This window comes from Lissotriton vulgaris, chromosome 2_1 (assembly GCF_964263255.1).
Source record: "Lissotriton vulgaris chromosome 2_1, aLisVul1.2, whole genome shotgun sequence".
NCBI lineage: Eukaryota > Metazoa > Chordata > Amphibia > Caudata > Salamandridae > Lissotriton > Lissotriton vulgaris.
In genome coordinates, this window is record NC_141687.1 from 1,716,454,588 (window position 1) to 1,716,526,676 (window position 72,089).

A 72,089-nucleotide genomic window follows, 5' to 3' on the forward strand; every position below is an offset into this window, starting at 1 on the left:
AGAGGCTCATGAGGCATAACAGATGGAATGACCAAGTATGGATCAATCATGTTTCTTCATTTAATCCCTCACTCACATACCTAAGACACTGGAACCAAAGCATGTTAACATTAGAGAGTGTGGTTTTGCTTTATGTATGTATGTCATGTCTATGTCTTTTCTTTTACAGGGCGCATCATCACGAGTAGTATGAGACTCAGTGCTCAGTGTCTAGAGTTAACAGTCCTCACTATATATTATTGCATATGTATGTATTCTTTGTTACAGGTCACTGTACCTTTCGAAATTGGGAGAGCGGACAATAAGACCTCCTTTTTCCATCTTTCAGGTATTGCAATTAGCAGAAACCATCAATTAAGAAGCTGTAGGTACATTATAGCCTGCACTGCACTTCAATTTTCTAAGATATTTACAGATTTTTTTTTTAAATAGAAATACGTGAGTAAGGTAGGGAATTTGTGCACCCTGTCCTGAAGAAGGGGCCCAGACCCCGAAACATGTTGACGCACACAGGAGGTTTTGCACGTAGTACTGCATAAATACCTCCAAATCTCACATTTTTTAAAAGTACCAGCCCGGGAGCCCATTAAAAATGTTTGTGTTTACCCCACGATCCAGGTCCTTTTTAATTCTTACTCACTTTCGTAACCCCACCACTCATGCACATAACTTCCTTTGAAAAACCCTCACATACACCACATATAGTTACCAAAACTAAGTGCTCCCGCGTAGTCATAGGTTGTAGCACGCCGCATTCAGTAGAGGGGTGCGAAGACCCCCATGATGAAGCATGACACCAAGGGTCCTTTTGGTGTGTTATGGGTATTTTACAAACACTGTGTGCTCCCCACCAATGTAAGGAACACAAAAAAACCTTTTCTCACAGTTGGATTCTCTTTGTTTATAGCTTGCTCGCTGTCACGCTAATTTTTTAGCAGTTTCCTGCCGCTAAACGGCGATAATTTTAACGAGGTTCTTCCTAATATGCCCCTAAGATCCTGAACATGTATTTTCAGTTGTCTAAAATGTACTCAGTCACCATCACTAGAAGCAACAACTGCGGGAGAGAGTAATAAGCAACATAAAATTACCTGGATTTCTGAGCAGCACAGGCACAACAGCTGTGCTCAGCCTCGTCAAATTAGAAACTCAGAAAACTCCTACCTCACTTTATTGTGACACACAGGAGAATGTGGAAACTCATTTACTAGTAGTAGGGCTCAGCTGTATTGTCCCAAACTTGGACCTTAAACACCCTACACTCCCAGAAGAAAGCATCCATCAGGCCAGGCCCCAGAGAGGCGGTACATAAAGAATCTGAGCCGAGGATGAAACGGACTCATTTCAGCTCGTTGTTCTCTGAGGGTGAGCAGAGGGATGTGCAGACTTGACTCAGGCTGCAGGGAAAGCTTTAAAGTGCTCTCCTTCTGCTGCAGGGCACCCTGCAGTTGTTTAAATGCCCGCTATTAGCATTTATAAAGACAAAAAGAAGCTTTTTAAAAAAGCATTCGGCAGCGCAGCTTCATAACTATCAGTGCCCTTCAAAGGCTTAAGTGAAGCGTTTCATGAATGCAGGGGAATCCTTTTTTGTGTGCACTGATTGTACATCTCTGTGCGGAGGGAAGACACGGTGTGCGCGCCCGCGCAGGCATGCAATTCAGAGGGAACTATAGTCATGACCTGTGGGAAAAGCAGACTAAATGGTACGCAACATCACGTGGAAGACATCCACATTGAAAGAATAACATCTTTTTCTTATTTAGGTACCCTTTTTAATGGGAATGGTTCTTGGGGCGCACACATTGATCTAGGTAAGTTAGAATTCTTACGAGCGAGTGAGGGTATTTTTAGGTTCGCTACAAAAATAGGCAATAAGCCAGTGAGGAAAATCCTTACACTATATAGGAGCAGGTGTATCACAGGTACGTTCTATGGGGCAGCACTATGGAGGAGAGCAAATACCACCTTGCTGCAAATTCAGGAAAACACATTTTTAAAAAGGGTCTTAGCTGTTCCTAATTCAACTGCCTCATATATAGTCTACAAGGAGCTATTTGTACCTTATATTAACGATTCTATTAGCATGGCAGCTCTCATGCTATGGCATGGGATTTGGACTGAAGATGAGACCAAGTTCACCAAGGAAATAATTAAGGATTGCTTAGCCCTTGATTACAGCAAAAAAAAATCCCCTGGTTACAGTATATTTTTAACCTTTTAAAAGAATGTAATATGGACACTGACTTTAGTGATACAGAGTTGATCCAGGATTACAGTAAAGGGGATTAAAAGATGAGGCTAGCAAACTCAAGCGAACTGGTAAGAGAGGCAAGATTAGGATCAAGGCCGTGTGCCTGGTCATATTGCAAAGGCCCACTCTTGAAGGGTATCCAACTGTATCTCATCTCGGTTAGAAATTTGCAACAAAGATTTTATCTAACAAGGTTGAGGTTGGGCACCCTACTTTATCAGATCACGTTCCTTAGAAGGGGAAAGTGGAGCAATAACCTCCCAAACTGCCCCTGTGATGGAAAGTCCCCACAGACTACATTGCTCTTTATACTTTTTTGTAGTTTTTGTCGGGATATTAGGAAATTTGTTTTAAGGCCCTTATTTTTAGCTAACAGACTGTATTTTTATAAACTCGCTTTTAACTATATCTGTAGCGTAGAAAATGATAAAGTCTGCAATGCAGTTATAGCTTTTTATGCAAATGTCAATTAGGAGAAGAAAGGCTAATTCCCATCTGGAAGCCTAAACATATGAAAGCATGTAGGTTTCCTACTACCTGTTTAGGCTCCAAATATTGTGTTAAAAATTAGCCACTGTGCATATGCACTTTACCCCCTCTAAAGATCTGTTTTCATGATTGTTACGACTACTAATTAAGATGAAGTATTATCAAAATTGCACTTTGCAGTGTGATTGTGAACTTAAGTTTACATAATGATTGCTTTTTTAAGGTAAACATGTTTTTTTCATATTTTTTTAGTCTGAGTATCTCTAGGTATTGAATTGTTTTTCTTTACAAGTGTTCATTATTATTGTTTATATATATACTGTGATTAATAACGGTGTGGTTACGAGTACAAACAAATAATCAAAGAAGGAGCATTAATATGTATTGTATTGGTTTTAAAGAATTATAGTGTTTAATAATAGCTATTTTATGATAAGAATGCTTTTATGGTTGTATACTATATACCGAATAAAGCTTGATTGATTTGATTTGAATACCAATTTAAACCCCTTTTAAAGGGTGAGGGTGCAGATAATTTGGGTTCAACTCACCTGCCCTAAATATTTGCCATAGAGGGAAACTAACCCCATAAATCAAGCTTGCTGAAACTGCAAGGTACCTAGTGAAAACCTGTGCACCTGCAGACCCTATCAGGGAGAACCACAATAGCCCCTTGAACAGACAACATCATCAGAATTTGGCTTTTCACAAGGCGTTAGGCCTACAATTTCATCAGTGTCATACTGTGTCTTGTAGTTGATACCCTCATGTGTCTTGTAGTTTATATTCTGCAGGGGGGAATGTGGAATGGCCAGGGGACTATGACATAGTGGAAGTTCTGGGGCGGTTGGGGAGTTGAGCTGTTGGTGTCTGGGTGTACGGACACAGGTTTCTCTACTGCTATTGAAGAAGAAGATATTCACCATGAAGCCTTCGTTATTATTCAGGAGCACAGTTCAATATTTATTGGCGACAGGACGGGATCAGCCAGACACCTGTGGTCCCGTGCGGCAGAGGAATCCTGTGTTACAGATCGATCGAGTAGTGAGGTAGGTTGTTACCTCTTTTTACTGTGTCTGTACGTTGGTTTTACAACTCAGTCAGCATTATCTGGAAGTCATTTTGAGTTTTATGAGAATTTTTTTTAACCCTCATTACTTGTACTTAGGTCGCGCTGAGCAACGTTCGTATACTGAAGGCCCACGCACTGCCGACTCATGCCCATGTGCATGCATCGCAGTTACCGCCATGACAGCTGCATTGTAGGCAAGCTCCATGTGCTGCTGACTCATGCCCGTGTGCACGCATTGGAATGGTACTGTGAGTGAGCGCCGCAGCACAACCCGCTGAGCTGACACTTAAGCACCAAGTTACGTGTCCTGTAAGACGAAATCATCCAGCTATTATTTCCTCATGGCAGTTCTCCTCTATGCTAAGGATCATAGAGACTCAATTAGAGAGTTAGGCAATGTGCAGACACTGCCATCTACTGGTTCCTTGTGAAATTACACTTAAACTATAATTCTGGATTTGTGATTAATGTTGCCCATTTCCACTCCATACAGTTAAAGGGAGGAACTTTTAAGACTTAATTTTTTTGTTGATCTCTTCTTTCTAATCACCATGAGTATCAACAAAACAGTAGTGGTGCCTCCATCATTTTTAATGCAACAGGGTGACCCACCCATTGAGGGGGAAGACTGGGTGGAAATCTTCAAGAACTATTTGGTGGCATTAGGAAGACCAAATTTCTCACCACTAAGGAAGAGAGCATTATTAACAGGTCTAGGCACCAAGGCTCAACATATTTTCAAATATTCACCACAGGTTTAAGACGAAAATGGTGATGTAATGGAAGATGTATATAAAGAAGCAAAGTTGCGCCTGCAGAAACGCTTTGCTAAGACGATGAATATTGTCATGCAGAGTCACAAATTCTACACTCAACCGCCGAGACTCAATGAATTGGTGGATGAATTTGTAGCTAGGTTGAGAGAATTGGCCATGAAGTCTAGATTCGGGCCCATGACAGAGGAACTAATTAGAGATCAAATAATTGTTCAATGCAACAATAAGAAAATCAAGAACGTCTTTGGGCAGCCTGCTACCCAACATTAAATGATGCTATAAAAATTGTCAAAGTAGTGGAAGAATCAGATAAAGGCATGAAAGAAATTCAGAAGTTGCACGGTAGAGACAATGTTGATGTGACGGAAATCGATAACGATTCGGATTTAGTAGCATTGGTAAAGAAGAAGCTAGGCGTTTCGGGTGCACCTTTTAACAAAAGTGGAAGTTCAAGACCCACGAGGTCCACCTGTTTTTTTCTACACAGAACAAATTTGCTACACATTTTTGTTACAGATGTGGCAGCAATTTTCACTAAGGGGACTCAAAGTCTTGCTTTGCCATTGAAAAGAGTGCCTCCTTAGTTGTGGAAGGAAGGGTCATTGTGCTCGTGTGTACAAGTCGACTAACAGAAGGATTGCTTCAATTGAGGACTCAGGAGAAGTCATGGATCACAGAGTTCTTATGAGAGACTCCTAGGGAATCGAAAATGTTGAATCAGAAGAATCCAAGAGACGATCACGTCCGAAAGCTAACTTCTGTGTGGATGACAAGAATGTGACTTTGATAGTTGATTCCGTATCTTTGCATACCTTCATTCTCAAACAGCTGAATGATTTGGTGTGGCTGGGTAGAGTGTTGAATTCCACGGACGTTGTATTGAAAGGATACCAAGGAGCTAGTGTTGGAGTGATGGGGTTCTTCAGTGTGAGGATTGAGTTTCTGCATCAACACATACAATAGAAAATGTAAGTAGCAAGTGAGGGCCTTAGCCACTATCCTTGGTTGGTCCCATCAATAAGATTTGCACATAGTAGAGAATTTACCAGTGGAAGAACTGGTAATGGTGGTGGATGAGGGTGATATGAGTGGTTTGCTTAAACAGTTTGCACCAGCCTTTCACAACAAGTTAGGTGTGGCCAAGGATTACACACATAAAATAGTATAGAAGAAAGATGCCATTCCGGTGACGCGTGTTGCAAGGAAGATTCCAGTTGATATAAGGTCCAAAGTAAAAGAAATAATTGATCAGAAGGTAAGTGACGGTGTCATTGAACCCGTGGAGGACACGCAGTGGTTATCTCCGGTTGTGATCACGAAGAAGGCTGATGGGTCCTTGAGGTTTTGTGTTGACCTCCATAATTTGAATCATTGTGTTGTTATGGCTCATTTTCTTCTGCCTAACATCACAGAATTCGTTTTCTAGTTAGCTGGTGGGAAGTTTTGGTAACCATATTGGATCTCAAGAGTGCCTATCATCAGGTAATGTTACACCTAGATTTGAAGCATTTAACTGCTTTTGTTACTACTGAGGGTGAGTTTCAGTGGAGTATTAAGGGTATCTTATGTCAGGTGAAGAAATGAGACCAAAGATGAATCAAGTGAGTGCCATAGTTAATGCAAAAACGCCAAGTGACAAGGACAAGTTGCATTTGTTCATGTAATGGTGGAATATTATTCTAAGTTTGTTAGAGATTTTGCGAGTAAGTCCGGACCACTGAGAGAGTTGCTGAGGAAGGGGAGGAGATTTGAATGGGAGAACTCACAGCAAAATGCTTTTGAATGAATTAAAGATGAGATATTGAATGCTGATACATTAGTTCCTTTCCAATGCAATCTGAAGACAGTACTGACGGTAGACGCCAGTTTAGTTGGCTTGGGTGCTATCTTATTCCAAATTCATAGTAAGGTGGAAAGGACTATGGCCTTTGCATCCCGTTCTTTAACAGATACTGAAAAGAATTCAGCTGTCATTGATTGTGAGGCCTTTAATTGCTGCATGGGCTACCAGTCATTTTTGTATGTTCGTGTGGGGTTTGTAGATAATCCTCAAGACTCATCATAAACCTTTACTCAAAGTTCTGGGACCAAATGGAACTGGAGATTATTCTGGACGGTTGGCTATGTTGGTGGTAAAGATGCAAGAATGCGACTTTATAGTGGAGTTTCTTCGTGGGTGGAAGAATAAAGTAGCAGACTGTTTATCCAGATTGCCTGATAAACTTGGGGATGAGGGCAACTTGGTCACTGGAGAAATTGTGGCTAATGTGGAAGACATGTTGGAAGATTTGTATGGTGCTGTATATAGGGAGGAATGGAAGGAATCCATAGATAAGGATGAGGCGCTCAAAGCAGTGTCAAAAATGGTTAAGGGTGTCATTCTGAGAGAAAGTACGTACTCTGACACCGTCAGACCTTATTACATGGTAGTGGATGAATTATGTTTGAATGGAGACAAACTAATTGTGAGGGGTGAGAGGGCTGTACCCCCAGCAGCATTTAGGAACAAGTTGGTGCGGTTGGCTTACGAGTGCTACATGGGCCATGCGTTTACTTTGAAAAGATCGAAGGAGAACTTTTGGTGGCCCAAGTTGGATGTGGATGTTAAGTTGTGGGTTGAGAAGTGTGTACAGTGCAATAATTCTGAGAAGAGGTTGAGGGTTAGTGTGGGTGGAAAAGAAGATTTCCAGCACATGTCAGATATGGATTTAGTTTGGGAGAAGGTTAGTTTAGATTTTATTGGTCCGTTTATGTTTTTACTTGAGCACGAGAGATATGCTGCAATTCTAATGGATGCAAGGTCCAGGTGGTTTGAGGTGGTGGTTTTGAGGAATGTGAATACTAGGTCCACCATTGTCATGTTAGAGGACATCTTTAGAAGAGAGGGTGTGCCAGTCAAATTAGTCACTGACCACGGCACACAACTCACTTCGGCTAAGATGAAAATATTCTTGAGAAGTTTGGGTGTGAAACATGTCTGCACTTCGCTGTACAACTCACATGGGAATGGACAAGTGGAAAGGATAAGAGGGCCATGGAGTTGGCTGGAAAAGTGCGTTTAAGTGTCCACAGTGTGATAATGGGCATATCGCACCAATCCCAATGCAGCCACTGGAAGGACACCCTTTGAGATGATGAGGGGCAGGAAACCAGGTACAAAATTACTCCCTTTGCGGTTGCTTGAGGGGAGTGAGGAACAAACGGTTGGGGTGGTTTCTGATAAGAATGGCGTGATTGGTGTGGGGGATTGGGTCAAGGTAAAGCCAGGCGGAGAGAGGGTTGGTTTGTCCAAGTTTCGAGGTCCCTATAAAGTGAAGATTGAGGGATGCAACCGGGTGAGATAATGGGCAAACTTGGAAATTGAAAAGAGTTGCTTTGTTCCAAAAAAGAGGGAGTGTCCGCTCTCCGTTGAGGGGACATTTTGAGCCATGTTCGGGCTGGATGGTCATGATTGATGATGATTTCCAAGCAACATCAGCGGATAGGGGGTCAGAGAGGAACGTATTGCTGCTCCGAGGGGGGTTAGGAGATGTAGCAGACCTCCGGGTTTGCTGGGTGATTTTGTGTGTGGGTAGATTTGGTGATCATGGCTCGGTTTGTTGGCTCCCAGTGTTTCATGTCTGGTCGGGGTTCCACCTGGTCTGTCTGTTTTGTGTGTGTCTGGTGGGGGTGCAGTGTGGTTTACTGGGCCCTGTCCAAAAGAGAGGGGATGTATTATACTGTGTCTTGTAGTTTATACCTTCAGGTGTCTTGTAGCTTATATTATTCAGGGGGGAATGTGGAATTGTCAGGGGACTACAAAATAGTGGGGTTCCAGGACGTTTGTGGAGTTGAGCTGTTGGTGTCTGGCTGTACGGACACAGGTTTCTCTACTGCTATTAAGGTAGAAAATATTCACACCAAGAAGCCTATGTGATTATTCAGAAGTACAGTACAACAATCAGATTCCTAAAAATGTAAACGAAAGGCCTATCGCCTTCAACCTTTCAATCTGCACATCACCAGCCAGCTAGATTTATCATTACCATAAGGCTTTTTCTAGAGAACTACTACACATTTCAGGCCAGACCAAAGAACAATCATTAAAAATGCAATAGGTCTCACCTTTCATTAAGTTAAAGCCATTTGCTTGCTATACAATACCATTAGCAAAGTGTTAAAAAGGGGTTCCAAAGACAACCAGTAACCAAAGACCCTTTTTGTTGCCCGGCGATATCGCCTCTATGACCCACCAATGTTAACCAATGAAGAAGCAGGCGCTGGAGACTGGAAGGCAGGAAACGAGGATTTTATTCTCTCCGGAGGAGAACACATCAATTCAGACAGCAAGTATCGTCACGAGGTGCTCTAACCACATCTCTGAGGCCTGGCCTCTTATACTAGGGTTTATGACCTTTATTGCACATAACACATTCTCGCAATACGTTAATAGTTGAAAGAACATCCTCGGAATCTCCCCTTTAGGCCCGTTCCCACATACATTTACAGTTGGATTCCCCACCCCGGTCACAACAGGTGATGGTTGTCGCACAGCAGGGCATTCCGCCGATTCACGGAATGCATGGGGTTGATCGGATCTCATGGGGTGGGGGCTTTGATCGGTTCGGGGGTCTTTTGATGGGGAGGGGAAGCTTCCTACTGTACGGGGTAATAAACAGTATCCGCAGAGCCAGGTGGCGGCCTGGGAACAAGGAAGACAAACGGGGACACAGGAAAAGGGGGTTTGCATCAAAAGGATCTGAGGCCATGAAAGGAATGAGGGGAGGTGTTGCGCTGGGAACAGGATGGGGTTCTGTGGTGAAGCTGCGCTGAAGAGGGGTTTATGACCCAGGGCATGAGAGAGCGGGGGTTGTCAGTGTGCGGGGGGATGCCTGCGAGGTTAAGAGAGAGAGAGACGCGCTGGCTATCAGCGAGGGGCAGGGAGGCCATGGTGCTCAAAATGGCTGCCGCTTACGCGCACGAATTGGGCTCGAAAAGGGGCAAGATGGCGCCGATAATGTTCACCAAGTTTGTATTTATTTTCCACAGTCCTCCCTTTAACATTTCCAAGACATCTTGCTGGCCTATTTCCTATCTACACCTATATGCAGCGATCATAAGTAAGGGAGAGGGGACTTAGGCGAAAGAACTGTACATAAACATCACATTATAAACATCATATTGAAAAATCTCATCATTTAGTAGGCGGGTTCATCGTTAAGTTGGTTGCAGAAAAAGTCATCGTAATGCAATATCAGACTAGAATTACGTAGAGAGGGCGTTGGGTACAGATCATAGATGCTTATAGTCATTTGGAATAAGAACTGGTAGTCCCTTTTTTTCTTTTTTTTTTTTTTTTACTCGGCGGGAGCATAGTCAGTCCAATGGTGGTTGGGAGGGAAATGAGATATAATAAAAAATAAAAATCAGAGTTCTCAGTGTCTATGCCGTCTTCTGTTGGCACTGTCGAGCACCTGGATTACCTATCAACAGAAATGTTCATGTAGATTGAGTCGTTGGAGGTCTGCAGGCAGGGGTACATTTTGTCTTGTCTCGCCAGACCTCATAGGAGCAATGCGTTGCGGTTTTGGAGCAGGTGCATCTTCTTCCGTAATGCAGAGCATAGATTTGCAATGGAAAATGCAATTGTTCCAGAATTGTGGGATCTGTTTGTTTCTTGAGTCTGTGTGGTGAACATTTCCAGTCGCTTCCATCATCTTCAAGGCGTTCAGCAGCGGGCAGAACCACAGACTTTGTTCATCTTCTCTTTAGAGGCGACTCTTGGTGGAGTTCTAGGTCACCGTTCTGAGATTTAACATAGTTCGTGGCCTACTTAGTCGGAGCTCCCTCCCTTCTGACGCAGGGAGTACTCTTCTCTGGGTAGCTCAGTAGGATTTGGAGGAACTTGGGAGGTCGGGTGGAAAGGTGCGGGTGCGAACAGTCCGTATGGTAGGTCGGAGGAGGAGGGGATGGAGCAAGGCCAAGTCGGGAACAGATCAGGGGGACGGAGAGGTTGCGACAGGCGGGTCTGTAACCATGTTCAGAGAGCGGGGACTTTTTGGCACACGTTGATCATAGAGCAGGGGCTTCAGGTCAGCCCCTTTCCTTAGCTTCGTCTGAAACAGTGCCCCGTCCTGTGTCTCCTTACTGCTGTGGTCTCGCCTCGGCCTTCGTCGCCGATGTTCCACAATCCGCAGTCAGGCCGCGTGCTCCCACATCCGGTCTCTTTCTCCTCCGACAGTGATACCCTTAAATGAGTTTTGAAAAGACAGTCTTTAGAGATATTGCAGAAGAAGGTAATTACATAAATCTATTTCTCTCCCAACACCAAGCAACTGGGGTAAGCGCTCGCTACATTTGAGATTTTTGCGGCTAACGTATAAACAATTGATGATGGATTTGCTGGATTCCTTACAACTTCCTTTTGTTGGCTAATTCTTTGACGCTTTGATGATTATTACGTTCATTTGTAATAGGTACGAGGTCTGGTACTCATTCATTGCATATGTCTATTATAGTAGATGTCAGTTCTTCTGGCAGAGACCCATTTCCCTAGTACGAGTCTTGCAAGGCTAGGCTGGTCTTCAGGGCCTTGTATTTTACAAAAAGTGCAACGTGCTATTCACCATAGTCTGATAGGCATCCTTCTGAGGGATAGACATAGGCTAAACAAGTCTTGATTACATCAAAACATCTTATTTTCAGCAAGGCTTACAGCAACAAGTTCTTTCGATTTTCGATCTAATTTTTAACTTTGCATACATCTTTCTAACTTTCTATATAAATCCTCGCAACCTGGTTACTACAAAAACTCGGGGGGTGGTTTGCGATAATTATTAAACTTATCCTCGGGGAAGGTGGGATCTTATGGAAAACGATTAGGAACACAGCGAATCGGAGCAAGGGGCGTTTTTCAAGTTCTCGTTCAGGGCAGCTGATACCAAACTGGGGACATTTTGGGAAGATGGGGGTGTCTCGATCATTTCTTACAGCTTGGGGTATGGAGACAATTTGCAATGGGGATGGTCGCATTACCACAGACACATTTTATCATAGAAGCCACTGACAAATAGTTCCCTGAGAGTGGGTCAAATTTAGGGAACCTTAGTCGTCTTACCTGTCCCTTTCCTTTCGGTCAATTTAAATTTCATCCATATTTTAGTAGAAAAGGAGAGGTAGTAACGTGGTACCGATACAATTTTATTTAGGACAAATTTGTGCAAATACTTGTGGTATTTGGGGCCAATCAGGAGGTGCACCAGGTTCGCCAATTAGGTGCCAGTTGCTAGGAAGAGGGAAAGTGTGGAGGGGTGGAAGAGTGAGTGAGAGAGAGAGAGAGAGAGAGAGAGAGTAAGAGAGAGAGAGAGAGAGAGAGAGAGAGAGAGAGAGAGAGAGAGAGAGAGAGAGAGACAGACAATAGGCCAAACAGTACACGTGTGACATGGGGAATGACCGTGTATTGTTTGGGCTATTCAGTGCGTTACCTAACGTTTAGACGTTTCGGGTCTGTGTTAGGATGTAGGAAGCATGCAGTTTTGGGACAGAAGAGCATTAGATCAGGTACAGAAAGGTCGTGCATTAGGTAGAGCGTCCTTGTTGTGCCGTTTTGCAGCGCTAGTCCGTTTTCATGCATCGGGCGTGACGTGGTTCCAGATCCCTTACGATACTCTAATCGGGATTCTAATGTAACCTGCAGAGGGAAAAGGGAGGAAAAAGGGGAGGTGGGGGGACAACATTCGAACACATCAAATGTATGGGCGCGAAAGTCCTTTACTTACCACATACTCGTACTTATCTCTTCGGGATATAATCCCTTAGGGTTTTGGTTTCCTAAAGTCATGGGGGCGGGCAATGTGATAGGTGGTTCATGGGGAGGTTCGAGGATGGCATCAAGGATCGTGTGTAGGGAAAACGCTAAAAAGAGGAATCAGAGGTGCCTAGCGTGAGGTACCCGGTTTTGTAGATGTGTCCGGCCATCGGGATCCCTAAATCATTCCCAAAGCTGTGAGGTTCTAAGGCATATCAGTTCTTCGTTTAAACCGGTACCTTAGTACCTTCGACCACCATATCTTAATAACATTCTATCAATCACCCCGCTTTACTTTACCCATTCTCAGAAGTCGAGGTCCTTCTTCATATGTTAGTTCCTGAGCTTAGTTGCATATTTTGGAGGCAACGTATCATACCTGGGATCCGATCATCAATCCGGGGCCGAACAACCATTTCTCGGATAACCTTAAAAAAAAAAAAAAAGCAGAACGGTTGCGCACAGAAAAACCCTCCCTCCGATACCCGCATTTACAAAAGTATGCGATGCCTATTCATAGCTTTTAAGACCTTTATTTGTATAATCATTCAGTACGTAAAATGTGAGAGTACAATCATAATTTGGCCTGACATGTCGTCGATGGAAGCACATACAGTAGGGGGTTATTTCGTAGCACAAGAACACGTAAAAAGGCCTAATTCATTATTTGCAAGTAACTAAAAACATTTCATTGCGTGGCGAAGGAATCAGGGGCATTTCAGTTCATAAATGGAAACACAGTCAAGCTCATCGTAATCACATTTCCTAGATGTAAACCGTGGGTGTGCATCATAGGCGACGTTATGTACCAGTTACAACAAACATCAAAAATAAATTGTTCATTGAAATCAACATTTTACGGAACCCTTCTTAAATGTTCGCCAAGTGAACCCTCCTCCCTTTAACATCGAGTGCGCAATGGTTCGTATATATATATATATCTTAGTACATCAAGTTTCATTAGCTAAGGAACACCACGAGGCATCCGTTAGTTTCCATTGATACCGGCGCCATTTTGGGCGAGGCCGGTTTAGTCCGGAAGTAGCATCAGGGGCAAAATATCCCCGACGATTGGCGGTTGGACCAGAGTCCCTTTCGGCAGTTCAAAAGAAAACTGTGCTAACAGAGGGGCTGGTGGTGTGGACCGTCAATCAAGAGAGGGAGGGGGATAGAGTCTTTCTTACCGGGTCATGTTGATGCTCAGCCGGAACTTACTCAAGTTCGTTAGCCCATGATGTTCCTGGGTGGTTCAGACGGAAGCTGATGCAGACACGAGAGCACCGCCATCTTGTTGCTGTGCCGTGGTTATTTCAGTTGAGATCAATGCAGCTGTTCCTCACCGGAAGCCTGAAGGGGCTGAGGGCTCTTGGGACTTTGGTAGAATCTTCAAACTCGAGGGGATGTTTGTCGATGGTGGGGGCTTGCGCCCAGGTGGGCAAGTGCCCGAGTTGCAATTTCGGACAAAGTTACTCCAGCGGCCTAGACCCGCCTTTCGAGGGCCCAGACGCCATTTTGAGACCCTGCAGCAACCGCCCTTCGTCGTATCTATCAGGAGAGGAAGAAACTTCTTGTGATGGCGAAAGACGGAGCATCATGTTGCTGGAGCAGGACATTTTTGGTTCGGGGCGCCAGGGTGCAGCAGTGGAGCCTTCATCTGGGGAGGTGAGGGAGGCTTGTCTGTGCCGTCTCCCTCTCCCGGCGCATCCCACGCCGTCCCTTTTGAATCAGGGGTGCACATGATGACCACCCTACACCCCTGATTCCGACTCTTGGGGGACCATTGTACATCCGGTGCTCCGCAAATATACCAGTCGGGCATTGTATGTCCTGTGTTGCGGAAATATACCAGTCGGGTATTATATTTCCTGTGCAGCGTAGGTATATGGCCGTCGCCCGGCTGGAGGACATCGGCGCCGGGCCAGGGCAGGGAAGCCTCCTACCTGTGGAGGTGGAAGAGGCTCGTCCGCGTCGCCTCTTCCTCCCTGCCCACCCTGCATCCGTTCGATGGAGGAATTCGTGATGGCCGGACCAGGAGATACGAGGGAGGGGGTCATTTGCAGCCGCCCCCTCCCTACTCGCGGCCCGGGGGACGCCATCCCTGGAAGGGTAGTATGGGAAGACCATTTCATTGCCTGCTGTGTGGAGTCTCCAGTTCCTTCTCGCCGGCGATCTCTTTTGGCCCATGGCTGCTGGCAGGCCCCGCCCCACACGTGCTATGTGTTTCGGATGGGCGGGACCATCGAACTGTTACATTTCGAGGACTTCCGGAGTGAGCATAACATGTTTTGTATTTTTCCTTTTAGTCAAGTTTGTTTTTTTAGAGAGTTCTACTAGTTATTCTATTTACTGTTGGTTGTGTGTTTTACCGTAATTAAATCCTAAGTTATATAATAGACGCTTGGCTTTCTTGAGTCTTTTCTCTAACGGGGGGTTGTTTACACTGACCTGCAGTTGTGTTTGTTTTTCAGAGTGGGGGAGCAACAGAGAGCAATCAGTCCCAGAACTCTAACATGTCGTTAAAATTGGTCTGACGAAATCTGTGCCATCGAGCATAATCAAACGGGGTGGTTCTGTCTGTCCTGTCTGCACTAGTCTGATTGGTTTTTATCTCGTGCCTTTTCCCTTTCTGTCGGCCTGTTATTTCTGTCGACCCTCCGTTCTTACCTATGCTCTGCAGAGTCGGGCATTGGGCTTTCCAGTGTCCAAGACATTTACAGAAAGCACATTGGTTTTGTTTTACATCTGTTCGTCCTGTGCATAGTGTCGGGGGATTACCTTCGGGTCGTTGTGTTCCGGGGTTGACTTGTCGGCACACCCCTTTACACCGTTCTCTTTTCATGTCTACTCCTCGGGACTGTGCCATCGCTGGCCCTCCCCTTTGCCTACTAGACGTTTGGAGGGTTATCCGTCGTGTCCCCTCATCTTTTCTAAATTCGCCGCCTTCCCTTCGTCGTGTGGCTTCTTTGCGCCACATGCCGAGACTATCGAGCATAATAGGTGTTGTTTCATTCCTACGAAGGGCTATTTCTACCGTTTCTATTTTGTCAAGATCAAAGGATCCTCTCAGTGGCCACTGACTTTCTCGATCCTTTTTCGTATATTTATGCCATAGCTCACTGTAGGCTATAGCGATTAATCCATGCTTCATGAACATGTCCTTATTAGGGGTGCCTTCCAGCGGAGCCGGATGGTTCATCTCTAATAAGCGGTCCGGGTAAAACAGGCTACTAACCAGTGGGGAGAAGACAGGCATGACGGATCGCAATGGGATAATAGTCAGCACTACCTATCTTATCACTGCGCGCAAAGACTAGACAGAATATTTCTATTCTACGTTGTTTGCACGTAGTGAATACCTCATGAACCAATCTCGAGCAATCAATGTTAGGTCAAAAATAAAAAATCAATATGGTCAATGGGGAGAATAAGTAGACTCGCAAAAGTTCGCGTCACCTACCCTTTCACTATCTGCAAAGAGGGGACCTATTCTTCCCTGTTTGCAGACAGAGAATCTCCAGAAAACAATCTATAACAGTTAATCAATGGGGGGAAGGGGCAATTGTTCAGTGGGGGAGAAAGATAGGTCCGACGGGTGCGTACCTATCCTTCGCTGTTTATAAAGGGAGAGCCTGTTGTTTCTCCGTTTGTAGACAGTGAATCTCCAATAAATTAACAAAAAGTAATACTAGTATTTTCTCAACAATTATCAATCACTTTCAATTATCTATCACTTTCGCAATTCGTCGTGTTTACACGACCTTACCCGGACCGCATGGACAGTTTCTTGTCTTCCGAATCCAGCGCCCGATCGTCCTCTTCTCTTCGTACTTCTCGTGGCACTCCTGATGGTTCCCAGTCAGGACCGTAGATCACTCGAGAGAGGTCTGTTCGGAACCAGTGAAGTTCGGATGATCGGCTGTCAGACGAGGGTCTATCGGACAGGGTACCTTCCGATCGTTGCAGTCGTTCACTCTGTCGTCAGGACCTCTCCCACTGGATCCACGAGTCGCTGATGGGCCCCACGTTTGGGACGCCAATTGTTAAAAAGGGGTTCCAAAGACAACCAGTAACCAAAGACCCTTTTTGTTGCCCGGCGATATCGCCTCTATGACCCACCAATGTTAACCAATGAAGAAGCAGGCGCTGGAGACTGGAAGGCAGGAAACGAGGATTTTATTCTCTCCGGAGGAGAACACATCAATTCAGACAGCAAGTATCGTCACGAGGTGCTCTAACCACATCTCTGAGGCCTGGCCTCTTATACTAGGGTTTATGACCTTTATTGCACATAACACATTCTCGCAATACGTTAATAGTTGAAAGAACATCCTCGGAATCTCCCCTTTAGGCCCGTTCCCACATACATTTACAGTTGGATTCCCCACCCCGGTCACAACAGGTGATGGTTGTCGCACAGCAGGGCATTCCGCCGATTCACGGAATGCATGGGGTTGATCGGATCTCATGGGGTGGGGGCTTTGATCGGTTCGGGGGTCTTTTGATGGGGAGGGGAAGCTTCCTACTGTACGGGGTAATAAACAGTATCCGCAGAGCCAGGTGGCGGCCTGGGAACAAGGAAGACAAACGGGGACACAGGAAAAGGGGGTTTGCATCAAAAGGATCTGAGGCCATGAAAGGAATGAGGGGAGGTGTTGCGCTGGGAACAGGATGGGGTTCTGTGGTGAAGCTGCGCTGAAGAGGGGTTTATGACCCAGGGCATGAGAGAGCGGGGGTTGTCAGTGTGCGGGGGGATGCCTGCGAGGTTAAGAGAGAGAGAGACGCGCTGGCTATCAGCGAGGGGCAGGGAGGCCATGGTGCTCAAAATGGCTGCCGCTTACGCGCACGAATTGGGCTCGAAAAGGGGCAAGATGGCGCCGATAATGTTCACCAAGTTTGTATTTATTTTCCACAAAAGCAAATGGCATTAACTTAATCAAAGACGAGACCTATTGCATTTCCAATGCTTTTTCCCTTTTCTAAAATGTTGGCATGTATGCTCTGGGGATGAAAGCAAGTTAAACTGGAAAACAGGTCAAGAAAAATCTGTACACCTCGTTTTAAGGGTTTTACCCGAAGCCCGCACAGAAAAGTTGCATCTCTAGTAGTGCCGAAGTCGCCACAGTCAGCAGACAGGTTCCCGCCATATCTGAAACACTTACAAAACACCCACAATCCCACTTAAACAAAAAATCAAAACAAGTACCACCCATAAAAGATGCTGACTGCAAAAGCAGCCCCATATGCTCACGAACATTGGTTAGCGATAAATGAATGGATTGTTGTGTAAGACTAAGTTTGAGATAGACAACTCTATCCAGCCATGGTTTGTGACTTAAATACAGACGGAAGAGAAGAAGGACAAGGGATAAGAAAAAGAGAAAAGTGAAGCTCAAAGACTCAGTAAAACTGCAACAATCCAAATATTGAGGGAATTGTAATTTGTTAATTGTTTTTCAAAAATCCAGTTGGCTCCTGCGATGTATGTATTCGCCATTTTAAAGTGCTCGCCACACTTGCATTAAATGGAAAACCCATCCATCATGGTGCCAGTTTGTTGGTAAATTAAAGGTTGCCGTTCTGAAATGGCTGCCATCATCGATAATGAATTCAACATCCACTGTTCCAACATGGACGCGTTCAAGTGTCAAGAGTGAAAAGTCGGCATTATATGAAGGTCACCATGGCTAGCCTAGATGCGACTGAAGACGAGCCTCACAGGTCGTCCCTTAGTAAATGTTGGAGCTGTCGATTGTTGGGAACCGCAGGGCTGTATGCGGCAGCGGGTTACGTCTTCCAGGTGGCGCGCCGGACCACCGGACCATGACGAAGGGGGCGGCCGTGGGACCAGTAAGTTTGGCCATAAAATCCATTCCGCTCGCGGAATTTGCGAATTTTCGGCAAATTCGCGATCCGCAAATTCTCGCGAATTTCCCGAAAATTCGCAAATTCGCACGCAGCGGATTTTTTTTGCTTGGTGCTACAATATTGCGGCACGCGGCGTTCACTTACCGTCATTCAGCGTTTGCGGAGTTGTTTTTCTCCATGTTTTGCGTGTGCTGCGCCATTTTGGATCTTGCTGCGGGATCCCGCGGGAGTTTGTCGACCGCGATTACGTCATCGCGGCTTGCCACCTTGCACAGCGAGAGTTTGTCAACGCGAGTACGTCATAAAGGCCCGTGATCACACATCGCAGGAGTAAACAATTGCGAACACGTAGATGCGGCGGGCAGCAACAATCTCGCGTTTGCGAAATTGCAAAATTTGCAATTCTGCACAAGAAATCCACCAGCAGGCAGCATAAACCTTCTGAAAATGATGATTTTTATCAGAATAACTCCTCAGGTTGACATTTGCCTGCACTTTTTTTTTGTAAGGAGTCCATTTTGGGGGTGGGGGGGGGGAGGAAGGAAGTGCCCCACAGTCTCCAACATCCTCTTCCTGTCCAGCAGGCTCCTCCCAGTGCTTTGTTCATGTCCTGGTCACTTTGATTTGGATCTTGACCTGGAAGGATTACTTTTGTGGATGCTGCTGGATATTTGGATTTGAGGCCTTTTTGACTTTCTTTGGATCACTTTTGGATTAGAAATTCCACAAGTAAGTTTGTTTGGGGCATTACAGTTGCTGCAACTACAATTTTGGAACTTTTTCTGAACATTAAATAAAATATATTGTGGGTAGCCACAGTATCCAGTAGGACCAGGGTTAGTTATGGGTGCATGATACAACTGTTTTGTTGAATTTCAACATGATTTAGGGCATGGATGGCATAGGATTGTGGTGATTTTTGTGTGTTTTTTGTTTTTTTTGGCTGTTGTTGGGGCCTTTTGCCCATGGGGAACTCAGTGGTGCATGGACTGAGTCTTTCTGTGGGGTCTCTTTAATGTAAACTTCATGGAGGGCATGGATGGCATTGGATTGTGGTGATTTTTGTGTGTTTTTCGATTTTTTGGCTGTTGTTGGGGCCTTTTGCCCAGGGGTACTCAGTGGTGCATGGACTGAGTCTTTCTGTGGGGTCTCTTTAATGTAAACATCATGGAGGGCATGGATGGCATTGGATTGTGGTGATTTATGTGTGTTTTTAGATTTTTTGGCTGTTGTTGGGGTCTTTTGCCCAGGGGTACTCAGTGGTGCATGGACTGAGTCTTTCTGTGGGGTCTCTTTAATGTAAACATCATGGAGGGCATGGATGGCATTGGATTGTGGTGATTTTTGTGTGTTTTTCGATTTTTTGGGGGGTTGATGGGGCATGGCCATGTTGGTGGGTGCCATTTTGAGGACTGATACAGGCAGGGCCTGGCCATGTGGTTGGGGTCTAGGGGCCATTTTGAAGCCAGGCAGTGTGCTTTGTTGTGCCATAGGCCTGCACCCAGTCTGCCATGCTTTCATCCATTATGCCCAGGGGTACTCAGTGGTGCATGGGCCTAGTCTTTCTGTGGGGTGTCTTGAATGTAAACATCATTGAGGGCATGGATGGCATTGGATTGTGGTGATTTTTATGTGTTTTTCGATTTTTGGGGGTGGTGTTGGGGCCTGTCCATGTGGGTGGGGGTCATTTTGAGGCCTGGTCCAGGCAGGGCCTGGCCATGTGGGTGGGGGTCTAGGGGCCATTTTGAAGCCAGGCAGTGTGCTTTGTTGTGCCATAGGCCTGCACCCAGTCTAGCATGCTTTCATCCATTATGCCCAGGGGTACTCAGTGGTGCATGGACCGAGTCTTTCGGTGGGGTGTCTTGAATTTGAACATGATTGAGGGCATGGATGGCATTGGATTGTGGTGATTTTTGTGTGTTTTCCGATTTTTGGGCTGTTGTTGGGGCCTTTTGCCCAGCGGTACTCAGTGGTGCATGGACGGAGTCTTTCTGTGGGGTCTCTTTAATGTAAACATCATGGAGGGCATGGATGGCATTGGATTGCGGTGATTTTTGTGTGTTTTTCGATTTTTTTGGGGTGTTGATGGGGCATGGCAGTGTGGGCTGGGGCCATTTTGAGGACTGGTACAGGCAGGACCTGGCCATGTGGTGGGGGTCTAGGGGCCATTTTGAAGCCAGGCAGTGCGCTTTGTTGTGCCATACGCCTACACCCAGTCTGCCATGCTTTCATCCATTATGCCCAGGGGTACTCAGTGGTGCATGGGCCTAGTCCTTTTGTGGGGTGTCTTGATTTTGAACATGATTGAGGGCATGGATGGCATTGGATTGTGGTGATTTTTGTGTGTTTTTCGATTTTTTTGGCTGCTGTTGGGGCCTTTTGCCCAGGGGTACTCAGTGGTGCATGGACCTAGTCTTTCTGTGGGGTCTCTTTAATGTAAACATCATGGAGGGCATGGATGGCATTGGATTGTGGTGATTTTTGTGTGTTTTTCGATTTTTTGGCTGTTGTTGGGGCCTTTTGCCCAGGGGTACTCAGTGGTGCATGGACTGAGTCGTTCTGTGGGGTCTCTTTAATGTAAACATCATGGAGGGCATGGATGGCATTGGATTGCGGTGATTTTTGTGTGTTTTTCGATTTTTTGGCTGTTGTGGGGGCCTTTTGCCCAGGGGTACTCAGTGGTGCATGGACTGAGTCGTTCTGTGGGGTCTCTTTAATGTAAACATCATGGAGGGCATGGATGGCATTGGATTGTGGTGATTTTTATGTGTTTTTCGATTTTTGGGGGTGGTGTTGGGGCCTGTCCATGTGGGTGGGGGCCATTTTGAGGCCTGGTCTAGGCCTGGCCTGGCCATGTGGGTGGGGGTCTAGGGGCCATTTTGAAGCCAGGCAGTGTGCTTTGTTGTGCCATAGGCCTGCACTCAGTCTGCCATGCTTTCATCCATTATGCCCAGGGGTACTCTCTCAGTGGTGCATTTTATTGGTCTTTCCATTTTGAGGGGTAGGTATAATAAAAATGCTTACTTGCAAACTATTAATTGAAGCGCTACATATGCAACATTTATTTAACTGATGTTCCTATGGCTTCGTTTGCTTTTAGGTGCAGAAAGACGATTCATCAGCCTCATCGTTCCTCATCGGTGTCAGGAACAAGTCTTGCTGCGGTGTGTGCAGCACAACGTCACGTGTGACCACAGACAACTCTGCAACTTGTGCAACTGCGGCCTGCTGTTCTGACATCTGAAGAAGATGGCCCCAAAAAAAGTTGCCCGTAGCTCCTCTAGCAAGAAAGTTGCCAGTAAGGAGCAGAAGAAGCAAGTGGCGCCACTTATCAAGGAGACTGGTGTGCCGACCGCCGCATTTTTGGGGAAAAAAAGTATGCCTGCAGCAGCAGCGGGGTCTGCTGGGGACCAAGCTGGGAGCAGCACCTCCACTCCATTGGGCTCAGTGCCACCACCACCACTCCAACTTAGGTCCAAGCCCTTGAGTGCTGCAGAGGCAGCCAGTATAGTTGTTCAATCACCATCGACCAGTGATGTTGGCTCATCGCAAGAAAGTAGCAGCATCACTCAATCAACACAGGTTGTTGTAACTCATCTGATGAGTGTTCAACAACCACAGCCGCAACAACAGCCACATGTGCAAGTACAAGCCCAAGTACATGTGGAAGGAGAGGCGGCGCAAGGAGAGGCGCAAGCAGAGGTGCATGGAGCAGCACAAGTGCCCACAATAGTTGTTCCTCCTGAAGTAGGGGCACATCAGGAAATCGACATTCAAGCCGAGGTATCATTTGAGGAAGCCACTCCTCCTGATCATTCATTGTCTTCCAGATCCCTAGCAAGTAAAAGATCAAGGATGGTGTCTACATCTTCTTCAAGCCCACCTCCTTCTGAAGATATGGATGAAAATTGGGAACCACCACTGCCGTCTGAGAGTGAGGCACACCATGATCTGACAAAGGTAGCTAAGCGTAAAAGGAAGGTCCCCGAAGGTCTCATAGTTATGGAGTGTGATGAAGACACTGAACAAGAAGTGGCGTATACTCCTGCTGATGAAGACTCTCACAACGACAACGCAGTCATCATAGACGTCACTCCAGCCTCAGCGGGCATGCTGCAAACAGACATTTTTACCCTATCCTGAAATGCTGCTGAGCGTGATGTTGGCGACGTGGCAATGGGACCACCACCTATGCAGTTAACTAGTACACCAACACCTACCGCTTCCATATTTTCTCGCCAGAAGGAACCTCCATCCACCTGGACCTCCATTTCCTCAATTAGTGGTGCTGTAAGTGCACAACATAGTAGATTTCGGCAACACACATCCTCCACTTCATCTGGCATTAGCATTCCCAGTATCGCCTCCTCCGCCCCCCACAGACATTTGAAGTCCGCAGTTTGGGACTTCTTTAGTGTTAGCCCAACAAGGGAAAACATAGCCATTTGTACCATTTGTAAGGTTCGAGTTAGTCGTGGTAAGCTTGGTACCAACTATGGTACCGGAGGCCAGAGAGGTCATCTTGAGAGACAGCACACTGTCAAATGGCATGCGCACCTAAAGGAAATCAAGGCAGCCCGAATTGCAAGTCAACAAATTGTATCCGTTGATGTTTCATCTGATGATGACAAGGAGGAAGAAGCGTCAAACATTTCTTTACTTACACCCAGTACCCCTGTCAGCAGCACACCCCCTGCAAGATATATGAGCCACACTAAGAGTGTGGGAGAGAGTGAGACACCAATGCGAAAAAGTTAATCATCACCGAGCGTAACTGGGTCAAAGAAGTCATCATCATCCCGTAAAATGGTCCAGCCCACCATTAGAAGCATGTTGTTTTAAGATGCGCCATTTGAACGCAACCACCCATCGGCGCGTCTGTATAACACTAAGCTGGCTAAAATGGTAGCGCTGGACCTTCTCCCTTTTTCTTTTGTGGAAGGGGTGGGTTTTCTTGAATTAGTGGCAACGCTCTGCCCTAAATGGAAGGTTCCCAGCCGGTTCTATTTTGCCAGAGTTGCGGTTCCAGCACTACATGAAGATGTGCTGGAGGTGATTGGGGCAGCTTTGTAGTAGAGTGCGGTTCACACTATACATCTGGCAACAGATGTATAGTGTGCCACTGATTACATGTGCATCACTGCACACTGGGTCTCTTTTTCAGGAGTTACAGCAAAGCTAAGGGCAGGTGTTGACCCGGACAACGTTTTTAAAGCTGCTCGGAAACATGCAACACTAGCCATGTTTGGCATGGAGACAAGTCATACAGGAAAAAACATTTTGCAGGAGTTTAACACAAAGGTCTTTCAATGGCTGTCCCCAAGAAAATGCATGATTGGTTATGTTTCCACGGATAATGGCGCCAATGTAGTTAAGGCCATGGATAAGGGTAACTATTTCAGAGTGCCGTGTTTGGCGCACTGTATAAACCTGGTTGTTAAAAAATTCTTGAGTGAAGAAAGTCCAGTGTGCGAGTTACTGACCACCTGCCGAAGAATGTGCACACATTTCAACCATTCTTTTAAGGCCTGGAAGCAGCTGAGGTGCCTGCAACATGAACGTAAAGTGCCAGTGAAAGCAGGCATCCAGGAGGTGGTAACACGTTGGAACTCAATCTTCTACATGCTTGAGCGTCTGTATGAGCAGTATGCGGTAGTCGATCAGTATTTCTTTAAAATTGGTACACCTATGATAGACCTGAGGATACAGGTGGAGCAATGGGAGCTAGTTAAAAGCCTGACAAACATGCTTCATCCTTTTGAGGTCTTCACGCGTGCAGTCAGCAGGGAGGACTGTAATTTGGGAAAAGCTATCCCATTGTTGCGCATGCTAGAGCACGAACTGAAGGCGGTGTCTTCTACGTTTCAAAAAGATGGAAAGCAAGAAGCATTTGAGTTGGTGGAGAAATTATTACAGCGCCTACTTTGCGATGAACGTCTTCAAAAGATCCACACAGAACAGCATTACATTTCTGCTACTATTCTGGATCCACGGTACAAAAAGGCAGTGGCAGGCAGAGTATTCTTTCCTTTTGATGACGCAGATATTACGAAGTACAAACATTGGCTAGCTGTGTCAGCCAGTCGGTTTGAAAGAGAACCGCAGGAAATTGAAGGAAAAGGCAGTACATCAGCATCAGCAGGCCATCCGGAGTAAAAAAAATCCACTTCTGCATCTGTGGCTGTGGCAGAAGTGAGTGATTTTCCCTCTCAGCCGTTAACGACACCAGCAACCGTATCATCTGCACCAGACACAACAGTAACATTGTGTGAAGAAGAGGATTGGCTAACTCAGCTTGGGTTTGCTTCTCAAAAGGTCCCAGAAAAAAGAAAGCAAAGTGGAGGAACCCTGGAGAACCTTGAGTCGATGGTGCAGGACTATCTGAATGACTCAACAGAGGTCTATGTTCATGATGACCCATTGGTGTATTGGCATGGGAAAAGAGATGTGTGGCCAGAGATCACCAACCTGGCTATAAATTACTTGTCTTGCCCACTCGTAAGCGTGTCTTCTGAACGTGTTTTCAGTGCTGCTGGTGGCATTGCAACTTCCAAAAGGACCCGCCTCTCGCCAAAAAATGTGGAGAGGTTAACAATGATCAAGATGAATCAGCACCTCATACCACCAGATTACAAAATACGAGAGTGCACCCAGGAAGAAGACGAGGAGGACACCAACTTAGATGAGGGAAGTTCTTCTCTGTTAACTGACCTACTCCCGTCTGAATTCGCAGAGCTTGAGGACGAGCTCTTCTTCCCTGACACCGAGCCCTGAAAAAGAGTCAATGAATTACTAACTTTCTTTTTCGTCCTTATTCACTTTTATTCCTGTGTGTCTGTCTTTCTTTGTTTTGCAAAATCTATATAGAAAAAAACTTTAATCACCTAATCACAAAAACAAGCCTATCAGCAGAACTGTCTTCACTTATTTGCTTATTGATTTGAAGGTGCCACAGTCTGCATTCCTCAGGTTCAGAAGTTCACAAGAACATGCTCCTCTATCCTCCTCCTCCAGACTCCTATTTCCCTCAAAGCAGATGACTGGAATACGACCAATATAGAAAGACTCTGCACTTGTGGGGGTGTTCTACTTCTTTGCGGGTGAGTTGACGGGTCTGGGGCATTGCTGTGAAGGTCTAATACCGGATAAAAGTGGTTTGGAGAAAATCGGAGCAGAAAAAGTTTTTGCGCTTTTGATCACTTGCCTGTCTTTGGAGTGCTGTTTGGGGGGCTTTTAGGTTGTTGGGGGTGGGGTTTGGGGTCTGGGAGCACTGCTGGCACAGTCTAATGTTGATTGCATTTGTTTTTCAGGAAACCCATGGTGGAAAAGGGGAGTTAGGGCCTAGCTGCACAGCGTATTTGGACTGAATTGAAGGAAGGCCCATTTTTGCTTTTTGCCTGTTTGGGGGTGTTCTGCTTTTTTTCGGGTGGCTGCAGGGGTCTGGGGGCATAGCTCGGAAGGTCTAATATCGGAATCAAGTGTTTTGGACCAAATCCATGGAAAATAAGTTTTTGCGTTTTTGCTCACTTGCCTGTCTTTGGGGTGCTGTTTGAGGGGCTTCCAGGTTTTTGTGGGTGGGTTTTGGGGTCTGGGAGCACTGCTGGCACAGTCTAATGTTGATTGCATTTGTTTTTCAGGAAATCCATGGTGGAAAAGGGGAGTTAGGGCCTAGCGCACAGCGTATTTGGACTGAATTGAAGGTAGGCCCATTTTTGCCTGTTTGAGGGTGTTCTGCTTTTTTGCGGGTGGCTGCAGAGGTCTGGGGGCACAGCTCGGAAGGTCTAATATCAGAATCAAGTGTTTTGGACCAAATCCATGGTGAAAAAGTGTTTGCATTTTTGCTAACTTGCCTGTCTTTGGGGTGCTGTTTGGGGAACTTCCTGGTTTTTGTGGGTGGGTTTTGGGGTCTGGGAGCACTGCTGGCACAGTCTAATGTTGATTGCATTTGTTTTTCAGGAAGTCCATGGTGGAAAAGGGGAGTTAGGGCCCAGCTGCACAGCGTATTTGGACTGAATTGAAGGTAGGCCCATTTTTGCTTTTTGCCTGTTTGGGGGTGTTCTGCTTTTTTGCTGGTGGCTGCAGGGGTCTGGGGCATAGCTCAGAAGGTCTAATATCAGAATCAAGTGTTTTGGACCAAATCCATGGTGAAAAAGTTTTTGCGTTTTTGCTCACTTGCCTGTCTTTGGGGTGCTGTTTGGGGGGCTTCCAGGTTTTTGTGGGTGGGTTTTGGGGTCTGGGAGCACTGCTGGCACAGTCTAATGTTGATAGCATTTGTTTTTCAGGAAATCCATGGTGGAAAAGGGGAGTTAGGGCCTAGCTGCACAGCGTATTTGGACTGAATTGAAGGTAGGCCCATTTTTGCTTTTTGCCTGTTTGGGGTGTTCTGCTTTTTTGCAGGTGGCTGCAGGGGTCTGGGGGCATAGCTCGGAAGGTCTAATATCGGAATCAAGTGCTTTGGACCAAATCCATGGTGAAAAAGTTTTTGCGTTTTTGCTCACTTGCCTGTATTTGGGGTACTGTTTGGGGGGCTTCCAGGTTTTTGTGGGTGGGTTTGGGGGTCTAGGAGCACTGCTGGCACAGTCTAATGTTGATTGCATTTGTTTTGCAGGAAATCCATGGTGGAAAAGGGGAGTTAGGGCCTAGCTGCACAGCGTATTTGGACTGAATTGAAGGTAGGCCCATTTTTGCTTTTTGCCTGTTTGGGGGTGTTCTGCTTTTTTGCGGGTGGCTGCTGGGGTCTGGGGGCATAGGTCGGAAGGTCTAATATCGGAATCAAGTGTTTTGGACCAAATCCATGGTGAAAAAGTTTTTGCATTTTTGCTCACTTGCCTGTCTTTGGGGTGCTGTTTAGGGTGCTTCCAGGTTTTTGTGGGTGGGTTTTGGGGTCTGGGAGCACTGCTGGCACAGTCTAATGTTGATAGCATTTGTTTTTCAGGAAATCCATGGTGGAAAAGGGGAGTTAGGGCCTAGCTGCACAGCGTATTTGGACTGAATTGAAGGTAGGCCCATTTTTGCTTTTTGCCTGTTTGGGGTGTTCTGCTTTTTTGCAGGTGGCCGCAGGGGTCTGGGGGCATAGCTCGGAAGGTCTAATATCGGAATCAAGTGCTTTGGACCAAATCCATGGTGAAAAAGGTTTTGCGTTTTTGTTAACTTGCCTGTCTTTGGGGTGCTGTTTGGGGGGCTTCCAGGTTTTTGAGGGTGGGTTTTGGGGTCTGGGAGCACTGCTGGCACATTCTAATGTTGATTGCATTTGTTTTACAGGAAATCCACGGTGGAAAAGCGGAGTTGGGGCCTAGCTGCAGAGCGCATTTGGACTGAATTCCAGGTAGGCCCAAAGTTTTCTAAGTGTGGCTTTTCCCGGGTTTTGCCTTTTGGCTTGTTGGGGGTGTTAAACTTGTTTTCGCCCGGGTTGACAGTTCTGGGGCCATTGCTGGGAAGGTCTAATACCCGAAAGAAAGTGTTTTGGAGACAATTCCTGGGGAAAAAGTTTTTGCATTTTCTGAGTTTTCGCTCACTCTACCGTTTTCGGGGGGCTGTTTGTGGGGGTTCCTGGTGTTTGTGGGGGGGTTTGCGAGTCTTGGAGCAATGCTGGGTATGGATACTTTTGCTTGCTTGCAAGTGGTTTGAATAGAATCCATGGTGGGTAAGGGGGGATTTGGGCTTACTTTACTTTCAAAGTACGTTTTGTCACCATTTTCTACTAGGGCGGAAATTGCAAATAAAACAGGTGATGGACCGAATGTGGATCAATGTCACACATTCACCCCAGTCCGAAGATCTGGGCCCAAATCCATCGTTTTTTTGCACTCCACACCACCCTGGGTTAGACAATGGCGATATGCAAATCAGCTCTGACCCTGTGCCCCATGGGAACAGTCCAGTCCGAACTACAAAAGCCATGTCCTTCCCAGAACGGAATCAAGCATCCGAGGACCGGACCGGTTTCAAGGTAACACCTCTCATCAGCCCGGCTAGCTTGACTCCAGTGGTGTGGAGTGCCTGGGACCCACGTCTGGGTATCCCCAGCGCACTTAGGGCGGAAATTGCAAATAAAACAGGTGATGGACCGAATGTGGATCAATGTCACACATTCACCCCAGTCCGAAGATCTGGGCCCAAATCCATCGTTTTTTTGCACTCCACACCTCCCTGGGTTAGACAATGGCGATATGCAAATCAGCTCTCACCCTGTGCCCCATGGGAACAGTCCAGTCCGAACTACAAAAGCCATGTCCTTCCCAGAACGGAATCAAGCATCCGAGGACCGGACCGGTTTCGAGGTAACACCTCTCATCAGCCCGGCTAGCTTGACTCCAGTGGTGTGGAGTGCCTGGGACCCACGTCTGGGCATCCCCAGCGCACTTAGGGCGGAAATTGCAAATAAAACAGGTGATGGACCGAATGTGGATCAATGTCACACATTCACCCCAGTCCGAAGATCTGGGCCCAAATCCATCGTTTTTTTGCACTCCACACCAACCTGGGTTGGACAATGGCGATATGCAAATCAGCTCTGACCCTGTGCCCCATGGGAACAGTCCAGTCCAAACTACAAAAGCCATGTCCTTCCCAGAACGGAATCAAGCATCCGAGGACCGGACCGGTTTCGAGGTAACACCTCTCATCAGCCCGGCTAGCTTGACTCCAGTGGTGTGGAGTGCCTGGGACCCACGTCTGGGCATCCCCAGCGCACTTAGGGCGGAAATTGCAAATAAAACAGGTGATGGACCGAATGTGGATCAATGTCACACATTCACCCCAGTCCGAAGATCTGGGCCCAAATCCATCGTTTTTTTGCACTCCACACCACCCTGGGTTAGACAATGGCGATATGCAAATCAGCTCTGACCCTGTGCCCCATGGGAACAGTCCAGTCCGAACTACAAAAGCCATGTCCTTCCCAGAACGGAATCAAGCATCTGAGGACCGGACCGGTTTCGAGGTAACACCTCTCATCAGCCCGGCTAGCTTGACTCCAGTGGTGTGGAGTGCCTGGGACCCACGTCTGGGCATCCCCAGCGCACTTAGGGCGGAAATTGCAAATAAAACAGGTGATGGACCGAATGTGGATCAATGTCACACATTCACCCCAGTCCGAAGATCTGGGCCCAAATCCATCGTTTTTTTGCACTCCACACCACCCTGGGTTAGACAATGGCGATATGCAAATCAGCTCTGACCCTGTGCCCCATGGGAACAGTCCAGTCCGAACTACAAAAGCCATGTCCTTCCCAGAACGGAATCAAGCATCTGAGGACCGGACCGGTTTCGAGGTAACACCTCTCATCAGCCCGGCTAGCTTGACTCCAGTGGTGTGGAGTGCCTGGGACCCACGTCTGGGCATCCCCAGCGCACTTAGGGCGGAAATTGCAAATAAAACAGGTGATGGACCGAATGTGGATCAATGTCACACATTCACCCCAGTCCGAAGATCTGGGCCCAAATCCATCGTTTTTTTGCACTCCACACCTCCCTGGGTTAGACAATGGCGATATGCAAATCAGCTCTGACCCTGTGCCCCATGGGAACAGTCCAGTCCGAACTACAAAAGCCATGTCCTTCCCAGAACGGAATCAAGCATCCGAGGACCGGACCGGTTTCGAGGTAACACCTCTCATCAGCCCGGCTAGCTTGACTCCAGTGGTGTGGAGTGCCTGGGACCCACGTCTGGGCATCCCCAGCGCACTTAGGGCGGAAATTGCAAATAAAACAGGTGATGGACCGAATGTGGATCAATGTCACACATTCACCCTAGTCCGAAGATCTGGGCCCGAATCCATCGTTTTTTTGCACTCCACACCAACCTGGGTTGGACAATGGCGATATGCAAATCAGCTCTGACCCTGTGCCCCATGGAAACAGTCCAGTCCGAACTACAAAAGCCATGTCCTTCCCAGAACGGAATCAAGCATCCGAGGACCGGACCGGTTTCGAGGTAACACCTCTCATCAGCCCGGCTAGCTTGACTCCAGTGGTCTGGAGTGCCTGGGACCCACGTCTGGGCATCCCCAGCGCACTTAGGGCGGAAATTGCAAATAAAACAGGTGATGGACCGAATGTGGATCAATGTCACACATTCACCCCAGTCCGAAGATCTGGGCCCAAATCCATCGTTTTTTTGCACTCCACACCACCCTGGGTTAGACAATGGCGATATGCAAATCAGCTCTGACCCTGTGCCCCATGGGAACAGTCCAGTCCGAACTACAAAAGCCATGTCCTTCCCAGAACGGAATCAAGCATCTGAGGACCGGACCGGTTTCGAGGTAACACCTCTCATCAGCCCGGCTAGCTTGACTCCAGTGGTGTGGAGTGCCTGGGACCCACGTCTGGGCATCCCCAGCGCACTTAGGGTGGAAATTGCAAATAAAACAGGTGATGGACCGAATGTGGATCAATGTCACACATTCACCCCAGTCCGAAGATCTGGGCCCAAATCCATCGTTTTTTTGCACTCCACACCACCCTGGGTTAGACAATGGCGATATGCAAATCAGCTCTGACCCTGTGCCCCATGGGAACAGTCCAGTCCGAACTACAAAAGCCATGTCCTTCCCAGAACGGAATCAAGCATCCGAGGACCGGACCGGTTTCGAGGTAACACTTCTCATCAGCCCGGCTAGCTTGACTCCAGTGGTGTGGAGTTCCTGGGACCCATGTCTGGGCATCCCCAGCGCACTTAGGGCGGAAATTGCAAATAAAACAGGTGATGGACCGAATGTGGATCAATGTCAGACATTCACCCCAGTCCGAAGATCTGGGCCCAAATCCATCGTTGTTTTGCCCTCCACACAACCCTGGGTTAGACAATGGCGATATGCAAATCAGCTCTGACCCTGTGCCCCATGGGAACAGTCCAGTCCGAACTACAAAAGCCATGTCCTTCCCAGAACGGAATCAAGCATCCGAGGACCGGACCGGTTTCGAGGTAACACCTCTCATCAGCCCGGCTAGCTTGACTCCAGTGGTGTGTAGTGCCTGGGACCCACGTCTGGGCATCCCCAGCGCACTTAGGGCAGAAATTGCAAATAAAACAGGTGATGGACCGAATGTGGATCAATGTCACACATTCACCCCAGTCCGAAGATCTGGGCCCAAATCCATCGTTTTTTTGCACTCCACACCACCCTGGGTTAGACAATGGCGATATGCAAATCAGCTCTGACCCTGTGCCCCATGGGAACAGTCCAGTCCGAACTACAAAAGCCATGTCCTTCCCAGAACGGAATCAAGCATCCGAGGACCGGACCGGTTTCGAGGTAACACCTCTCATCAGCCCGGTTCGGACTGGACTGTTCCCATGGGGCACAGGGTCAGAGCTGATTTGCATAAAGCCATTATCTGACCCACGGTGGTGTGGAGTGCAAAAAACGATGGATTTAGGCCCAGATCCTTGTACTGGGGTGAATGTAAGACATTGATCTACATTCTGTCCATCAAATTGTTTTTTGTAATTTTCACCATTTTCTACTAGGCCTCGTTTTGGAGATCTGATTGGGGGTCTTTTACATTTCTGCGACTGGGTTTCGTAAGGGTCTGGGAGCACTGCTAGGAAGGTCTAATTTTGTTCTAAAACACAGTTTACAGTACCCCTAGCTTGAGGGGAAAGATCCGCTAAATTAATTTGCCCATACTTATTTATCCTTCAAAAGGAAACTCAGACCAAGTACGCACTTTCAAAAATATTGTACTGTCTATTAGGAAAATCAAAGTGTGACTTTTTGTACTACACAGCGTACATACCTTATATTTATTTGTCAGTGGTGTTCTAATATCAATTCCTGTTTTTCCATCAATAATTACAGGACGGGTTTCAGCCTGTGCAATGGGAAAAAAAGGATGAAGTCAGGCTTCACTTTAGCGAGCCGCAATTCAGCATCCGCCAGGCAGGCAGTGGACAGGGTGTCTTCTGGTCACCAACATTGATGGACGGAGCGTCAGATGGAATGGAGAAGTCCCGCTAATAAGAGGAATGGTTGGATGCATGCAACTTACCAAATTCAACGGGACAACTACAACAACATACAGATACAGTATCCGTTCTTTTCTAATTATCTTTTAAGTAATGTTATTGCTGTGAACTTCTATGAGTGTGACTCTGCATTTCTTTGATCTTTGCTTCTAAATTCATCCCTACAGCCATTGTATAGGTTTTACTTCTGCTATTTTTCAAACCTAATTTAATGTACGAAGTGTTTCTCTGAGTGCAGAGATAGGCAAGTGAAAACGCATAATTATTTCTGCAGCCCTGTACTGTCGCATTCTTTCATTCACGGTTGTCGAAAGTGCTACTTTCTGTTCAGTAACCATGCATGCACTAGTGCATGCACTTCCTTTATATCACTTAAAAGATTTATGGATAACTTTGTACCGAAAGATTTGTTTATCTTCAATTATTGTTTGTCCATGCTGTGCTTTTTTTTCTTCTCTCAACAAAACTTTCCCAAAAACTCCCATTCCCATCCATTTTCCAAACCCTAACCCTCTTCCCCCGGGCTGTGGGGTTTTGATTGATGTGTGACTAAATGACAGCAATAATTCCACACACTTGCTGGGGAGGATAAGGTCATAGCAACAGGCTGGTGAAGGAATCCGAGGATATATTCTTACTCAGCTTGACACAAAGTCACTATTGGCAAATGAAAGCAGATTTTCATGTGCGCCATCAACTTGATTGGTCATCAAGAACATCCTCCTCCTAGACGTGGCAAATTATTACGCTGCTGTGTCCCTTACCTTCAGTACTATTTCTTGTAGTAGTAGCCAATGTCAAAGAAATTCAACGCAAGTACTAGTTATACTTTCAATACTTTACCATTTATTAGGCTACATTGTGGCACTGTTCTAGTGTACTGTCACCTGCTATATTCTCTATCGTACCGTTCTAATGCTACGGTAAGGACAATTACGGTTTCATTTTCTTTTTTTTCATATGCTGCAACTGCCACTGTGTAACAACACTAGTACCACCGCAATGATGATATTTCATCCGCCCAGGATTGCCAACCTTAATCGCCATTTCCTGTGCAGCCAGCCCTGTGCCTAGCCCTATTTCCAAACACAAATTACAGGTAAGATAAGCGTTTGGGGGGAGGTAGTATAATGGAGTATTAGGAGAGATGAGAGACTGATGGTAGTACTAGTAAAGTCCTAGGACTATTGAATTCACTTACTCTGTGAGAGGCACTTAGTTTTGAAAACATTTGGGCAATTAGTAATTACTTACACAACTTGAATCAAGATGCCACTTACATTTCAGGAAAACAAACTTACTGTTAAACCCCCACCCACCAGCCTCAAAAGCAGTAAAAAAACATGTATACTAAGATAAAGTTTAAAGTATATTTATATCCCTAACATAAATAATCTCCCGCAAGACCCAACCCACCCCCCATCCCTAACCCTAACGAATGTCCGTGAAAAGTCGAATAAACCCAACTCCCAATTCCCACCCCCAGAAGTCTTTAAAAAAGGGGCAAGGGACAGTCTCCTCCTACTGCTGGCTGCTGTTCACTTTTCGAGCCAGGTCGGCATGCTCCTTGCGGAGGGTCTCGAGCAGGGTTTTGGTGTTCAACAGCTCCTGCTCGAGGTAGGACACCCTGAGTGAAAGGCGGTGCAACCTTTTTTTGGTACTGCTGAGGGGGGCAGCTGATTTGTTTGCTGCTCGGCGGTGGCTGGTGGCTGCGGTACTCCGGCTCCGTACCGCTGGAGACCTGCTGTGCTGACTGGCTGACCCAGGGAGCGCAGAGGAGGATGCAGCTGTCCCGGTCGATGTTGTGGTCGACTGCGTGTCCCCCTCCTCCTGGGCCACCATCCGCCGATATTCGGTGACAGTCGCCTCCAGCCTCCGTTGCTGGGCCCTTTTAGCCAGCTCCTTCCGTGTTGGTTTGGAAGGAGCATCTATATGAAGAAAGAAAGACATAGTCTGTAACCAATGCTTTTTAAGATTAACACAAAATGATTCAGCAGAAAGTTGTGTCACAGTAGAACTAGCAACTTGCAAGCGCAGTACATAACTATTGTGGCCAGTATCTATCTAACCTCCCACTTCTTCATCCTTGCTCTAACATTAGTGGGAGTTTAAGGAATCAATTCTACAAGCACTATGCACTCACTCCATTAGAGTCGACTATGGCAGTACACCAGTCTTATTCTTCTTCTTCTCTCTTGTTTACCAAAATTGGTATGTTAACTTCTGCAAGCCGACATAATGCCAGCGCAGTCAACTTGCACCCAATAAAAACAGACGCCCGCCATGATGAGTGAGACAGACTTGCGTTACTGTACCAGTCCAGTACATGCAGGTAGTGATGCTCTTACTTTTCTATTACGGGTGGCACTGAGAATACTCTGTTGAAAGGGCTACTGCTTAATTAATTTAACTTTCACCCTACAGTGCCAATGAATACTAGAAAAGGAAAATGATGAAGATAAATAATCTGATTATATATCACTGCACATGGTATGTATTTGCTTACATATGGGATGACTTTAGGTGCTTTGCTTTTTATTGAGTGAACAGTGATACATCCACACATGAATGACCGAGTTCTACTAAACTTATTAACAGAGGTAGTGAGTGGCCATCATAATAGCCGGATATATGCTGGGCTTGCAATACAAACTACTGCTACTATTCATGGTAGTATTCGGACAAAATCAAAACTTCTTTTCCTTGCCTTTCCTAAACTATGACGGACGTGCGGGTGCGGTGTTACATGCTCTTCAAAGTAACACTTAGTTCATCCAGTGACCGTCTACTCTCTCTAGATACACATATGCTATCTAAGAGTCAGATAGTACCATGATCCAGGCATCCATCCATTCAAACTATATGTCAATCATTCTTCTTCATGTCTCTCATCTGGGCAAACCTTACGTTTTCTCACGGGAAAACAACCTTTTCATTTTATTTGGGAAACCGCAAGTCATACATCCGTGCTTGACTTGCATTTGAATTTCAACCAAAGGATATATTGCGCACACGTACAGTTTCTGTTTCACCCAACCAGGCTGTTCTCCTTCCACCCATCCTTGCTTCATCCTTCACCCAGCCATGCATCATATTCCTTCCCAGCCACCTCGGGCACCGATCAAACACGTATCATTCTTCTTTGTCAGTCATCATTACTTTTAACTTGCTCGTCCTTCCACACTTACTTACACCCTTCTTTCGCTTTTCGTTCATCCCATCCATCAAGTTCATCTCAGATCTATTTTGGATTCTCGAAAATAAATTCACAGCTGAGTTGAAGTAAATTTAGAGGAGGCTACTAGCTGGTTGATAAAAACTTTGTTCTAAATTTGAAAGTCTTCTTAACAGTATAGTAACTTAACTGTAGAACATATATACTACACCCGTGCAAAGAGCACACTCTGCAGTCTGCAATCTCAATAAGTAAGGAATATAAGAGCTTACCACTGCCTGCCACTACTGTGGCAGCCCTCACAGCAGTTTCCTCCGGCACTTGCACCGCCTCCTCCCCAGAAGTGTCCTCCTCCACCTCCGCGCTGGCCCCGGCACCAGATGTTCCACCTACAAAGTACATTTAAGAATGTTAGATGTCATAGACATACACCACTCACTAGTATTTTATCTAGGAATGAAGAAATGTGAATACAGAAACCAATCTAATAATTTGTGACTGTCTACTCTAAAGTAAAAATGTCCCCTTTTCCAGGGAAGGGTGTTGTCTTGCTGCACTTTTTGGCACAACTGATGAATGCTTGCTTTTTAACACACACCATTTTTCTCATAACAGACAGAAGCTTCACTTCTAAGAACAAGAGCAGGATCAGATAATCATCCCTAGGACCGAGTGACCAACGATTCAGCACCAAAAAGAAAAATTAAAGTTCAAACCAGGTGAGGGCTTGGCTCGCCCACAATAAATGTGTGAAATAAATCACTAAGCACTTTTCCATTTTTAATCAACCGTTTATGTTTTATGACAAGCTTGATTTTAATAAATGTTTTTACTTTTAATAAAGCTTTAAAACTTAAATAGACTCTGGGGTTTTTGGTCAAGAGTGACTGAGCAAAAGGTTTTGCAATTTGCAAGCATGAGTCTGTGCCTCTGACACTTCTGGACTCTGACTCCGTACTCTTGGCCTGCGTTGGATAATCATCATTGGGGATCAATCATCGATGAATTCGGGAGCTAAATGTCTCAGCCACACTATCTAGTCAGTAAGGAGATTGGGGGTTCTTCAAAGTCTGATATCACTGAGGTATGTGGAAAGTCTACCTGTGCCTATTATAATTGATAAACAATGCACTATTTAGTGTCCATAATTCTGTTTGTGCAGATTTGTCCCTGCAACAGTAGTAGTATGGATTGTCCTCCTATCCAAACCAAAAGTAAAGTAGTATCTTATTCTTTCTTGGTGGTCATTCACATTTTATTGTTGGTAATTGTCAAAGCATAAATATTTAGAAGACTTGAAAAGACATTATGGACAATCCCAGAGGACTGCACTCAGTACATAGAGCTATTGCTGACTAGAATGGGAGCTTCGTTTAACACCTTTTGCCAAATGTGCAATCTTAGTTAGCTACACAGACAGACTAATAAGAATAATCTAGTAATACCACAGGGAGTCATAGTAGAGGCAGGATAAGAATTTAGATACAGTCTACAAGTAGATCAAAGACGATTTAGAAAAAATCGAATGAGGAACGCTAGGAAAAAATAGGTGCTCTATATTAAAATTAAAACTTACCAGGCCAGCAAAGAAGCCCTCGCCTGACCGATCCTGGCCTTCTAAAGCAGCAGCAGCTGATACCCCCTCCTCCTCGGTCCTCTTGCCCCTGGGGGGAGCTGATGTACAACATGAAAGAAAGAAAGACCCGAAAACATGGATGATTGTTGTCAACCAAATCAAACATTTCAAAAGAATAACAAAATATTTTGGCGAAATAGCAAATAGACAACTATTCCACGGGATATATTGACCTATCTCATGTGGTCTTCTACGATATATGTATTGCTTGATTTGCGGATCGTCGACTTGGAAAGTTATGTAACTCACTAAACAAACCACTAAAAAGGTTCGCCTAGGACTGGCAGGCAGCAGTCCGCAGCACGCGAAGTGACAAACAAACTCCATCGTGATTGCAGATCAGTGACAACACTAAAAAGTTTCCTACTACATTAACCAGTCATTAAAATACTCAAACTATCAATCCACCACCACTATTTCTTCTTATTGCCAGGTGTACAAAGGAAGGACTGGACTTGAGGGGGCAGATTTACAAGCCCCTTGCGGCTCGTTTGCTCCGTTGTTGCGTGACTTTTGTGACGTAGCGGCAGAACAAAAGAGGCGCCATAGTGCGGCGTATATTAACAACGTGATGCATATGGGAGATGCATCACGTTGTAAAGCCCTGCGCCATAAGGGGGCGTTCCGGCGCAAGGGAGGGCGTTCCTGCGCAGGAACGCATCCTAAAAGTGGCTGAGGGAAATCTACAAGATTTCAATCAGTCACTTTTAGGACAATGATGCGTCACTCAAACCCTGCGCCTGCTTGAAGCAGACGTACGGTTAGACGCAGCATTGGGGAGATAGGGCACCCCAGAGCATTGCTGGAGCTGCGCCATCGTTGCGACGCAACTCCAGCAATGCGCCGCCGTTACGGCACAGATGCGTAACGCTTCGGTGACGTTTTGGGCCCATGGTGCTCCGCACTGTAAATAGGGTGCAACATTTGTGGTGGTGGAGTGGCGCACAATTACTGGCGCATCCCTGCTACTTTGCAGGGATGCGCCGGTAATTGCAAATCTGCCCCTTAGTGTCTAGCATTACGCAGTTCTGTAAACTACACTCATACATAATTTCTAAGGCCAATGAAATGAACACAAAATCGAAAACAAATAAGCATAGTAGCAACGCTACTGAGAAGGAGAGCAGTGCACCTGAAATGCATAGAAGATTTTGAAATATAATTGACCTACAATGTAATCGGCAGCATTATTGCTCTTGATGAAAAACAAAAAATTGCAATATAATAACACACAGAGCAGGAGAAAACAGAGTAGGGATGAAATAGCTACTACTACTCACCAAGCCCGGGATCTCGATGCCGAGCAGGTTGCGTTCCCGGTCCAGGAGATCCGTCCAACAGTGGGTGGCCTGGTTGTAGGTGCGCCGGACCCGAGAGTGAGAATACATGGCCCGGCACACCTTCTCCCACCGCTTCCGGCGCTCCCGGAGCCCGTAGCCGCTTGCGATCTTGCCGCCTGCAATGATGGTCCTGGGGAGGCGGCGCTGTACATAGAACACTAGTGCGGCCACCTCCTCCGTGCTAAAGATATCCCGTGGCATTACTAGCTCCCCCCTCAAACGCCCGCATGGGAGCCGGGCACAGGTTGCAGGACCCTTCCCCTTCTCGGGCTGCTTCCTGGCTCCCTTTACCATGGTCTAGGCAGAAAGGAAGGTAAATAATAAATAAGAAATAGAATAGGGAAGAAGAAAAGAAAAGAGTTTAAAAAAGTAGTTTAAAATTAACCAAAAGTAGCAGAAAACACATAAATATAGAGCTAGAATAATAGAGGGATAGATCATAAGTAAATTAGATTAAAAAAAACTTCAAACAAGCAAAGGATGGCAGAGATTGAGAGAGGATACAGAAAGCATGCCCAGAACCATAGCAATGAATGAAAAACAAGATGGCCGCGCCCGTTCACGACCGCGTGGGTAAGTTCGCGCGAGATTTCCCCCGCGAACACGTGAACTTGTACTAGCGAGCCGCATACTTTGCGAGATTACACATAGCGCCTGGAAACGGAAATACATCACTAAACAAGATGGCCGCACCCATGTACGACCGCTAGGGTAACTTCACGTCGTTGCTCTACCAGCGGCTTGCGAAAACGCAAAAAACCACGCGAACTAACACGCCACAAAAAACCAAATCACATATTTGCACAAATTCGCGGCTTCCGAATTCGATCTCGTGCAACTTCGCGCCCCCGAATCTCGCGAAATTGCAGAAATACAATTTTTGCAAAACTGAAAGCACTCAGCAGGTGCAAAAGTCCAATCTCATCATTAGTAACCATTCCCTGAAGTGCTTCCTGAGGGGCCCCTCCAGAGTTCCGTTGCCTACTTGCAACTATTCTATCACCCTGCTCTGACCCTCACAGCAGGCTCAGAGAATAGCTACAAGTATGCCACAAAGGTCCTGTTAAAAAAAATTACACTGCAACAGAAAGCAATTACAGATAAGGAAACAGGTGCCAGACTGGAAGTTCAAATTCAGTGACACATTAATCAACCCCTAATTCCTTCATGTCAGTTGAGGCAGGGCAGGTGTGCTAACGAATTTTGCAAAACTGAAAGCACTTAGCAGGTGCAAAAGTTCAAGCTCATCATTAATCAGGAAGCACTTACAGCTAAGGAAGCAGGTGCCAGCTCAAATTCAGTGACACATTAATCAGCCCCAAATTAGTTCATGTCAGTTGAGGCAGGGCAGGTGTGCTTTTTCCCCCATAATCTACAGTGATGAACCAGAGGGTGGCAGTGATGTACCAGAGGGTGGCATGGGTGAACCAGAGGGTGGCAGTGGTGAAACAGAGGGTGCTGTGATGAACCAGACGTAGAAACAACATGGTCGCGACCGTTGCGACCCGACAAGTAAGTTCGCGTTTGCAAACTGGTAAAAAACCCTCGCGAACTGGCAGAAACCCTTGCGAACACAAAAAAAAGAAAAAATCCGCAAATTCGCGAAAGTTCGCAGATTTTGCGGATTGCGAATTTGTGAATACGCAAATTTGCGAATCGCAAATTCGCAAAATTCACCCATGCTTAGGGACCAGGCATAGTCATGCAGATCGTGTTTAGTCTCTGTGAGTAGCAGCGGACTGTTAGGAGGGAGGGACCTATGTGTCAACCTGATAGCTGTAATGAGGGTGAGACTCGATGTTCAAGAAGAAGCCCCATTAAAGCGAACAGAGAAACACTTTTTGGTGGTTGACCCAGGTTTGCAAAGGGAGTGCTCCTATGGAAGTCTACGGAGTCATGTTAATAACAAGCGCTCACCAGGCATCCGCAGTTATGACGTATACTTTTCTCTTTTACAGACGGCCCACTTGGATGGGCTCGCCTGCTTTCCTTCTGAAGTAAAAGGTTTCTTATCTTTATGGGGAAAAAGTCTACATCACAAAAAGCTCTTTTCCTCACAGCCCTTCACTGAAGCTACTGAAAAACATAAAATCTCGCCGAGCAAGCTGCGCATGTGCGCAGCCACGCTAGCAGAGATTTAAAAATATAGTGGAATATAGTGGAATAATAACAAAAAGGGTCTCACAAAAAAAAGCTGAACAATTTAGCTAGATTCAGTTTTTTTTAAAGAAAAGCAGCCGCATACACTTCATGACTTGTTTCTACAGTTGCCAAGCAACCTTTTTGATACCACACAGGGTGCTGCTTCCCTCAGGGCTTTCACAAAATGTATACCCCAGATGATGGCTTTACACAGGTGTCCTGCTCCTTATGAGTACCTGTCTTCTCACTCCTGGGAGTCTTCTGCTAGCGAATTTCTTCTAGCCAAGGAGCAGTCTGGACCCTGCGGCTGCTGCTTTGTGACCACTCTGCGTGTTTGGTGCAGGTGTTCCTGTGCCTTGGGATAAAGCCGGAAATGTGCAAGGGCTCCACATGAGCATATCTTTCAAATGCCATAACTCTGCAACTGCTCCATCAACTTTAAATGCAATCTGCAGCATTTATTTCTACAGAGCAGCCTCTCACAGATGGTCACCATTCTTTGATTTTCCTGCACATCTGCTGTCTTCTTTTCTAGATGATGTCATTTACAGTGCACATTACTTCAGTGAGTAAGCCTTTTTCCTCGAAGCAGATGGAGTGCCCCCAGCTGGGTTTGGATCAAAGTACCTTGCACAGTTCCCTAATCACCAGGCTAATAGGTTGATGACTCTTAGTAGACAGACTCTCCTTTACAGGATCTGTCCAGCAATTCCTTTTCTTTAGCAGGCAGTACTTCCATCTTCAGACAGTCCACAGCTCTGCTTGCAGAGGTCCTTCCTATGCAGTCTCACCTGGAAGAAGGCCCATAATCAAAGATCCTGACTCTGGAGCTCAAGTAACTCCCACCTTCACTGCAGCGCGGACCCCTCAACTGGTTAGTTGATGTGTGGTTCTACTCAGTGTTTATGATAGTTTTGTAAATTTAGATGCAGATTTTTTAGATCTGTCTCTGGACCTAGTTTCAGGCAGTTCCTAATATTTTGTCTATTAGTTTAAAATTGGCCAAGCTAACTTTCTTTGTCACAAAAGCTTGTCAGGAAGTGGAGGGGGTGGTAGGGGTGGGAACCCTGACAGCAGAATCTGAGACAAGGGCACAGGCCAATGGTTCCTCTCTACGACTACAACTACGACTAACTCTACCTTCCCCTCTTAGTAGAGCTCCCTTATATAGGAGGATCAGAATCACCTAGACTATGGGAGGACTAACTACCTCACAGAGTGGCAGCCATCTTAGATTGGTCAGCCACTCATCAGCTTGAGCACTTCACAACCCTTCACAGTCCTACATCTCCTTTCCATGACCATCTCTACCTTCCCCTCTCTCATGAACTCCCTCATATTAGCGGACCAGAACCATCTAGACTATAGGAGGATACTAGGAGTCTCATGGAGCTCCCACAATGGAGGTTATCTTGGAGTGCAATTTAACCAGTCACTACCTCTCAACCTTAAAGAAGGGTTACATAATTTAGAAACTTACTTGCTAAGACTTTTATCAGAGCCATCGCAAGGTCTAACCCAAGAAGGAATGGCCCCTCAACTTAGTAGACGTCAAGCACTCCCAGACCTATATACACCTGAAACCCTACGGCCCAAACTCTTTCTCCATCACCTACCCCACCAAAACTTCAAACTAAAACTGCTCAAGCAACACAGAGAAACACATGCAGCTAACTTTTATTAAAACACATCGAAAGGTTAAAAGAAAACCGATCTCATCTTCTACACGGTTCTCCCCGAGAACTAGAGAACCAACCTAGCAAACTACCTATGTATAACTAACACCTCCAACATCCCTATGGCCAAAACCTGTCAATCTCTTACTACTCAATTTCAAAGGCAACACTACCATAACTATATTCAGAAATGGAAATGTCATGATTCAAGCCACACCAACGTGCGCTCATTTGAAACCTTATTCTTAAAGCTACACAACTCCATCTCCCATTCCCACAAAAATCACGTCAAAGCCCATCACTCTTCTCAGGTTCCACCGTGGAGGTTATTGCACACGAAACACACCAGAAGCACATTCTCCATGCCTACCTTCAATGTATCCTCTGCCCGTGTGCCATACGCTACTGCTGCCGATACCTCTATCTCCCAGGACCCCATCACAACCCCATGCTCATTTGTCATGGAATACTCAGCCAGAACTCACATAACAGCTACACTTACCCCAACACCAGTCCCAGACCGCCAACCCTACAACTCTATTAACAACCCTTCCCCAACTAACCACTCCCAAACTTCCCTTCCACACTCTCCCACATCACTAAGGATAAAGACCAAGCGGTACCTGCCCCTGGAACCCACATCCTAACACTAGCCTTCACCCTTAGAACAGCAGAGAACTCACAATGATTCACTCAGAACTTGTATTCCATACCCCTCCACAACGGGGAAGAAACATGTGACAACTCAACTCACAGTCCCTAATAAGCTACTAACCCCAAGCCGCGAACACCACACACATGACAACTCGCTCCTCAACTCATCCACACTCTTGCCAATGATCCTTACGCTTTTGAGGGACATAATGAAATGACTAACTCGGATGTATGTCGTTACAACACATACTTTTACAATGCATACCTTTATAACACATTTTTTACACCGCAACATCCATTTCAGCGCATTCCATTACAACGCATGCCATTACAACAAATTCTTTGAAACTACCTTTACAACGCATTCCACTACAACGCATACTACATTTACAACGCATACCATTACAACGCATACCATTACATTGCGTGTATGGTAAGTATTGGATAGTGTAGGGGTAAAAATTACTATTCTAACTCAAGGGGGTGCAACAGTAGGGTAAGTGTTGGATAGTGTAGGGGTAAAAATTACTATTCTAACTCCAGGGGCTGCAACAGTTGGGTAAGTATTGGATAGTGTAGGAGTAAAAATTACTATTCTAACTCCAGGGGGTGCAACAGTAGGGTAAGTGTTGGATAGTGTAGGTATGCGTTGTAATGGTATGCGTTGTAATGACTGCATTGTAATGACATGCGTTGTAGTGGTATGAGTTGTAGTGACATGCGTTGTAATGGTTGCATTGTAATGGCATGCGTTGTAATGGATGTTGCGTTGTAAAAGTTTCGTTGTAAAGGTAGTGCGTTGTAAAAGTTGCATTGTAAGTATTGTTTCCCAAATACCTCACATGGAAAGACAACTAGAGTTACTCTCTCCACTAAACCGTATGTCCACAATTGACATAACCAATCGTTTAACTCACATGGAGAATCAACTTGATAAAGTAACCTGGGATATCAAAACATCCTCATACTCCTCAAAACCTACTCTGCATATGATGGACACACTCACCTCCACTATAACAATATCCCCAGCCAACGCCTACGTCTATTTCAGGTCCAACTGAACAGCTGGTGCCCAACTCCGATCAACAACCAATTGCATAGGCTGAAAAGAATGAGATCCATGATGACCTTAGGGAGGCGATGGGTCTAGCGAAAACATACAACCCTACCACAGTCCCAAACACCCTAACCTCTAAGATCGAGGTGATCAATTGAATTGGCAGAGACCTAAAGCCCCCTTGGCCTGCCAGGCCACCAGCTTAGCAATACATCAACATTCTTATGGCACCCCCTCCCTGAAGCACAACAGCAGCAGTACAAACTGCATGCTCATAAACTGTAGATCAGCGACCAAGCAAGCAACAGAGCCGGCTGAAGCAATTGTGAACTACAATAGTGACATCACATTCATCACAGAAACTTGGCTAAGTTAATCCTCTTACCCTATCCTTGACCTTCTAGTCCATCCAGGTTTTTCCATTATCAAGGACAGGGAGGTTCAACATGGTGGTGGCATAGCAATCATCCACAAGAACTACATAACTATGACAGAAATAGACACCTTCTCTTAGCCCACATTTGAATATCTCAGCACCACCATAATGCCAAAAGGCAATAAAGTGACAAAATGTCACCTATCTCTCTCCAATGCAAACACCATAATCCTAGGGGACTTAAACCTCCAATAGAATGACAAAGAGGATACATTAATCCGATCTTTAAACAAACTCTTACACAACAAAGATTCTACCCAACATTGCAAATGTCAAATTTACAACAGAGGCTCAGCCATCATAACCCAAAACGAAGCAGTAAAAATAGAGAACAGCCTTCCTTTCGACAGGTTACATCACCACATCATACTGTTTCACCTGAACCAATTGGAAGCACCTGCAAACCGATTTTGGAACACTCTTCAATGGTTGAGAAAGACCAATCAGATCTCCCTAACCAATCTAGAAGAAAGAATGATGTCTCCCCCCCCCCCCACAAACGACCTTACCACCCACCACAATTTGACAATGGGAGCCCCATGAAACTAAAAGGGTCAGAGACATGCCCTTGAGATACTGGTTCAACAAAGACCTCAACACGGAAAGTAGACAACTAAGAGCTGCGGGAAGACTCTAGAGAGCCAACCCGTCCCTAACCCATCTCTACCAGCTCAGAAGAGAAAGCAGGAAATACAAAAATCACATACTTAAAGAGAAAAACACTTTCTTCGTAGTATGCTAGATGAAGCAAAAAAGCGTTCCGAAGAGCTTTTCAACATTATCAAAAACAAACCCATAAACCAACCAAAGAAGCCCCACCTGTCTCCAAAGAACACTGGGACAACTTTCAATAAAATCATGAAGATTGAATTCTCCCTAGGCTACCACATGCAGACATCTGCTGGCGACCCCTCCCCCCCACCACAGAGGCTAACAACTGCCCCACTCTTCTCTCTGTCCTGTCAGCAGAGGCCTCTCCTCCTTTGACCACCAGACTCAAACAGAGGCTGAGGTCCTTCAAATCACCCAGAAGTTGGAAGACTTTCCACCACTCACTGAATAGGACATTTACAATGTGATTGCAAAATCCAAACCCTCCTCACACTACGCAGACCTTCTTCAAGCCTCCCTGGCCAAAAGTGTCAACCATGCCATAACCCCTTTGTAGACCAAGATAATAAACAGCTTTCTGTGAAACAGGACTATGCCTGAGTGCCTCAAACAAGGCCAAACCACCCCAGTGTTAAAGAAACAGGCTGACCTCAACAGTTTCAGGCCCATTTCCAATGTGTTCTCGCCCCAACTTAACTAACATATTGACACCAACAACCTACTTGATTCACACCAATTGGGTTTCAGGAAGGGAAGCAGGATGGAAACAGCTTTACTTGAATATAACAGGTGATATACAAAACTCCCTGGATGCATATAGATGCTGCCTGCTCATCCTCCTAGGCCTATCGGTGGCCTTCGATACAGTGGACCAAAAGCTACCTTTTCCCAGCAACAACAAATCAGAGTAGATGGAATGGATCAGTAGTGGTTCTCGTTATTTCTGTATAACTGATCTCAAAGAACAAAAATTAACAACTCAACTTAAGATACCTATGCTATCACCCGAGGCATACCCAAGGCTCAGTACTCTCACCTACACTCTTCAATATCTACATGGAACCCCTCACCATATTACTTAAAAAAGCAAAAACTGCCTACCACCTTTATGCAGACGACACTCAACTCTACCTCTTTGGATGACATAAGCCTGCTGATTGCCACTCACACACAATTCCAAAACTGGCTGACACACAACCACCTCAAACTCAACCAAGAAAATACAGAAATCCTACTTATGTCCAAACACAGCCAATCCCATCAAATCTAAGAATCACTGACAAATTATCGATTTTACAAAAATCGACCTACACAAATATCGTGTCTTTAATATAGATTACAATTACATCGACACCTACTAAAACATCGATCTAACTATATCGATATACAAAAACCTTGACAGCACAAATTTCGAACACACTTATATCGAAACAAATAATATCGACAGTCATTATTATATATAGCACATTACAAAAACATCGATTACTAAAATATAGACATCAAAAATATCGACATTACCTAAATATCGACATCTCAAAATTATTCTAACAATTTTTTTAAACACACTACACATTAAAACAATTTACATTATACCCATATAACTATGTATATACATACTAAACACTATTAAATAAATATATCTCTCTAAAATGATTATAATAAATAACTAAATCAATAAAAACAATTAATACAAACACATTTAATATATACACATATTTAATTCAATATTATACATTTTTAAAAGCTATTCCATTTTATTCAAATATTTATAAAATACTTACTAATACACTAAATCTCTGGGTAAACATTTCACATACAGCCAACTTGATTAATTAACTTAAAAAAATTCAAACTAACCAATAGAAACACTTTTCTAGGTATCTAACCAATCACAAACAAACACTAATTAAACATACCCTATATAAAGAGGTAAAAATAATACTCTAAAACCAGCAGAAAATATTCAGCTTGAAGAAAAACTGCACATATTTCTACTACCCTAAAGACTCTTCTTATACGAAAATACTACAAATCAACAAAAAGTAAGTAACCTTATGTTTCAGAATAAAATGTTACATTAAATGAAACCTACTGTTCATTGTCAAAACTTTAAAACTGCTTTTCTATCTATCTCTACATATTTCCTAAACAGAATCAACTTTAAAAACAGATGAACATTTTCTACAAAACTACAACAACCAAGTTAAAAAGTAATTCTATTAAATGTCCTCTTTAAACACTAGGGAAATGATAAATAAATAGCTAAAATGTTATAACCATCTAATAAACTCCTACTTAAGTTTGTAACTTATTTTTTTAAATAAACACACGTTTTAAATACAGAAAAATGTGAAATGCTTGTTTTAAAAAAACCTACTTCTATTATAAATACTAAACAAATTATTAATCATACCATTATTTTTTTCAACGGATACCTTTAAAAATAAAAGCAGCAACATATCAACAAAGGATCTACATTCAAAAACTAAAAATTAAACCTTGGTAAGCATAGAAGACATGCACATGTACTATTATTTGTCTTTTAAAAACTCACAATGTTAGTACTTGACTTTATTAAAATTTTAAAATTTTATTTTTTTAAACTGATATCTAGTTCAGATTAAATGTACTAAACCTTTTAATAATAAAACATAGTACCCTACCAAATGTTTTAGCAAAATACACATATAAACATTCACTAAAATATGCTTCATATTCTTTCCACAGACCACTAAAATCTATAAAAGCATCAAGCAACAAATACATCTACTTTGAAATTCTACAACTTTACAATATGTAAGTACCCACAAATGTTACATACTTAATTAATTACTCTTTTAATAAACAGACTGTTTCTTATATTATTTAATACATCTTTTCTAGATTTAAGAAACCAACAATGACAGAAGATGCAAGATTTGTAACATCCCAGAAAGGAACATTTTTGTTATGCTATATGGGGTATACTTATACTCAGGAAAAACTAAAAGACCTTAAAGTTAACTGGAAATGTACTAAGTATTACTCTAACAAATGCTATGGCCGTGCAACAACCAGAGAAACTAATTTAATTAATACCACTGAACATAACCATGCACCTAATATCTCAGAAATAGAGGTTAGATCTACTCTTGAAAATATTAAGGAACTAAGCAGCACCTCTGACCTACCAACAAGTGTAATACTTAAGGAATTACTATCTAGAGTACCTAGAGAGGCAAGAGGTCAGTTACCAACTATAGCTGCTATAAAAAGAACCATAGCTAGGACCAAAAAATTCAGTAGACCAACAATACCCACACCTAAAACTTTTGAAGAGGTCATAACTCCACCTAAGCTTACCATAACTCATAATGATGAACCTTTTATCTTCTACGATAACAACAACAAAGATAAAAGGATAATAATGTTTGCTACAAACAACAACCTAAAAAAATTAAAAGATAGTCAAACATGGATGATGGATGGCACTTTTTAGCATATGCCCCTAAACCATTCTATCAATTATATACTATACATGGGCAATTCCATAATACCTGCATACCATTCATCTATTGTTTGTTACCAAACAAACAAACTTCTACATACACTGAAATATTAAACAAAATAAAAGAAGAAACAACAGACTTCTTTCCCCTAAAAATTATAATAGACTTTGAACAAGCAATGATAAATTCAATCCTTAAAACATATCCGCACACATCCATACAAAGATGTTACTTCCACTTTACCCAATGTCTATGGAGACATTTGCAAAAATCAACACTTAGGGGTCCATTACGATGTCGGGCGGTTTGCCTCCGCAAGGTTGGCGGTGGCCACCGCCGGCCTGGTGGAGGCAAACCGCCCGACATCGCAAGCCCAATTCCTCCCGCCATATTAGGATGGCGGAGGGGAAGGTGGCGGTGCAAAATACCGCCCGCCTGTTTTCCGCCCCGGTCGCCTTGCGGCCGGGCGGAAAATGAGTAACATGCAGGCGATGTCTGTCAGACACTGCCCGCAACATTACAATGGGCTTTTTTCAATGCCTTTCCGTGGCGGCAATGCCGCCACGGAAAGGCATGCGGTGTTCACTCTGGGGGCCCCCTGTGGGCCCCCAGAGTGAAGGCCAAAGGGGGGTGGCACACGAGGGGTACCTGTGGTACCCCCCTGCCTTTGCATGATCAAAGAGGCAGGCACCGCGCGGTGCCTGCCGCTTCGATTGTGCAAAGGCGTGCTTTTGTTTTTAAAATTGTGGCGGGCGGAGCAGTGAGCACCACCCGCCACAATGTTAAATTGAGGAATGCAGCAAATCAAAAAGGAGAGAGAGGACTAGGTAAGCCAGTCCGGGTCCCCTGGTTATATGTAGAGATATCAATATAGGACTAGCTATGTTGTGTTAGAGGAGACTCAGAAGGTATATCTGTAGGCAAACCCTTAGGTTTGGACATGAAGCCCTCACACACCAACCTAGTTGGTGTCATGCTTCATCATCGGGCCCACCACAGTGACACCGAATGTGTCCCGGGTGTGCTGCGACTCCAGATTACTGAGGAGCAGGTATTCTTACTGAGTGTGCAGTGCTGGTGAGAATGGAGGTGAAAGGTTTAAAAGCTATCCAGGAGGTCCCAGTTCCCGAGGGTAAAGGTAAATTTAATACCTGGGCCCCTGTTAGCAAGATAAAAAGGCTGTGGACGTTGTGGAGTATATTAGGGGCTCCTACGTCCTTGTGGTCTACATGTTTCAGCCAGGCCTTTTGATTAAAACTGGCTTTCCTCAGGACCAAATGAGTATGTGTGAGTGAAAATAAACTATATTAAGTGAAAGTGTATGGTAAAAAAGTGTTGCACTCGCTAAGGTGCCGTACGTGTAAGAGGGGGATTCCCTCTGCTTTACTGTACATAAAACACAAAACAGTACAGACATACAAAGAGAGTCATTGAGAATGGTATTAACCAAAACACAACAATTGCCGGCTTCTGGTGTGCGTGAGCGACCTAGAGCGGCAAAAAACTTAGCCATGAGTGTGCCATGGCTATAGTGAACTATGGCGGTAAATTATTAAACGCAGTGGCAGTGGTGGGCTACACAGCGAAACAGGCATAGCGTGAGGTACAGGTAAGTGTAGAACATAATTCCTCACACTTGCTACTTGCTGTTAAAGCCTCATGGGTCACTTGGCAGGGAGGGAAAGGAGACCCTAAACATTTGTAGAGGATTACAGTTAGGATATCACCTGTGGAGAGAAATTGTTGCTTACCCAGAGCGTTGTGCAGAGATCAAGCTTACTCACGGTATTTCCGATCAGCGGTTCCTGCGACCTATCGTCCTGCTCCAGTGTCCCGAGTGAGCTTTGCCAGAGTCAGGTAAGGGCTTAAATAGCCGGTTTGATTGTTATCACCTGGAGAGGGGAGAGGGCGCGGTCGCGTTTTCTGTTTAGGGCGCAGGCGCTGGGAGCTAGCGGTTTTTACCTAGCGCATGCGCAATGTGAGGGTTCCAGCGCATGCGCGGTAGAGGTGAATGCGAGCGCTATGCAGTCGCGCATGCGCCATGGTACTGGGTTGGCAATGGTAGTGGCAAGTGCGCGCGGGTCCGTGCGCAACTGAAGGAAAAAGAAAGGAATAAAGTAAAAGGCCCAAGTGGGTCCCTTATTATTTAAAAAGCAACAACAGGGATTACAAGGTATATATAGGTCAAGGAGGCAATTACAGAATAGGGACAGACCACGAGTCTGAGCGCAGACAGGGATACTGACCAATATCTTACATATGTGTTTTTTATCTCGCCAGAGCATTCCACGGGATGGAATCATTGAGCCCCTCTATATGGGTAGAAAGGCGATAAATCCAGCGTTGCTCTTTGGTGAGCAGGGTCTTCTCATCACAACTTGAAAGTGCGAATTGTTCGATCACCGTCCAGGTGAAATCATTCGGGGTGTGATTTTGCACGATGAAATGCTGGGTCAGTTTGCTGATGTTTTTACCACAGCGCATGGTGCTTCTGTGTTCAGTCATCCTAGTTCTGACCTTCCTAGTCGTCATGCCTACGTATCTCAAGCCACAGCGACAGGTGATTAGGTATACTAGGTTAGATGAATTACAGTTTGTGAATTGTCGTTGTGTCCAGGTTTTCCCAACTTCCAACGACAATGTCTTTGAAGGGGTAGTCAGGTGGCAGACGCTACAGTTGTAACACGGTTGGTGGCCTATTAGTTCTGGTAGGCCCCAGGTGTTTAAAATTGTCTGGCTGGTTTGGTGTGTTTTTCTGGGTCTCGTAGTGACCAGCTGATCCTTCAAATTTTGTGCCCTTTTGTATGCGAAGCGTGGGAGGTCCCAGTTCCTCGTGCCTGAATTGATGATTTTCCAATTTTTGCGAATTATACTGGAGACCTGATTGGAGGCGGTGTTATAGGTGGTCACACACGTCATGGTTGGTGTTTCTGGTGGTCTGACCACGGCCTCCAGAAGGGCCTCCCTATTCTGATTGCGTGCTCGTTTACAGGATTTTGTGATGATTCTGGACGGGTAGCCACGATCTTCCAACTTGTGGACCAAGGCTTTGGACTGGTGTTTGAAGTCATGGAGGTTGCTGCAGTTCCGGCGAATACGGAGGAACTGGCCAAATGGCAGATTCTCCCTCAAAGGTCTGGGGTGGAAACTGTCAAAACGTAACAACGAGTTCCTGGAAGTTGGTTTGTAATGAGTCGTTGTGGTCAGACCCCCCTGATCAGCTTTTATGTTGAGGTCCAGGAACGCCAGTTCAGTAGAACTGCTAGTGCAGGTGAACTTCAGAAAGGGATCAAGGCTATTGATCCAGGTGAGAAAATCTCTCAATGTCTCCTCATTGCCTTCCCAGATAATGAGGATATCGTCAATGTATCGACGCCAGATTGTTATATTTGCTGAGTAGGGGTTCGTGGGGGCTTCGATGTTTGTCTGCTCAAAGTGGTGGACGTATAGCCCCGCCACGCTCGGCGCAAAGACACTGCCCATCGAGGTACCATTCGTTTGTAAGAAGAATGTGTCCTCGTATTGGAAATAATTCTCTTTTAATGCCAACGTGGCGCAATCCAAGATGAAATGACGGGGTGTGCGATGTTGCCAGTCAATCTCCATCAAGACATCATGGAGTACCTTCAGTGTGGCATCCTGAGGGAGGCTCGTATATAAGCTCTCCACGTCTAATCCCACCAGGAGGTGCTTGTCACTATCGAAACTGACATCCTTAATGATGTTAAGGAGGTGCTTCGTGTCTTTGACGTAGGATGGAGTTTTTTGAACCAATGGGTTGAGGTAGTGATCACAGAACCGCGATAGCGGTTCTAGGAGGGACTTTATCCCAGACACTATGGGTCTGCCCGGTGGTGGGGTGACCCCTTTGTGCACCTTGGGCATGATGTAAAAGTAAGGTACTTTTGCATCACGTGTGTTAAGATATTCAGCTTCTTGTTTTGAGATGTATTCCGCGTCAGAAGCCTCCTGTACTAGTTCTGTGATCTTTTTCTGTAGATCTTTGGATGGGTCTCTCAGTAATTTCCTATAGTTACGAGTGTCACTTAATAGCCTGCGGCATTCGGTGTCGTAGTCGATCTTGTTCATGATGACTATCCCTCCACCTTTATCTGCTGGTTTGATGATGCGGGTAGGGTCATTTTGGAGTTTTTTGATGATTTCCCTATCCTGAAATGACAGATTGTTGAAATGGTTTTGGGGTTGTAATTTCTCAACTTCTGAGTATACTGCCAATTCGAAAGTACTGATCTCTACTGGCACGGTAGCCGGTGGTGGAGTGAAGTTGGATTTAAGTTTCAGCCCTGTTTCATTGGTGTTTTCTGAGTCAAGGGGTTTCTCCTTGTTTTCGAAAAACGCTTTTAGCTTGAGTTTTCTAAAAAACTCGGCCAGCTCGACATGGAGTTTGAAAGTATCTAGTCTGATGGTCGGGACAAATGACAGTCCTTTATTCAGGACATTGGTTTCTTCATTGGTGAGGGGTACGTCGGCGAGGTTGAATACCAGGGTGCCGGTATTGGTTGGTTCAGCTACTTGCTGGGGCCCGCTTGCTCTTTGGCTTTGTTCCTGGTGTTGGCACTGACCGGGTCCTCTTCTGTGGACCACTGTGCTGGTTGAGGCGCCCACTGTACTTGCTGTGGTGGATTCCTTCTCTTGCCGCGGGGTCTGTGGCCTTGGCCTAAAAAAGGATACCGCTGATTTGGGTTGTTCTGGTAGTATGGTACCTGGCCAGGCGGAAATAAAGGTGGATATCCATAATATGGAGGCATTGGGCCGAATGGCGGAGGCCCGAAGTTTTGGAATTGCGGGGGGCCTTGCCATAGTTGTGCTTGTTGTTTTCCTCCACGGCCTCTCCCTCTCGCTTTGTAGGATCCATTACTGGAGCCGCTAGAGATTGAACTAGTATCACCTGAGCTGTCCGTGTTCTGGCCTCTTGTGGGTGCAGTATACGTGTCGTCAGCATAGGGATAGGTTTTTAGATAGCTAAAGTTTTTTAGATCCTTTTCGAATTTCTTTATCTTGGTTTGGGTTAGGTATTCTTTATAATCGTTCATCTCCCGATTTTGATCTTCCAATTTCTTCTTGTATCCTGTCAGAGTGGTTTTGAAATGGGTCTCAGTCGCCTGGATCTCTATCATCACTGCGTCTGAAAGGCGTTTGGCAGTTTTTATTATCAAGATGAGCCAGTCCCTGGTGCAATGCCAGGCTATCTGAGCCCAGTCTTTCCTGAAGGTGACATCGTCAAGGAATATTCTAGGAGCGTTAGTGACCAGTAAGCCTTTAGGCGCTGTGTTGGTCCTCAGGTATTGTGCGAGGATAACGCCATGCAAAATAGTGCGTATCCTGTTACGCTTTTTCTCAGTGAGAGTGTCCCAATCTGTAGTTTGCGCTACTGTTGTTGCTGTGTTAAAATCTGCCAAGAGTGTGGGGTCATCGAGGATCTCAGTGACGTCATCCTCGGTGAATGTTAGGCCTGTGTTTTGTGCCATCTTGCATCAGTTAGGTATCTCTCGCAGCTGCGCGCTGCCAATTATCAGCAAATCAAAAAGGAGAGAGAGGACTAGGTAAGCCAGTCCGGGTCCCCTGGTTATATGTAGAGATATCAATATAGGACTAGCTATGTTGTGTTAGAGGAGACTCAGAAGGTATATCTGTAGGCAAACCCTTAGGTTTGGACATGAAGCCCTCACACACCAACCTAGTTGGTGTCATGCTTCATCATCGGGCCCACCACAGTGACACCGAATGTGTCCCGGGTGTGCTGCGACTCCAGATTACTGAGGAGCAGGTATTCTTACTGAGTGTGCAGTGCTGGTGAGAATGGAGGTGAAAGGTTTAAAAGCTATCCAGGAGGTCCCAGTTCCCGAGGGTAAAGGTAAATTTAATACCTGGGCCCCTGTTAGCAAGATAAAAAGGCTGTGGACGTTGTGGAGTATATTAGGGGCTCCTACGTCCTTGTGGTCTACATGTTTCAGCCAGGCCTTTTGATTAAAACTGGCTTTCCTCAGGACCAAATGAGTATGTGTGAGTGAAAATAAACTATATTAAGTGAAAGTGTATGGTAAAAAAGTGTTGCACTCGCTAAGGTGCCGTACGTGTAAGAGGGGGATTCCCTCTGCTTTACTGTACATAAAACACAAAACAGTACAGACATACAAAGAGAGTCATTGAGAATGGTATTAACCAAAACACAACAATTGCCGGCTTCTGGTGTGCGTGAGCGACCTAGAGCGGCAAAAAACTTAGCCATGAGTGTGCCATGGCTATAGTGAACTATGGCGGTAAATTATTAAACGCAGTGGCAGTGGTGGGCTACACAGCGAAACAGGCATAGCGTGAGGTACAGGTAAGTGTAGAACATAATTCCTCACACTTGCTACTTGCTGTTAAAGCCTCATGGGTCACTTGGCAGGGAGGGAAAGGAGACCCTAAACATTTGTAGAGGATTACAGTTAGGATATCACCTGTGGAGAGAAATTGTTGCTTACCCAGAGCGTTGTGCAGAGATCAAGCTTACTCACGGTATTTCCGATCAGCGGAAAGCCAGTTTTAATCAAAAGGCCTGGCTGAAACATGTAGACCACAAGGACGTAGGAGCCCCTAATATACTCCACAACGTCCACAGCCTTTTTATCTTGCTAACAGGGGCCCAGGTATTAAATTTACCTTTACCCTCGGGAACTGGGACCTCCTGGATAGCTTTTAAACCTTTCACCTCCATTCTCACCAGCACTGCACACTCAGTAAGAATACCTGCTCCTCAGTAATCTGGAGTCGCAGCACACCCGGGACACATTCGGTGTCACTGTGGTGGGCCCGATGATGAAGCATGACACCAACTAGGTTGGTGTGTGAGGGCTTCATGTCCAAACCTAAGGGTTTGCCTACAGATATACCTTCTGAGTCTCCTCTAACACAACATAGCTAGTCCTATATTGATATCTCTACATATAACCAGGGGACCCGGACTGGCTTACCTAGTCCTCTCTCTCCTTTTTGATTTGCTGATAATTGGCAGCGCGCAGCTGCGAGAGATACCTAACTGATGCAAGATGGCACAAAACACAGGCCTAACATTCACCGAGGATGACGTCACTGAGATCCTCGATGACCCCACACTCTTGGCAGATTTTAACACAGCAACAACAGTAGCGCAAACTACAGATTGGGACACTCTCACTGAGAAAAAGCGTAACAGGATACGCACTATTTTGCATGGCGTTATCCTCGCACAATACCTGAGGACCAACACAGCGCCTAAAGGCTTACTGGTCACTAACGCTCCTAGAATATTCCTTGACGATGTCACCTTCAGGAAAGACTGGGCTCAGATAGCCTGGCATTGCACCAGGGACTGGCTCATCTTGATAATAAAAACTGCCAAACGCCTTTCAGACGCAGTGATGATAGAGATCCAGGCGACTGAGACCCATTTCAAAACCACTCTGACAGGATACAAGAAGAAATTGGAAGATCAAAATCGGGAGATGAACGATTATAAAGAATACCTAACCCAAACCAAGATAAAGAAATTCGAAAAGGATCTAAAAAACTTTAGCTATCTAAAAACCTATCCCTATGCTGACGACACGTATACTGCACCCACAAGAGGCCAGAACACGGACAGCTCAGGTGATACTAGTTCAATCTCTAGCGGCTCCAGTAATGGATCCTACAAAGCGAGAGGGAGAGGCCGTGGAGGAAAACAACAAGCACAACTATGGCAAGGCCCCCCGCAATTCCAAAACTTCGGGCCTCCGCCATTCGGCCCAATGCCTCCATATTATGGATATCCACCTTTATTTCCGCCTGGCCAGGTACCATACTACCAGAACAACCCAAATCAGCGGTATCCTTTTTTAGGCCAAGGCCACAGACCCCGCGGCAAGAGAAGGAATCCACCACAGCAAGTACAGTGGGCGCCTCAACCAGCACAGTGGTCCACAGAAGAGGACCCGGTCAGTGCCAACACCAGGAACAAAGCCAAAGAGCAAGCGGGCCCCAGCAAGTAGCTGAACCAACCAATACCGGCACCCTGGTATTCAACCTCGCCGACGTACCCCTCACCAATGAAGAAACCAATGTCCTGAATAAAGGACTGTCATTTGTCCCGACCATCAGACTAGATACTTTCAAACTCCATGTCGAGCTGGCCGAGTTTTTTAGAAAACTCAAGCTAAAAGCGTTTTTCGAAAACAAGGAGAAACCCCTTGACTCAGAAAACACCAATGAAACAGGGCTGAAACTTAAATCCAACTTCACTCCACCACCGGCTACCGTGCCAGTAGAGATCAGTACTTTCGAATTGGCAGTATACTCAGAAGTTGAGAAATTACAACCCCAAAACCATTTCAACAATCTGTCATTTCAGGATAGGGAAATCATCAAAAAACTCCAAAATGACCCTACCCGCATCATCAAACCAGCAGATAAAGGTGGAGGGATAGTCATCATGAACAAGATCGACTACGACACCGAATGCCGCAGGCTATTAAGTGACACTCGTAACTATAGGAAATTACTGAGAGACCCATCCAAAGATCTACAGAAAAAGATCACAGAACTAGTACAGGAGGCTTCTGACGCGGAATACATCTCAAAACAAGAAGCTGAATATCTTAACACACGTGATGCAAAAGTACCTTACTTTTACATCATGCCCAAGGTGCACAAAGGGGTCACCCCACCACCGGGCAGACCCATAGTGTCTGGGATAAAGTCCCTCCTAGAACCGCTATCGCGGTTCTGTGATCACTACCTCAACCCATTGGTTCAAAAAACTCCATCCTACGTCAAAGACACGAAGCACCTCCTTAACATCATTAAGGATGTCAGTTTCGATAGTGACAAGCACCTCCTGGTGGGATTAGACGTGGAGAGCTTATATACGAGCCTCCCTCAGGATGCCACACTGAAGGTACTCCATGATGTCTTGATGGAGATTGACTGGCAACATCGCACACCCCGTCATTTCATCTTGGATTGCGCCACGTTGGCATTAAAAGAGAATTATTTCCAATACGAGGACACATTCTTCTTACAAACGAATGGTACCTCGATGGGCAGTGTCTTTGCGCCGAGCGTGGCGGGGCTATACGTCCACCACTTTGAGCAGACAAACATCGAAGCCCCCACGAACCCCTACTCAGCAAATATAACAATCTGGCGTCGATACATTGACGATATCCTCATTATCTGGGAAGGCAATGAGGAGACATTGAGAGATTTTCTCACCTGGATCAATAGCCTTGATCCCTTTCTGAAGTTCACCTGCACTAGCAGTTCTACTGAACTGGCGTTCCTGGACCTCAACATAAAAGCTGATCAGGGGGGTCTGACCACAACGACTCATTACAAACCAACTTCCAGGAACTCGTTGTTACGTTTTGACAGTTTCCACCCCAGACCTTTGAGGGAGAATCTGCCATTTGGCCAGTTCCTCCGTATTCGCCGGAACTGCAGCAACCTCCATGACTTCAAACACCAGTCCAAAGCCTTGGTCCACAAGTTGGAAGATCGTGGCTACCCGTCCAGAATCATCACAAAATCCTGTAAACGAGCACGCAATCAGAATAGGGAGGCCCTTCTGGAGGCCGTGGTCAGACCACCAGAAACACCAACCATGACGTGTGTGACCACCTATAACACCGCCTCCAATCAGGTCTCCAGTATAATTCGCAAAAATTGGAAAATCATCAATTCAGGCACGAGGAACTGGGACCTCCCACGCTTCGCATACAAAAGGGCACAAAATTTGAAGGATCAGCTGGTCACTACGAGACCCAGAAAAACACACCAAACCAGCCAGACAATTTTAAACACCTGGGGCCTACCAGAACTAATAGGCCACCAACCGTGTTACAACTGTAGCGTCTGCCACCTGACTACCCCTTCAAAGACATTGTCGTTGGAAGTTGGGAAAACCTGGACACAACGACAATTCACAAACTGTAATTCATCTAACCTAGTATACCTAATCACCTGTCGCTGTGGCTTGAGATACGTAGGCATGACGACTAGGAAGGTCAGAACTAGGATGACTGAACACAGAAGCACCATGCGCTGTGGTAAAAACATCAGCAAACTGACCCAGCATTTCATCGTGCAAAATCACACCCCGAATGATTTCACCTGGACGGTGATCGAACAATTCGCACTTTCAAGTTGTGATGAGAAGACCCTGCTCACCAAAGAGCAACGCTGGATTTATCGCCTTTCTACCCATATAGAGGGGCTCAATGATTCCATCCCGTGGAATGCTCTGGCGAGATAAAAAACACATATGTAAGATATTGGTCAGTATCCCTGTCTGCGCTCAGACTCGTGGTCTGTCCCTATTCTGTAATTGCCTCCTTGACCTATATATACCTTGTAATCCCTGTTGTTGCTTTTTAAATAATAAGGGACCCACTTGGGCCTTTTACTTTATTCCTTTCTTTTTCCTTCAGTTGCGCACGGACCCGCGCGCACTTGCCACTACCATTGCCAACCCAGTACCATGGCGCATGCGCGACTGCATAGCGCTCGCATTCACCTCTACCGCGCATGCGCTGGAACCCTCACATTGCGCATGCGCTAGGTAAAAACCGCTAGCTCCCAGCGCCTGCGCCCTAAACAGAAAACGCGACCGCGCCCTCTCCCCTCTCCAGGTGATAACAATCAAACCGGCTATTTAAGCCCTTACCTGACTCTGGCAAAGCTCACTCGGGACACTGGAGCAGGACGATAGGTCGCAGGAACCGCTGATCGGAAATACCGTGAGTAAGCTTGATCTCTGCACAACGCTCTGGGTAAGCAACAATTTCTCTCCACAGGTGATATCCTAACTGTAATCCTCTACAAATGTTTAGGGTCTCCTTTCCCTCCCTGCCAAGTGACCCATGAGGCTTTAACAGCAAGTAGCAAGTGTGAGGAATTATGTTCTACACTTACCTGTACCTCACGCTATGCCTGTTTCGCTGTGTAGCCCACCACTGCCACTGCGTTTAATAATTTACCGCCATAGTTCACTATAGCCATGGCACACTCATGGCTAAGTTTTTTGCCGCTCTAGGTCGCTCACGCACACCAGAAGCCGGCAATTGTTGTGTTTTGGTTAATACCATTCTCAATGACTCTCTTTGTATGTCTGTACTGTTTTGTGTTTTATGTACAGTAAAGCAGAGGGAATCCCCCTCTTACACGTACGGCACCTTAGCGAGTGCAACACTTTTTTACCATACACTTTCACTTAATATAGTTTATTTTCACTCACACATACTCATTTGGTCCTGAGGAAAGCCAGTTTTAATCAAAAGGCCTGGCTGAAACATGTAGACCACAAGGACGTAGGAGCCCCTAATATACTCCACAACGTCCACAGCCTTTTTATCTTGCTAACAGGGGCCCAGGTATTAAATTTACCTTTACCCTCGGGAACTGGGACCTCCTGGATAGCTTTTAAACCTTTCACCTCCATTCTCACCAGCACTGCACACTCAGTAAGAATACCTGCTCCTCAGTAATCTGGAGTCGCAGCACACCCGGGACACATTCGGTGTCACTGTGGTGGGCCCGATGATGAAGCATGACACCAACTAGGTTGGTGTGTGAGGGCTTCATGTCCAAACCTAAGGGTTTGCCTACAGATATACCTTCTGAGTCTCCTCTAACACAACATAGCTAGTCCTATATTGATATCTCTAAATTGAGGAATGCGCCCGCCACTGTGTCGGGCGCATCCTAATGGCAATGTCGGGACCCTTGCCCTTTAGGCGGGCGGTCCCGAGTTACGCTAGGGTGGCGGGGCGCTCAAAGCCCCCCTGCCATCCTAATGTGCCCCTTAGTGTTGAATATGCAACCAATATTACATTTGCATACCAAATAAAACACCTCATAGCCCTAGCATACGTGCCAATCACCGATGTGGCTGAACACTATAACCTTTTAATAGAAAGTCCTTTCTACACACTTGGGGGTCGATTCCGATTCGGGAAAAACCGCTCTGAATAGCCGTTCGGAGCGTTTATCCCGTAGGAATCGTACCCTGCAACGTCCCCCGTACGTACGACGAAGTACGATTCGTACCAGGAGCCGTACTCCGTACGAGTCATACAAGACACCGTACGACTCTAATCTCCGTACGATTCTCCCTCGGAACCCACTGTACGCGACATCTGTACGGTTCGCGGCTGGTTTTTATGACCCAGCAAGTACGATACGTGTCAAGTACGCACCGTACGACCCTTTTTCTACGGGAGCTGAAAACAGCCGTAAAAGCAGAGTTCGTGCCGAAACAGGTACGGAACGGCCCCCCGGGTATGGTGCATACCCCCAATGATCGCAGGTGTATGCACCGTACCCCTGTGATCATGGGGTGTACGAGCCGTACCCCCATTGTACGATTGGTGTACTATCGGTGTACGAGCCGTACCACATGTACGATCGGTGTACGAGCTGTACCCCCATTGTACGATTGGTGTACTATCGGTGTACGAGCCGTACCCCATGTACGATCGGTGTACGAGCCGTACCCCATGTACGATGGGGGTACGGCTCGTACACCGATCGTACATGGGGTAGGGTTCGTACACCGATCGTACAATGGGGGTACGGTTCGTACACCCCATGATCGCAGGGGTACGGTACGTACCCCTGCGATCATGGGGTGTACGGACCGTACGGTGTATATGTGTTTGTGTGCTTTTCCGTATGACTCGCCCTTACCTGACGTGGACCGTACGAATTGCGTCCTCATACCCCGGTCCGGATCGTACTCGTCGGGTCGTACGGCATGTGTACGAGTCGTACAGTATGTGTACGAGTCGTACGGTTCACGGTTTCAGCCTTGCAATACGTATGGATCGCGATGATTCGGACGATTCACGGAATACGGATCGTACTTCGCGACTCGGACGGACGGGTACGATTCGTACGGAGAGGGCTCCGGATACAAATCGTACGGACGTTTTTTTTCCCGAATCGGAATCGACCCCAAAATGAACAAAAATTGGCTCCACTTTTGGATTATTTTGAGGACACCTGGGTGGGGAGACTACACAGGTCAGGCCACAGACGCCAACCTAAATTCCTAATACCTTGGTGGAATGTATATTTACCAACCCTAAACCAAGAAGCCAAGACCAACAATGCAGTGGAGGGTTGGCATAATGCCTTTCTATCTTCAACTGGCCGAACATCTCCTACACTACAAAAACTCCTAACAGCAATACAAAAAGAACAAAGTTTTCAAGAATTAAGAATGGAGCAATTTGTCTTACAATTAAAGCCCAAACTATCAAGACAAACTGCCCAAATGTACCAATATTTACAACAAGTACAACTTTACCCCACAACAAGAGGACTAGAATACTTAAAAAAGATAGCCAAAACACTAAACTGAAAATACTAACCCTATAAAATTCTCGACATCAAAAAAATGCCTTAAATGTAACCAAAAACATCTCCTTCACAAATTATAACATATTTATTTTGTCTAATAATTTTAAATATTTTTAATTATGTGGACAAAATAAATATCTAACTAAACAAAAACAGTTTAAAAATAGAACATTTCCCAACCCACAAAAATATTAATATGAATTCACTTACCTTTCACAGCAACGTAATTAGCAAATCCAATGATCCATAACAATCCATGTAGTAATAAATCCACAGCATAAAAAAAAGTGGCCCAATAAAATGCAAAAATACAATGTGCAAAATACATCCAACATCCAAATAATTCGATAATTCTGAATCCATCAAAAACCCGAAAATGGTACAAAATTTAAATAAACGCTCCAGGAAACCCGAAAAATAAAAGTGTAAAATACATATTAGTTAAAACAACTGAAATACACTTCTTTTTAAAAAAAAACGTAACAGCTCGGAAACGGAAAAGGCTCTTTCCAAAAACCTACAAGAGAAAAATAAATATTCCCACCCACATAAAACTTAGAATAATACATTAATAATGGCCATAACATACATATTTCAAACCAAAACTAAATAAACAGCCACAAACATAATAACTCCAAGGCCGTAAACCGAGAAAACGCTAAGAAAACGGAAAAACTTACATACCCAACTACATACGAAGTAAATCCTAATATAGTAGTCCACAAACCATAAATAACAAACTACTACCTTCAAAAATTACTTAAATTAGTTAATATATAACGAATAGCACTCTTACCTTCTCAGACGTGAAGTAGCTTCCAACCGCGAGCTTGAATCTTCTAAAATGACCCAAAAAGACTGGGAGCGGTTACAAAATAAAAGACCCAAATGATAGTATTACCAAAGTAATAGTGAAATAAATGTCAAATAAATTTGTTTTACTACGAGAAAATTGTAAAAACTGTATAAATAAATTTTCTACATTTATGCTATGTATTTTTATTTTTTCTATAACAATATTATTCTATGAATATATTTTTTATAATAACATTAATTATTAATATAGTTTAATATTTAGTTTTATAATAAAGAAAACATATTGTATTAAAATTTGTGAAAATAAATGTTGATGTTTTCTGTATTTATTTTAAAAATGTGACTAATGTATTTAATGTATTATTATTAATATTATTAAATTAAAATTAATAAATAAAAAATATGTAACTGATATTATAATTTAAAAATGTTGTAAAAAATATATATATTGTATGATATTAACAATAAATAATATCTACGTTGTTATTTGAAAATATATCTACATATATAACATATATTGAACTTCACATGTATATGTTAAAAATGTATTACTATGTAATTTAATAACAATTTTGATTTATTTTTATTTCTCTTAAAATGTATATACTTTATATAATATATTGTTCAATGTTTTGTCATTTACTATATTATTAACATATACCAAAAATGTACTTTACTGGAAAACTATCCAAAATATTTTAAAAAATTGACAATTTTCTTATATTTATTTGTTTAAATTGTATAAAATCATTTATGAAACATGTATTATTTGCTTTATGTACTATATGAACAAATAAAGAATTTTTTTGTTTAAAACTGTGTAATTTTGGTCTACTACCTATTATTAAATCATGACTACCAATATATAAAAATACATTATTTTTAACTTGATATATATAGATATTAACATTTTTAACATATACACTAAACTATTGCTATCAATTTACTATTCACAGATAAATCTACATTTTATTTAAGTAGATGCTGGACACTGAACATAATACATTTACTAATCCAAATCCAATATAAAGAACATGTAAATTAATACTAAACACTTAACCTATTTAATTTACTATTCAAACTCCAATCTACATTTAATTGGGGTAGGTGCTGGACAGTGAACCTATTTAATTTACTATTCCAACTCCAATCTACATTTAAATAGGGTAGGTGCTGGATACTTAACCTATTTAATTCACTATTCCAACTCCAATCTACATTTAATTAGGGTAGGTGCTGGACACTGAACCTATTTAATTTACTATTCCAACTCCAATCTACATTTAAATAGGGTAGGTGCTGGACACTGAACCTATTTAATTTTCTATTCCAACTCCAATCTACATTTAATTGGGGTAGGTGCTGGACACTGAACCTATTTAATTTACTATTCCAACTCCAATCTACGTTTAAATAGGGTAGCTGCTGGTCACTGAACCTATTTATTTACTATTCCAACTCCAATCTACATTTAATTGGGCGAGGTGCTGGACACTGCACCTATTTAATTTACTATTCCAACTCCAATCTACATTTAATTAGGGTAGGTGCTGGACACTCAACCTATTTAATTAACTATTCCAACTCCAATCTACATTTAAATAGGGTAGGTGCTGGACACTGAACCTATTTAATGTACTATTCCAACTCCAATCTACATTTAATTGTGGTAGGTGGTGGGCACTGAACCTATTTAATTTACTATTCCAACTCCAATCTACATTTAATTATGGTAGGTGCTGGACACTGAACCTATTTAATTTACTATTCCCACTCCAATCTACATTTAATTAAGGTAGGTGCTGGACACTGAACCTATTTAATTTACTATTCCCACTCCAATCTACATTTAATTGGGGTAGGTGCTGGACACTGAACCTATTTAATTTACTATTCCAACTCCAATCTACATTTAAATAAGGTAGGTGCTAGACAGTGAACCTATTTAATTTACTATTCCAACTCCAATCCCCATTTAAATAGGGTAGGTGCTGGACACTGAACCTATTTAATGTACTATTCCAACTCCAATCTACATTTAATTGGGGTAGGTGCCGGACACTGAACCTATTTAATTTACTATTCCAACTCCAATCTACATTTAAATAGTGTAGGTGCTGGACACTGAACCTACTTAATTTACTATTCCAACTCCAATCTACATTTATTTGGGGTAGGTGCTGGACACTGAACCTATTTAATTTACTATTCCAACTTCAATCTACATTTAATTAGGGTAGGTGCTGGACGCTGAACCAATTTAATTTACTATTCCAACTCCAATCTACATTTAATTGGGGTAGGTGCTGGACGCTGAACCTATTTAATTTACTATTCCAACTCCAATCTGCATTTAATTAGGGTAGGTGCTGGACACTGAACATATTTAATTTACTATTCCAACTCCAATCTACATTTAAATAGGGTAGTTGCTGGACACTGAACCTATTTAATTTACTATTCCAACTCCAATTTACATTTTTGTGAGTAGGTGCTGGACACTGAACCTATTTATTTTACTATTCCCACTCCAATCTACATTTAATTGGGGTAGGTGCTGGACACTGAACCTATTTAATTTACTATTCCCACTCCAATCTACATTTTATTAAGGTAGGTGCTGGACACTGAACCTATTTAATTTACTATTCCAACTCCAATCTACATTTAAATAGGGTAGGTGCTTGACACTGAACCTATTTAATTTACTATTCCAACTCCAATCTACATTTAATTGGGGTAGGTACTGGAGACTGAACCTATTTAATTTACTATTCCAACTCCAATCTACATTTATTTGAGGTAGGTGCTGGACACTGAAACTATTTAATTTACTATTCCAACTCCAATCTACATTTATTTGGGGTAGGTGCTGGACACCGAACCTATTTAATTTACTATTCCAACTCCAATCTACATTTAATTAGGGTAGGTGCTGGACACTGAACCAATTTATTTACTATTCCAACTCCAATCTACATTTAATTGGGGTAGGTGCTGGACACTGAACCTATTTAATTTACTATTCCAACTCCAATCTATATTTAATTAGGGTAGGTGCTGGACACTGAACATATTTAATGTACTATTCCAACTCCAATCTACATTTAATTAGGGTAGGTGCTGGACACTGAACCTATTTAATTTACGATTCCAACTCCAATCTACATTTAAATAGTGTAGGTGCTGGACACTGAACCTATTTAGTTTACTATTCCAACTCCAATCTACATTTATTTGGGGTAGGTGCTGGACACTGAACCTATTTAATTTACTATTCCAACTTCAATCTACATTTAATTAGGGTAGGTGCTGGACACTGAACCAATTTAATTTACTATTCCAACTCCAATCTACATTTAATTGGGGTAGGTGCTGGACACTGAACCTATTTAATTTACTATTCCAACTCCAGTCTGCATTTAATTAGGGTAGGTGCTGGACACTGAACATATTTAATTTACTATTCCAACTCCAATCTACATTTAAATAGGGTAGGTGCTGGACACTGAACCTATTTAATTTACTATTCCAACTCCAATCTACATTTAAATAAGGTAGGTGCTAGACAGTGAATCTATTTAATTTACTATTCCAACTCCAATCCACATTTAAAAAGGGTAGGTGCTGGACACTGAACCTATTTAATGTACTATTCCAACTCCAATCTACATTTAATTGGGGTAGGTGCTGGACACTGAACCTATTTAATTTACTATTCCAACTCCAATCTACATTTAAATAGTGTAGGTGCTGGACACTGAACCTGTTTAATTTACTATTCCAACTCCAATCTACATTTATTTGGGATAGGTGCTGGACACTGAACCTATTTAATTTACTATTCCAACTTCAATCTACATTTAATTAGGGTAGGTGCTGGACGCTGAACCAATTTAATTTACTATTCCAACTCCAATCTACATTTAATTGGGGTAGGTGCTGGACGCTGAACCTATTTAATTTACTATTCCAACTCCAATCTGCATTTAATTAGGGTAGGTGCTGGACACTGAACATATTTAATTTACTATTCCAACTCCAATCTACATTTAAATAGGGTAGTTGCTGGACACTGAACCTATTTAATTTACTATTCCAACTCCAATTTACATTTTTGTGAGTAGGTGCTGGACACTGAACGTATTTATTTTACTATTCCCACTCCAATCTACATTTAATTGGGGTAGGTGCTGGACACTGAACCTATTTAATTTACTATTCCAACTCCAATCTACATTTAAATAGGGTGTACTGGACACTGAACCTATTTAATTTACTATTCCAACTCCAATCTACATTTAATTGGGGTAGGTACTGGAGACTGAACCTATTTATTTACTATTCCAACTCCAATCTACATTTATTTGGGGTAGGTGCTGGACACTGAACCTATTTAATTTACTATTCCAACTCCAATCTACATTTAATTAGGGTAGGTGGACAGTGAACCAATTTAATTTACTATTCCAACTCCAATCTACATTTATTTGAGGTAGGTGCTGGACAATGAAACTATTTAATTTACTATTCCAACTCCAATCTACATTTATTTGGGGTAGGCGCTGGACACCGAACCTATTTAATTTACTATTCCAACTCCAATCTACATTTAATTAGGGTAGGTGCTGGACACTGAACCAATTTAATTTACTATTCCAACTCCAATCTACATTTAATTGGGGTAGGTGCTGGGCACTGAACCTATTTAATTTACTATTCCAACTCCAATCTACATTTAATTAGGGTAGGTGCTGGACACTGAACATATTTAATGTACTATTCCGACTCCAATCTACATTTAATTAGGGTAGGTGCTGGACACTGAACCTATTTAATTTACTATTCCAACTCCAATCTACATTTAAATAGTGTAGGTGCTGGACACTGAACCTATTTAATTTACTATTTCAACTCCAATCTACATTTATTTGGGGTAGGTGCTGGACACTGAACCTATTTAATTTACTATTCCAACTTCAATCTACATTTAATTAGGGTAGGTGCTGGACACTGAACCAATTTAATTTACTATTCCAACTCCAATCTACATTTAATTGGGGTAGGTGCTGGACACTGAACCTATTTAATTTACTATTCCAACTCCAATCTGCATTTAATTAGGGTAGGTGCTGGACACTGAACATATTTAATTTACTATTCCAACTCCAATCTACATTTAAATAGGGTAGTTGCTGGACACTGAACCTATTTAATTTACTATTCCAACTCCAATTTACATTTTTGTGAGTAGGTGCTGGACACTGAACCTATTTATTTTACTATTCCCACTCCAATCTACATTTAATTGGGGTAGGTGCTGGACACTGAACCTATTTAATTTACTATTCCCACTCCAATCTACATTTTATTAAGGTAGGTGCTGGACACTGAACCTATTTAATTTACTATTCCAACTCCAATCTACATTTAAATAGGGTAGGTGCTGGACACTGAACCTATTTAATTTACTATTCCAACTCCAATCTACATTTAATTGGGGTAGGTACTGGAGACTGAACCTATTTAATTTACTATTCCAACTCCAATCTACATTTATTTGGGGTAGGTGCTGGACACTGAACCTATTTAATTTACTATTCCAACTCCAATCTACATTTAATTAGGGTAGGTGGACAGTGAACCAATTTAATTTACTATTCCAACTCCAATCTACATTTATTTGAGGTAGGTGCTGGACACTGAAACTATTTAATTTACTATTCCAACTCCAATCTACATTTATTTGGGGTAGGTGCTGGACACTGAACCTATTTAATTTACTATTCCAACTCCAATCTACATTTAATTAGGGTAGGTGCTGGACACTGAACCAATTTAATTTACTATTCCAACTCCAATCTACATTTAATTAGGGTAGGTGCTGGACACTGAACATATTTAATTTACTATTCCAACTCCAATCTACATTTAAATAGGGTAGTTGCTGGACACGGAACCTATTTAATTTACTATTCCAACTCCAATCTACATTTTTGTGAGTAGGTGCTGGACACTGAACCTATTTATTTTACTATTCCCACTCCAATCTACATTTAATTGGGGTAGGTGCTGGACACTGAACCTATTTAATTTACTATTCCCACTCCAATCTACATTTTATTAAGGTAGGTGCTGGACACGTAACCTATTTAATTTACAATTCCAACTCCAATTTACATTTAAATAGGGTAGGTGCTGGACACTGAACCTATTTAATTTACTATTCCAACTCCAATCTACATTTATTTGGGGTAGGTGTTGGACACTGAAGCTATTTAATTTACTATTCCAACTCCAATCTACATTTAATTAGGGTAGGTGGACAGTGAACCAATTTAATTTACTATTCCAACTCCAATCTACATTTATTTGAGGTAGGTGCTGGACACTGAAACTTTTTAATTTACTATTCCAACTCCAATCTACATTTATTTGGAGAAGGTGCTGGACACTGAACCTATCTAATTTACTATTCCAACTCCAATCTACATTTAATTAGGGTAGGTGCTGGACACTGAACAAATTTAATTTACTATTCCAACTCCAATCTACATTTAATTAGGGTAGGTGCTGGACACTCTAACTATGTAGATTTTTTGTTAAAAACTCCCCACCCTTATCCCCTAAAAAACAACATTCCACTCCTAAAAATGTATTTGAATTTCTAATTTCTAATTTCAATTTTCAATTTCCTATTTCTAAATTTTAAATTCAAAGTCATATTTCTATTTGACTAAATATAAAAATCTCTCTATATATATTTTAAACACTCCCCACCCTTATCCCATTTAACACAACACCCCACTGTTAAAATGTTAATTTAATTTCAAATTTCAAATTTCAAATTTCTATTTCTAAATTGTAATTTCCAATTCCTATATCAAATTTTTTATGTTTCAAAAAATTGATGTTTATTTATATATTTTTTAAACACTCCCCACCCTTATCCCCTATAAACCCAACATCCCGCTCCTAAAAATTTTATATATAATTTCGATTTTCTTATTTAATTTTCATATTTCAAATTTTTAATTTCTAATCCTGATTTCAATGAAAATATGTTTTTTAAAATATTATATTTTCAAATTATATTTTTATTACACTCTCCACCCTTATCCCCTAAAAACCCAACATTCCGCTCCTAAAAATGTTATATAATTTAAAATTTCTTATTTCATTTTCATATTTCAAAATTTTAATTTCTATTTCTGATTTCAATGAATTTTTTTTTAAATTATTATATTTTCTATTTATATTTTTAATACACTCCCCACCCTTATCCCCTATAAACCCAACATCCCACTCCTAAAATTATTTATTAGTTTCTATTTTCTTATATCAATTTCCTATTTCTATTTTAATATTTTAATAATTAATAAATTCTCTCTATATATTTTTAAAACACTCCCCACCCTTATCCCCTATAAACCCAACATCCCGCTCCTAAAATATATAATACATTATATAAATATTTTATATTACTATTAAATATTATAGCAAAAATATTTAACATTTCTAAAAAAAAATATTAAACACATATTTTTTAATGTCGATATTTTGGCATTTCGATATTATATATATCGATATGTCTAATGTCGACATTACTTATCTCGATATTATTTACTATACATACAAATCGATATTTTTAACAACAATATTTACTACATCGACATTTCTTACCTTCGATGTTAAAAACTCGATATTAGTGCAAGTCGACAATATTAACTCGATATTTTGACTGTGTACCCAAATCTAAGAATGGCTAAATGACCTAGACGCTCTAAATTGCAAACTGACACTGGCACTGGCACCCTACGCCAAATCTCTGGACACATAAAGACAACAGCAAAGGGTGTCTTTGGCAACCTAAAACTCCTCAACAAAATTAAGCCCTTCCGAGCACCAAGTGACCTAAAAACTGTAATGCAAGCTCTAGCCCTTTCCAGACTGGACTATCGAAATGCCACCCACACAGGCACCCCGAAATCCCATTTCGTCTCTCTGAGAGCCACTCTAAATACAGTGGCAAGGATGGTCACCAGAGCAAAGAGATATACAATCACATCTCCCCCTCAATGGCAAGTCTAAAGTTGCTACCAATCAAAGTACACCACTGTTTCAAGATTACCTGCCCCATCCCACCTCTCTTCATACCAGGAAACCAGCATACCTCGCATCAAAACTCATAAAGACAGATCAAATGAGAAATCTAAGAAGCTCCAGCACACTTCTTCTCATCCCTACAAAAAACATTTAAAAAAGCCCTCTCTCACTCTTTCTCAAGCAATGTCCCCAAAAACTGGAACTCTCTCCCAGTACATATCAGAACTAACCCCTCCTTGAAGAGCTTCAAGAGACCATTGAAATAATTTGTCCTCTTTCAACACCTCACCCATCCGGGAATAATATCGACCTCTTTCTGGATTACTACCTTGTTATATATTATCTCACCCAAGGACCCTTCAAGGGCTCATCACTTGACACTTTAAGTATACCGTATTATTATGAATTGATAATGCCTTGACAATGTTGTAAAGCACTCTGATATCCTCGGGTCTAGCCAGCGCTATAGAAAACTCTTTAAATTAAATTTAAAACTAGACGAAACCGTCTGCATTATTCTTTTTGGGGAAGGGTAAAGCAGGGAGGAGCAGAAACTGCTCCTACACTTTAATCTCTTTCCTTTTACATGAGCCTAGTCCATTTTGAAGGATCTCATCAATGTACCTACAATCCACACCCATGCCCTCCAGGCTGTTTCCATCCTCCATTCTGGGTACCACCATACTCGAGATCAAAAAGGCAGTCTTTTCCCCGTAAAATAAATGCCCAATAGACATACTCAGTGCTCACCACAATCTTGGCATACATGCACATTGTACATGCGCTTGCTATACATGCCCTCTGCGATATAACCAGAACCTAGCAGTCCACAGGCAGGTATCCTCATATTAAAAGGAGAGCACTGCAAGTTGAATCTCATAATCCAATTAAAACAGAGTTCACAGTGTATGAGACTCCACAAGAGAGGGTTATTGCAAAGCAAAGATCCAAATCCCTGAGGTCAGAAAGTGAACAAAATTTGAGTTTTGATAGGTTAAAACCCATTTTTCTAATAGTGCAAGAGAGACCGGCTTCCAAAAGGACAGGCTTCCTTCTAGGTACTAGTTAATGAAAGTTTGGAACAAAGCTGACGTCTGTGAGATGCTTGGAGCTTGGTGCGATCAGGAAATGAAGGTGAAACTACTACTGATTTTGACATGCAGGAATAGCTCTTCAAAGACAAGTGGAAGAATCTGGCAATCAATATATTTCATATAAAAACACTGATAAGATTGCTAATATGGATATTGATGGATTTAACAATAGAAATGAACTATCATCCTTATTAATAGAATTGCCCATTCTGAACACCACATCTACCTTGACACGCAAGTATGTAGTCAGGCAGGCCCTGCGACTT